Source organism: Bufo bufo, chromosome 3 (assembly GCF_905171765.1).
Source record: "Bufo bufo chromosome 3, aBufBuf1.1, whole genome shotgun sequence".
Lineage (NCBI taxonomy): Eukaryota > Metazoa > Chordata > Amphibia > Anura > Bufonidae > Bufo > Bufo bufo.
This window is the reverse complement of record NC_053391.1, coordinates 583827676-583899764: the sequence shown is the minus strand read 5'-3', so window position 1 is coordinate 583899764 and position 72089 is coordinate 583827676. Positions and strand designations below refer to the sequence as shown.

The 72089-nt window shown below is 46.0% G+C and overlaps 2 protein-coding genes across 3 annotated transcripts in view; both read right to left on the bottom strand.

Moving 5' to 3' along the window:
• Nucleotides 1-19901: 19901 nt before the first annotated feature.
• On the bottom strand, nucleotides 19902-53011 carry PRR13 (proline rich 13). 2 transcript variants are annotated; one of them, XM_040425804.1, is made up of 4 exons: nucleotides 52918-53011; nucleotides 32042-32081; nucleotides 28134-28480; nucleotides 19902-20212 (listed from the first exon to the last, which is right to left on the bottom strand). In XM_040425804.1, the coding sequence occupies exons 2-4, from the start codon at nucleotides 32058-32060 to the stop codon at nucleotides 20177-20179; spliced, it is 402 nt and encodes a 133-aa protein (XP_040281738.1). In that variant the 5' UTR covers nucleotides 32061-32081; nucleotides 52918-53011; the 3' UTR covers nucleotides 19902-20176. The 2 variants fall into 2 exon arrangements, with proteins under 2 accessions (XP_040281738.1, XP_040281739.1); XM_040425805.1 differs by lacking the exon at nucleotides 52918-53011 and adding an exon at nucleotides 52700-52719.
• An 11173-nt stretch (nucleotides 53012-64184) lies between these two features.
• The window catches only part of AMHR2 (anti-Mullerian hormone receptor type 2), a 122180-nt gene continuing 114275 nt past the window's right edge, over nucleotides 64185-72089 (bottom strand). Inside the window, exons 9-11 of the mRNA XM_040422388.1 lie at nucleotides 69789-69936; nucleotides 66301-66437; nucleotides 64185-64765 (exon numbers count right to left, since the gene is read on the bottom strand). Of these exons, the coding sequence (XP_040278322.1) occupies nucleotides 64625-64765; nucleotides 66301-66437; nucleotides 69789-69936 (426 nt within the window). The 3' untranslated portion in view covers nucleotides 64185-64624. The remainder of the gene's footprint in view (nucleotides 64766-66300; nucleotides 66438-69788; nucleotides 69937-72089) is intronic.

Below are 72089 nucleotides of genomic sequence, written 5' to 3'. Positions count from 1 at the left end.
TTTTGGAACATTTTCCAATATAATTCATTTTTTCCAGGAACAAAGGGTTAACTGCCAAGGTATTCAAAACTAGGTTTACAAACTTTAGGTGTTCCACAAGAGTTAATGGCAGATGGAGAAACAATTTTGGAATTTCTATTTTTTGGAAAATTTTCCATTTTAATCCATTTTTTCCAGTAATAAAGTAAGGGTTAAATGCCAAATAAAACTCAATATGGGTTGCCCTGATTCTGTAGTTTGCAAAAACACCCCATATGTGGTCCTAAACTACTGTTTGGCCAAACGGGAGGACATAGAAGGAGGGGAACGCCATATGGGTTTTGGAAGGCAGATTTTGCAGGACTGGTTTTGTTTATACCATGTCCCATTTGAAGCCCCCCGTTGCACCCCTAGAATAGAAATTCCAAAAAAGTGACTTCATCTAAGAAAGTACACCACTCAAGCTATTCAAAACTGGGTTTACAAACTTTGTTAACCCTTTAGGTGTTCCACAAGAGTTAATGGCAGATGGAGAAACAATTTTGGAATTAAAATTTTCTAGAAAATTTTCCATTTTAACCCTTACTTTATTACTGAAAAAAATGGGTTAACAGCCAAACAACACTCAATATGGGTTGCCCTGATTCTGTAGTTTGCAGAAACACCCCATATGTGGTCGTAAACTACTATTTGGCTAAACGGCAGGACATAGAAGAAGGGGAACGCCATATGGTTTTTGGAAGGCAGATTTTGCTGTACTGGTTTATTTACACCATGCACCCTTTCAAGCCCCCTGCTGCACCCCTAGAGTAGAAACTCCATAAAAGTGACCCAATCTAGGAAACTACAGGATAAGGTGGTTGTTGTTTTGGGACTATTTTAGGGTAAATATGATTTTTGGTTGCTCTATATTACACTTTTTTGAGGCAAGGTAACAAAAAATGTAAATTCTAAAATTGTTTCTACATTCGCTATTAAGTTTTATGGAACACCTAAAGGGTTAACAAAGTTTGTAAAGTAACTTTTGAATACCTTGAGGGGTGTAGTTTCTTAGATGGGGTCACTTTTTTGGAGTTTCTAGTCTAGGCTACATTAGGGGGGCTTCTAATGGGACATGGTGTAAATAAACCAGTCCATCAAAATCTGCCTTCCAGAAACCATATGGCGTTCCCTTCGTTCTATGCCCTGCCGTGTGGCTATATAGCCATTTACCACCACATATGGGGCGTTTCTGAAAACTACAGAATAAGGTCAATAAATATTTAGTTTTGTTTGGCTGTTAACCCTTGGTTAAATGTTATTTTCATAGAGAAGATTTTTACTGACGCGGCGATGCCCAATATGTATGGCTCTCAGACTTTGGAGACACTAAGCAGGCATCCTCAAACTGCGGCCCTCCAGATGTTGTAAAACTACAATTCCCACCATGCCCTGCTGATAGCTGTAGGTTGTCTGGGCATGCTGGGAGTTATAGTTTTACAACATCTGGAGGGCCGCAGTTTGAGGATGCCTGCACTAAAACTAATATTTTTTGGGGAAAAAAATTGTTTCCGTGTCTCCAAAGTCTGAGAGCCATAGTTTTTTATGTTCTCTAGGGGACTGTTGGGGATTATAAAAATTTAGTACTCCATGGAAGTGTGATACTCCCTGAAGCAATCGATAATGCAGAGTGTCACATTGAGTGGTGGTGTCCTTCCGTATCCCCCTCCTGTGACACACTCTGCATCTTTTTTGGGTTCGTCCCTTCTTTCCAGTATGGGGGACCACACCTGGAAAATGTTGGCCAGGGACGATCCGGGCGCCTCCAATTCCCGAGGTACTCCAGGCCTGCTCTTTCCCGGTCTGAAAAAATCAGGTCCTTGAGGACTGCCTCATAGAATTGGAGGAATGTCCCTGTGCTGCCAGCGCTTCGGGATAGTACAAAAGCGTTGTACAAGGCAACCTGTACCAAATAGACCGCAACTTTTTTGTACCATGCCCGGGTATAATGCGCATGGCATTATATGGCTTGAGGACTTGATCAGAGAGATCAACTCCTCCCATATACCGATTGTAGTCGATGATACAATCGGGCTTGAGGACCGTTGCCGCGGTACCTCGCACAGGGACAGGGGTGATGCTGTTACCGTGGATTGTAGACAGTATAAGGACATCCCTCTTGTCCTTATACCTGACCAGCAACAGGTTTCCACTGGTAAGGGCACGGGTATCACCCCTGGGGATAGGTACCTGGAGGGGGTGGGCAGGGAGGCTGCGCTGATTTTTCCGCACGGTCCCACAAGCGGACGTGGATCTGGCGGCAAGGGACCTGAACAAGGGAATGCTAGCATAAAAGTTATCCACGTACAAGTGGTAACCCTTATCTAGCAGTGGGTGCATAAGGTTCCACACGAGTTTCCCGCTAACACCCAGAGTGTGGGGACATTCTGCGGGTTCAATATGGGAATCTCGCCCCTCGTACACACAAAACTTGTAAGGTACTCTCAAAAATTTTGTACATTTTCACGCCATACCTCGCCCGCTTAGTGGGAATGTATTGGCGGAAACTGAGTCTCCCCTTGAACGCAACGAGAGACTCATCAACCGCGACCTCCCTTCCAGGTACGTAGGCCTGCGCAAATTTGGCCCCGAAGTGATCGATGACCGGCCGTATCTTATACAGACGGTCATAGGCAGGATCACCTCGGGGGGGACATGCTTCATTATCTGCATAATGCAGGCATTTCCGGATGGCCTCAAACCGGGGGCGTGTCATGGCCATACTGTAGAGTGGGGTCTGGTAGAGGACGTCCCCACTCCAGTATTGCCTGACACTGGGTTTTTGCACTAGACCCATGTGCAGCACGAGGCCCCAAAAAGTCCTCATCTCGGCTGCACTGACCGTCGTCCAGCCACCGGGTCTAGCCAAAAAGGAGCCCGGGTGCTGAGCAACGAACTGTCGGGCGTCCAGTTTCGTCTGCTCCACCATCAGATTCACAAATGGGTCACTGAAAAAAAAAACTAAAAAAGTCCATTTCAGGAGTGGGAATCTGGATTCCTGGATTGCCAACAAAATCCGGAATCTCGGGCCCAAAATCCACTGGGGGACACCAGCTAAGTTCACCGGTAGGGGGCTCCGGTGGGCTTATTTGGTGGGCCGGGAAACCAGTACGAGCCCCAGGGCGGCTCGTACTGGTGTGGGCCACAGGGTCCCTGTCACAGCTAAGAGTGGGGGAAACCCTTAGCCGTGCGGTGTCAAAGATAAGGGTAGCTGCTAGGCCAGGACAACAGGATCAGGGAGCAGGTCACCTCCTAACGCGTCCCTAATTCTGACCCTGACTCCTAACTGTATGAGCCGACCCTGATGCTAGGAGGGCTCATACTCCGGAACCTAGGGTCCCTACTAGCCCTCAGGATAGCCCTGTGCTAGGAGCAGGGTAAGACGACCTGTTCCTCCTAGGCACGGATGAACAGGAGTCTCACTGGCCAAGCTGCACAGGAAAGAGGAAACATAAACAGCATATGGCAATGGCAGGTAGTCAAACTAGTACCACACCTACCTGCCACAGACACACAGCCTGGAACCCATGCATAAGTGCTGCAGTCCACAACAACATAAACGGACACAGCACACACCACACACCACACATCACACAGGAACTCAGGACCATAAGCTGCAATAAACATAAAGACACCACAAGACATAGCATAACATCAGAACATCTATGCCTAGACATTACTTATGACCACAAGGGTGGCCCTCACTGGACAGATGGAATAATACCAGGAGGATGCCTCCAGCAAACACCATGGCTGGAGTACCCCTCAGCTACTGGCATCCAGCAGGAGCTAAATAGCCCCAAGTAGCCACACCCACACACAGACACACCCAGTGTTCACACACTAGGAAAGGAATTAACCCTTCCAATACCAGGCAAGGGATAAAAGCTACTAAAAGGGGAAAAGCACAAACAAGCACACACTCCACCCGTTACTGCCGGCAATGGCATGCGTGGCAACCATGTCCTGGGGATCAGCCAGAAGGCCGAAACACTGCCACGACATGCACAGAACACCACATGTTGCCACGGGCAACCACAAGTGAAGGAAAGTGTCACTAAACACACCATAGGCCGTGACAGTCCCTAGTATGCGGGGCCCCTGGCTCCGCCTGGCGGCGTCTCCGCCGCCTTGCGGGCTCATCGTCATCAGATGATGAGGAGGAGGATGCAGATGACAAGAGGAACGTGGGGTCATCCTCACTGGGGCTCTCGGAGTTGGAGGCAAGCTGGGCGTATGCCTCCTCGGCCGAGAACGTCCGGCGGGCCATGGGTATGTGTGTGTGCGTGTATATGTGCGTGCGTGTAAAACTTTATTGTATGTGCGTGTGTGTGGGGGCACCGGTGTTCACGTACTAAAAAGCTAAAGTAAAAAAAAAAATGGACAAGTGTTAGAAAAAAAAAAAAATTCAAACTTGCTGATCAGCGGTACAACGCTGATCAGCGGTGGGGCGGGCGATGCGCTAACAGTGGCCGGACACTAAGAGTGCCGGCCACAGTCAGCGCACGCAAAAAAAAAAAAAAAGTGGTGGTGGGGGGCAGGTGGCAGCACTCCTGGGTGGGTCTAGGGTCTCACAGCTAAGTGCTGTGGACCCCAACCACCAGAAACAATAAATCAGATAAAGTTTTTTTTTTTTTTTTTCCCTAACTAACTCTTGCTTCTATCCCTACCTAATCGTGCCTCCCCCTCACTGACCCTAACCTACCTGGAGGGTGATGGCCGACGGGGGGGGGTCACAGGAGCTGGTGAGGACGGTGCAGGAGCAGCAGCAGGAAGAGGAGGGGAGAGAGGAGTGCCTGGAGTTTGAATCTCCCGCCTCTCTCCCCGCACCAATCAGCACCAAGGACAGCACCGCCAGCACCAAGGACAGCACCGCCGCCCCCAAATGCTCGGACTGTGATTGGTGGTGTGTAATCACACCACTGATCACCGTCCTTTTCCGGTTCATCGAGACCCGAATGGACCGGAAACGCAGCAAACCGCAGGTCTGAATTGACCTGCGGTTTGCTGCGATCGCCGATACGGGAGGGGGGTCACATGATCCCCCCCCCAGCGTTGTGACAGGACCCCCGCTGAATGATTTCAGCGGACATCTTGTTCCTATTAACCCCCACCGCGCCGCAAGCTAATTTTTAAGTTATGACGTACCGGTACGTCATGGGTCAGGGGTTAAATGTAAATTCCACAGTAGACAAATCTTACACCAGCCTTTTCTGCATAATTACATTGGTGTCGCGGGGAGGGGAGAAGAAATAATCGTATTATAAGTTTGCAATGTGTTTTTAACAGTAGAGAGAGGTTTTTTCAAATAAAATTTTTAAAGACAAATAACACAATAGGCAGAAATCTTACTGATGCCAATACTGCATTATTCCCAATGTAAATTGTCAATTGCAGTATTTGCTGAGTTTGTAGAAGGGGAAGGAAATTTAATTGCACCTCTGTCTTTAAGTTAAAGAAAACACGCTTGCAATTTTGCTATAACCGCTCCATAATTTGTGTGATTGTACTAAACCCGTGACTTTTCATTTAGGAAAATCGGGAGTTTACATTAGACCTCCATAATAAAATGTCTGGAATACAGAAGGGTTCAAAATGAAAGATCCAGGCCTTGTCCTCATAGAGCCAGAATATGGGTAATAGCAGCACCAGCTATCCGGCCAGAAGTAGTAGGCCACAGTTTTCCCTGGCTTCAGAAAGGCGTAGCTTTATGATTGAGGGGAAAGAGGATGAGCTTGTGGAATGGATGGCTCACTCCTTCTCTCAGTCACAGCAGGATGACGTGGAGGTCACTTCTGTGCCTTTAACCCCTTAAGGACATAGGACGTACCGGTACGCCCTATTTCCCGAGTCCTTAAGGACACAGGACGTACCGGTACGTCCTGACTTAAAATCGGCATTCCGGCGCCGCGGGGGTTAATCGGAACGGGATGCCGGCTGAAATCATTCAGCCGGCATCCCGTAACAATGCAGGGGGGGGTCATTTGACCCCCCCGTATCGACGATCGCAGAAAACCGCAGGTCAATTCAGACCTGCGGTTTTCTGCGTTTCCGGTCCATTCGGGTGTCCTGTGACCCGATGAACCGGAAAAAGACTGCGATCGGTGGCGTAATTATACACCACCTATCGCAGTCCGAGGATTTGGAGAGGCGTTGCTGGCCCTGGTGCTGAACGCCGCTGTCCAGGGTGCTGATTGGAGCAGGGGAGAGAGGCGCGAGATTCAAACTTCCTGCGCTCCTCTCTCCCCTCCTCTTCCTGTCCAGCACCCTGACCGTGCAGCACCGTTCGGCACCAGCTCCTGCGTCCCCCTAATCGCCATCCATCACCCTCCTGCACCCATCGCCACCCAGGTAGGTTAGGGTCAGTGAGGGAGAGGCACCGTTAGGCAGGGAAAGAAGGGAAAAGTTAGAAAAAAAAAAAAAAGTTCTTTTATTTCAAAACTTTTTTTGATCCATCAGACCCCAGACCCCCCCACCAGCCCCGCACCCCCCCCCCCACCCCCACCAGCCCCCCACCCCCCACCAGCCCCCCTTCCCCCACCAGCCCCCCCACCCCCCACCAGCCCCCCTTCCCCTCACCACCACTTATTTTTTTTTTTTCTGCGTGCGCTGACTGGCCGGCACTTTTTAGCGTCCGTCCACTGTTAGCGCATCGCCCACCCCACCACCGCACCAGCCCACCGACCGCTGATCAGCGTTGTACCGCTGATCAGCAAATTTGAACTTTTTTTTCCTAACACTTGCCCTTTCTTTTTTTGCCTTTTTTAGTACGTGAACACCCGTTGCCCCCACACACACGCACATATAATAAAGGTTTCCACACACGCACACATACACGCACACACACCCATGGCCCGCCGGATGTTCTCGGCCGAGGAGGCATACGCCCAGATTGCCTCCGACTCTGAGAGCCCCAGTGAGGATGAGGATGACCCCACGTTCCTTTTGTCATCCGCATCCTCCTCATCATCATCGGATGATGATGAGCCACCGAGGCGGCGGAGACGCCGCCAGGCGGAGCCAGGGGCCCCACATGCTAGGGATCCTGTGGCCCACCCTAGTACGAGCCGCCCTGGGGTTCGTACTGGTTTCCCGGCCCACATAATAAGTCCACCGGAGCCCCCTGCCGATGAACTTAGTTGGTGTCCCCCAGTGGACTTTGAGCCTGAGATTCCGGATTTTGCTGGCAATCCTGGAATCCAGATTCCCACAGTGGGGTTTACTGAAATTGACTATTTTAGTTTTTTTTTCAGTAACCCACTGGTGAATCTGATGGTGGAGCAGACGAATCTGTACGCCCAACAGTTCGTCGCTCAAAACCCAGGCTCATTTTTGGCTAGACCCGGTGGCTGGACGCCGGTCAGTGCAGCCGAGATGAGGACATTTTGGGGCCTCGTGCTGCATATGGGTCTAGTCCAAAAACCCAGTGTCAGGCAATACTGGAGTGGGGACGTCCTATACCAGACCCCACTGTACAGTATGGTCATGACACGCTCCCGGTTTGAGGCCGTCCGGAAATGTCTGCATTATTCCGATAATGCAGCATGTCCACCCCGAGGTGATCCTGCCTATGACCGGCTGTATAAGATACGGCCGGTCATCGATCACTTTGGGGCCAAATTCATGGAGGCCTACGTACCTGGAAGGGAGGTCGCGGTTGATGAGTCTCTCGTTGCGTTCAAGGGGAGACTCAGTTTCCGCCAATACATTCCCACAAAGCGGGCGAGGTATGGCGTGAAGCTATACAAAATTTGTGAGAGTACCTCAGGGTACACTTACAAATTTCGTGTGTACGAGGGGCGAGATTCCCGTATTCAACCCCCAGAATGTCCCCCCACTCTGGGTGTTACCGGGAAACTCGTGTGGGACCTTATGTACCCACTGCTGGATAACGGTTACCACTTGTACGTGGACAACTTTTATACCAGTATCCCCTTGTTCAGGTCCCTTGCCGCCAGATCCACGTTCGCTTGTGGGACCGTGCGGAAAAATCAACGCGGCCTCCCTGCCTACCCCCTCCAGGTACCTATCCCCAGGGGTGAGACCTGTGCCCTTACCAGTGGAAACCTGTTGCTGGTCAGGTATAAGGACAAGAGGGATGTCCTTATGCTGTCCACAATCCACAGTAACAGCACCACCCCAGTCCCTGTGCGAGGTACCGCGGCAACGGTCCTCAAGCCCGATTGTATCGTCGACTACAATCGGTATATGGGAGGAGTTGATCTCTCTGATCAAGTCCTCAAGCCATATAACGCCATGCGCAAAACCCGGGCATGGTACAAAAAAGTTGCGGTCTACTTGGTACAGGTTGCCATGTACAACTCTTTTGTACTATCCCGAAGCGCTGGCAGCACAGGGACATTCCTCCAATTCTATGAGGCAGTCCTCAAGGCCCTGATCTTTTCGGACCGGGAAAGAGCAGGCCGGAGTACCTCGGGAATTGGAGGCGCCCGGATCGTCCCTGGCCAACACTTTCCAGGTGTGGTCCCCCATACTGGAAAGAAGGGACGAACCCAAAAAAAGTGCAGAGTGTGTCACAAGAGGGGGATACGGAAGGACACCACCACTCAGTGTGACACGTGCCCCGATCATCCGGGCCTCTGCATTATCGATTGCTTCAGGGAGTATCACACTTCCATGGAGTACTAAATTTTTATAATCCCCAACAGTCCACTAGAGAACATAAAAAACTATGGCTCTCAGACTTTGGAGACACGGAAACATTTTTTTTTTCCCAAAAAAATATTAGTTTTAGTGCAGGCATCCTCAAACTGCGGCCCTCCAGATGTTGTAAAACTATAACTCCCAGCATGCCCAGACAACCTACAGCCATCAGCAGGGCATGGTGGGAATTGTAGTTTTACAACATCTGGAGGGCCGCAGTTTTTAGGATGCCTGCTTAGTGTCTCCAAAGTCTGAGAGCCATACATATTGGGCATCGTCGCGTGCGTAAAAGTCGTCGCTATAAAAATAACTTTTGCCCAAACGCCTCGGATGAACGGTGTTAAAAATATAAAATAAAAACGGTGCCAAAACACCCATTTTTGGGCAAAATTTCCATTTGAATCCTTTTTGCCGGTAATAAAGCTAGGGTTAACAGCCAAACAAAACTCAATATTTATGGCCCTGATTCTGTAGTTTGCAGAAACACCCCATATGTGGTCGTAAATGGCTATATAGCCGCACGGCAGGGCATAGAACGAAGGGAACTCCATATGGTTTCTGGAAGGCAGATTTTGATGGACAGTTTTTTTTTTGACACCATGTCCCATTAGAAGCCCCCCCTGATGTAGCCTAGACTAGAAACTCCAAAAAAGTGACCCCATCTAAGAAACTACACCCCTCAAGGTATTCAAAAGTTACTTTACAAACTACGTTAACCCTTTAGGTGTTCCACAAAACTAAATAGCGAATGTAGAAACAATTTTAGAATTTAATTTTTTTGTTACATTGCCTCAAAAAGAGTAATATAGAGCAACCAAAAATCTAATTTACCCCTAAAATAGTCCCAAAACAACAACCACCTTATCCCGTAGTTTCCTAGATGGGGTCACTTTTATGGAGTTTCTACTCTAGGGGTGCATCAGGGGGCTTGAAAGGGTACATGGTGTCAATAAACCAGTCCAGCAAAATCTGCCTTCCAAAAACCATATGACATTCCCCTTCTTCTATGTCCTGCCGTTTAGCCAAACAGTAGTTTACGACCACATATGGGGTGTTTTTGCAAACTACAGAATCAGGGCAACCCATTTTGAGTGTTGTTTGGCAGTTAACCCTTGTTTTACTCCTGGAAAAAATGTATTATATTGGAAACTTTTCCAAAAAATAGAAATTTCAAAATTGTTTCTCCATCTGCCATTAACTCTTGTGGAACACCTAAAGGGTTAACAAAGTTTGTAAACCCAGTTTTGAATACCTTGAGGGGTGTACTTTCTTAGATGGAGTCACTTTTTTGAAATTTCTATTCTAGGGGTGCAACAGGGGGCTTCAAATGGGACATGGTATAAACAAAACCAGTCCTGCCAAATCTGCCTTCCAAAACCCATATGGCGTTCCCCTCCTTCTATGTGCTACCGTTCGGCCAAACAGTAGTTTACGACCACATATGGGGTGTTTTTGCAAACTACAGAATCAGGGCAACCCATTTTGAGTGTTGTTTGGCAGTTAACCCTTGTTTTACTCCTGGAAAAAATGTATTATATTGGAAACTTTTCCAAAAAATAGAAATTTCAAAATTGTTTCTCCATCTGCCATTAACTCTTGTGGAACACCTAAAGGGTTAACAAAGTTTGTAAACCCAGTTTTGAATACCTTGAGGGGTGTACTTTCTTAGATGGAGTCACTTTTTTGAAATTTCTATTCTAGGGGTGCAACAGGGGGCTTCAAATGGGACATGGTATAAACAAAACCAGTCCTGCCAAATCTGCCTTCCAAAACCCATATGGCGTTCCCCTCCTTCTATGTGCTACCGTTCGGCCAAACAGTAGTTTACGACCACATATGGGGTGTTTTTGCAAACTACAGAATCAGGGCAACCCATTTTGAGTGTTGTTTGGCAGTTAACCCTTGTTTTACTCCTGGAAAAAATTGATTATATTGGAAACTTTTCCAAAAAATAGAAATTTCAAAATTGTTTCTCCATCTGCCATTAACTCTTGTGGAACACCTAAAGGGTTAACAAAGTTTGTAAACCCAGTTTTGAATACCTTGAGGGGTGTACTTTCTTAGATGGAGTCACTTTTTTGAAATTTCTATTCTAGGGGTGCAACAGGGGGCTTCAAATGGGACATGGTATAAACAAAACCAGTCCTGCCAAATCTGCCTTCCAAAACCCATATGGCGTTCCCCTCCTTCTATGTGCTACCGTTCGGCCAAACAGTAGTTTACGACCACATATGGGGTGTTTTTGCAAACTACAGATTCAGGGCAACCCATTTTGAGTGTTGTTTGGCAGTTAACCCTTGTTTTACTCCTGGAAAAAATGTATTATATTGGAAACTTTTCCAAAAAATAGAAATTTCAAAATTGTTTCTCCATCTGCCATTAACTCTTGTGGAACACCTAAAGGGTTAACAAAGTTTGTAAACCCAGTTTTGAATACCTTGAGGGGTGTACTTTCTTAGATGGAGTCACTTTTTTGAAATTTCTATTCTAGGGGTGCAACAGGGGGCTTCAAATGGGACATGGTATAAACAAAACCAGTCCTGCCAAATCTGCCTTCCAAAACCCATATGGTGTTCCCCTCCTTCTATGTGCTACCGTTCGGCCAAACAGTAGTTTACGACCACATATGGGGTGTTTTTGCAAACTACAGAATCAGGGCAACCCATTTTGAGTGTTGTTTGGCAGTTAACCCTTGTTTTACTCCTGGAGAAAATTGATTATATTGGAAAATTTTCCAAAAAATAGAAATTTCAAAATTGTTTCTCCATCTGCCATTAACTCTTGTGGAAGACCTAAAGGGTTAATAAAGTTTGAAAAAACAGTTTTGAATACCTTGAGGGGTGTAGTTTCTAGAATGGGGTCATTTTTGGGAGGTTTCTATTATCTAAGCCTCACAAAGTGACTTCAAACCTGAACTGGTCCATAAAAAGTGGGATTTTGAAGATTTCTGAAAATTTCAAAATTTGCTTCTAAACTTCTAAGCCTTGTAACATCCCCAAAAAATAAAATATCATTCCCAAAACAATTCAAACATGAAGTAGACATATGGGGAATGTAAAATCATCATAATTTTTGGGGGTATTACTATGTATTACAGAAGTAGAGAAACTGAAAGTTTGAAATTTGCTAATTTTTCAAAATTTTTGGTAAAAATTTTATTTTTTTATGCAAAAAAATTAAATTTTTTGACCCAATTTTAGCAGTGACATGAAGTACAATATGTGACGAAAAAACAATCTCAGAACGGCCTGGGTAAGTCAAAGCGTTTTAAAGTTATGAGCACTTAAAGTGACACTGGTCAGATTTCCAAAAAATGGCCTGGTCCTTAAGGTGAAAATGAGCCCGGTCCTTAAGGGGTTAAGCCAGGGGTCACAGCTTTCCCTCTGCTCCTACTCCTTGTAGCCCCAGAGAAGCCTTTGAGTGGCATCCTCTCTGTCTTTACTGCTCCCTCCTAGCAGGGCACCTTCTTTTTTTACTAAGCAGATGAGGTTGCTTTACCAGATCCTTTAGGAAAATAAAACTGGCCAGCATTCTTATTCAGAACAAGTCTGTCCTTCTTCTCCCGGTCTTCTTTGTGGCAGCCAACCTGCATCCCCAAGCTGTGCAGTGTCCTTGTCATCAACAGCTGCTTCTTCTCCTGTTCAGACTCCTCCTACTCCTTGTCCTCTGCTCTATCGTGAGACATCCATAACAGAATGTGTGGCCATGAGGAAACTATTCTCGACCAGCAGTTCGCTTATGTGCAAGCTGAACTTCCACCTGGACAAGTTGTGCGTGGTTCAGTTTCTGCCTAACCACTTAGTTGTGGTAAATGCGGTGCACTTCTGCACCTTCACCTAAATTTAATTTTTCTGGGCTCCTTATGCCCACCCCCAGTGCTCCTTGTGCCCGCCCCTTTAATATACTTACTCTCCCCGGCCGCCGCTTCACTGTCCTGAGCGCGTACAGCGTCAGGATGTAGTGCATGCACTATGATCTGACGCTGCACGCTGTCAGTGCAGCGCCGGCTGGGAAGACAGACAGAGATGCGGAGCGCGACTTCTGCCGGAGGCCAGAAGAGAAAGAGTAGCCCCGCGGCGCAGAACAGGTAAGTATTGGTGCCTGGGGGAATGGGGATCACTCTGGGCTGCCGCCGCTGATTAATGTGAGCCGATGGCGACTGAGTGGGGTTCTTTTGGCTGATCTGAGGTCTCATGGGGGGTCTTTGGGCTGATCTGAGGTCTGATAGGGGCTGAGTGGGGATCTTTGGGCTGATCTGAGGTCTGATGGGGACTGGCTGGGGGTCTTTGGGCTGATCTGAGGTCTGATGGGGGATGAGTGGGAGTCTTTGGGCTGATCTGAGGTCTGATGGGGCTGAGTGGGGATCTTTGGGCTGATCTGAGGTTTGATGGGGGCTGACTGGGGGACCTGGGGGTCTTAGGGCTAATCTGACTTTCAGCAGGTCGATTCAGCAGCTTTCAGCCAGAGCAAGCTCAGGTAAGAGTTACTATCTGGCCTTGGTATGTTCTGTATATTATTATATGTGAGCTGGTATAAGTTATACATCTTCTGGTATATTAAGATGTATAACTTATACCAGCTGTACATATAATAATATACCAGAGATACCCAGGTTATATCATCAGCGTGGTCCACTATATCACTATATACAAGAAGATGTTATACCGTATATCATCCTCTTGTATATCGCAATATACAGTATATAATATATATACACACGCACGCGGCGGGGGTGAAGGCAGGTTGGGGGGGAGGGGGCCCATGGATTGTGTGTACGCCACTGAGAGTACCCCTTTTATATGGAAAGTTTAACTTGTCAGTCCGCAAATGTAGCACACTTCTGCACCTTCCCCTAAATTAAATTTTTCTGGAATGTGGCCCAACTGGTATGCTGGGACTCTTGGCCAGGCAAGCAAGGGTACTGCTAGTATATAGAAAATTTCCTAATTAGTCGGCAAATGTGGTGCAGTTGCGCACCTTCACCTAAATTAAATTTTCCTGTGCTCTGGCCCAGGAAGTATGGTGGGACTCTTGGCATGTGTGTGTTGTATCATTCTGACCCCATTATGGCATAATTTTTGGACACTTGGTTGCCGAACACAAGTCCTAAAAGTAGATGAAGATAACAAAGTTAAACAAAATATATTAGACTTAGACCTCTTTCACACGGGCGTGTGCGCCCCGTGGTCGTGCTGTGGCCCACAAAATGCAGGCCGCAATGCACGAGCACAATCCGTGGGGCAGCCGCAACGGATCGCGGACCCATTCACTTGAATGGGTCCGCGATCTGGCCGTTCCGCAAAAAGATAGGACATGTTCTATCTTTTTGCGGAACGGAAGTACGGGACGAAACCCCACGGAAGCACTCCATAGTGAATGGGTCCACATTCGTGATGCGGCATGCCCACTGAACGGCACCCGTGTATTGCGGATCTGCAAATGAGGTCCGATATACGGCAATGGGGCGCACACGCCCGTGTGAAAGAGGCCTTAATTATTTATTTATTGATGAGTGGCAAAAGTATATGAACCTTTGCTTTCAGTATAATTTCCAGTAATTTTTGATTATTCCTGCACATTGACTTGGATGAATTGTATCCCAATACTCCATACAAAACAGCTTCAACAGTATTATGTTGGTGGGTTGCCTCCCAAGAACTGCTCATCTCAGGTGCTTCCACAACATTTCTATTGGACTAAGGTCAAGACTTTGACTTAACCATTCCAAAGATTTCACTTTATTCTTTAAAGGCTCAGGGGCCCACTGGAGGATTAATCTACTCCACTGTGCACTAGTCTGAGACTCATTTCGCTGCATGCTCCACGTTCTGTTGAGATTCAGCTCATGGAACGATGGCCTGATATTTAACTTTAGAATTTGCTAGTATAATTTAGAATTCATTGTTCCATCAATGATGGCAAGCTGTCCTGGCCCAAATGCAGCAAAATGCATCCTCCATTGACGCAGAGGATAGGTATCACATGATGGTCTTGATAGAGCTCCCCCCATATTCATAACATTGTACAACTCTTGTATCACGTGGCTAATCTGTTATTAATGATGTATCCTACTGCTAGGCCATCAATATAAAGGTCTTGTAAATCCCTTTTAAACAAACCATCTGTATACATTTTTGTTTTAATGAAATTAGCTAACACCTATATTGGAAGAAGATCATCCAGGTGATTGTCAGGAGCGAAGCGCTCCTTCTTGGAAATAGTCTGCTCGGCAGTGGAGGAGACTGCTGCTATTACACGCAGCAATCTCCTCCACAGTATGTCCCCATACTAAATAATTTTTTGCCGGCAGCAGACTGATTACACAGCCCCATCTGCCTCTGGCTAAAGATGATTTTTGGGAAGTGGATTGGTGTTAGCCACAGGATCCGTGGACGCCATGCGTTCCATGAAGGCCATGGCGGCCCGAGAGACTTGGGCTAAATCAGCGGCCGCCCTAGAAATGGCAGAGGCCCAAGCGGGTTCCGCGGGCTCCAACGGGGGGGAGGGGGGACTGGGCTGAGTGAGAGGAGGAGGAGGAGGGGGGGGGGATGATCCTGTCCAGAGGCAAGGCAAGAGTCACAGGATCCAGTGACCGATAGTGGCAAACAGCAGACCTTACATGGTGGGGCCTGAGGAGCCGACTTGGATTTTTGGGGGCCCCAGGTTTCGGCATGATGGCAGCAATCCCTGCAAAGAAAGGGGTCAGGGTCTCCTATCGTTCCTGCAGCACGCCGAGCAAACACTATCCTACTGCGACAAATGTGGAGCCGGGAGCAGCCGCGTGTGGAGAGCGCCGAGACGGAAGCGCCGGAGCTGAAGAAATAGCGCTCCGCCCACAAATCGCGTCAAGGAAGGCGCGAAACCCGCACACGGGAAGCATGAAAAATAATAGAGTCGCGGCCGCCGGAAGGGTAGGAGAGCCCGCTCCTATAGAGCACCGCTGTGGGAGAGCCGAGGAAGCTGCCACTTCTGCAAGAGCGATTGCCCCAGACAGGAATCCTGTCACTAAGCGGCCCTAAGTGTCACACTGGGAGACAGAGAGCTCTGCAGGAGTGCCGTGTACTTATCTGCGTCCTGCAGTCTTTGCCCTCTGCTCCACACCAGCGGAGGTCACCTCCTCAGTCAGCTGGCACAAGGAGTGGCAGTGATCTGATAGGAGGGCAGGATAGGTGACCCCAGATCTGGTAGGCCGCCGGAGCTGCAGGTCGAGCCCGGTTCCACTTAACTTCTTGGGGGAGGGGGGAGGTAGCCGGGGACGCCAGTTCGACCCCGACGCTCGCTCCACCGAGAGACCAGGGAAGCAAAATTGCGACCCTGCGTCCTCTGCTGAAAAAAATAAACGGGAGTAGAGTCTAAAATGTCACCTCCTTATCCGACACTAAGCAAGACTGGGGTCCTCCCGGTGGAGCATGGGGGTATAGCCTGGGGAGGAGGAGCTCTTTTTTATTTGCATAGTGTCTCCTCCTAGTAAAGGCCTAGGCCAGTGGTGGTGAACCTTTTACAGACCGAGTGCCCAAACTGTAACCCAAAACCTACTTATTTGTCGCAAAGTGTCAACACTTCTATTCAATATGAATACCAATATAGTATATCTTCCATGTACTTTATCATTTAGCTATAATAGCTGCCTACATTCAGTGCGCTGCCTGTGCTGTTTATAGTGCGCCCTGCGCTGATGAATGGCAGGAAAAGTCTAAGGCATATTGGTACACCATAGACTTTTTCCATGGTGCGGGTGCCCACAGAGAGGGCTCCGAGTGCCGCCTCTGGCACCCATGCCATAGGTTCGCCACCACTGACCTAGGCTATACCCATGGTCTGTGTCCCCCAATGGAATGTGCGAGAAATGCTCTTTATCACAGTCACAATCAGCAAATGTAAATTCTTGTATAATCATTTAGGCTAGTTTCACACTAGCGCTTTCCAGCTACGCCACATAGACATGTCCTCTTGTGCATAATAAAAAAATCTGGCACTAGCTGAACCTCTCTTGAACTGATCAGCGATTTCTGGTAAAGCCGGCTCCAGTAGATTACTCCATTGCTCTTACAGTCAAAAAACTTGTTGCAGTTGGAGTGAACTTTTTCCTTGCAGATTAGCTCAGAGGGAACACCATGTTGACATGACTTTCTTTATGTTATATATATATATATATATATATATATATATTTGATCATGTCTCTCCTTAAAGGGAATGTGTCATGGGAAAATGACCTATACTTTTAATCAGGTTTTTAAAGAATTTTTGGTGGTTATTTTAAATTTTCTATGTCACTATTAGATTTGAGCAAAGCGAGCTTCAGATGCATAATCCGAAGTCGCTTCGTTGAAAACCTCAGAATAAGGGTCCATTCACACATCCATGTGTGTTTTGCGGATTCACGAATCCGCAAAACAAGGACAGCGGCAATGTGCGTTCCGCATTTTGCGGACCACACATTGCCGGAACTAAGAGAATATGCCTATTCTTGTCCGCTACTGCGGACAAGAATAGGACATGTTCTATTTTTTTCAGGATCGGAATTGCAGACCCGGAAGTGCGGGTCCACAATTCCAATCGGGGCCGCACGTCGTGCGGGCCCATAGAAATGTATAGGTCCGCAATTCTGTTCCGCAAAATGCGGAATGGAATTGCGGATGTGTGAATGGACCCTAATACTGTACGGAGATTCGTCTCCGTACAGTATTAGAATGTATGGGCTCCGATTAGCCGAAGCTATTCACTTCATTGAATAACTTCAGTAGTTGATTTTTTAAAGTGGAAAACCACTTTAAAACTTGAAACCGAACTTGGCTTCGGTTCTGAGGTACTAGTCTGCAGTCAGAAATTAAAAACATGTGTTGCGGTTGCTGGTTTTAACTGGCAGAAAAGATTCCAGTGACATTTCCTTTAAATAGTGAACAAATGTAGCTTTTTTTTTTTAGGTAACCCCCTTACCTTTTTGGTCAAAAATGTAACAGGACCTCCATTTCCAGTCATACTATTCATTTACCATAAAGCATAGCTATCCGCTCATCCGCATAGCTGCCATTTCTGGGAAACAAAACCCTGGAATGTGGATATACTGCTTTCTTATGATCAAATGTCACCAAAAAACGCCTGTTCCATTTACACTGTAAATAAAGTATACAAGTTGAACACTCCCAGCCTCTGAAATGGGAGGAAGAATATTCACATACTAGACTGATCACTTTGTATTTTAATGGTAGTCTTCTGTCAGTGATCCAGCAGTCCCTCTGCCAGCATCAGCTAACTGCAGAGACTACCACCAGATGCCCTGAAATCTGTCAACGAGGAACAAATTAGACCACCTGAACTCGCCAAGCTTACAGTTTGTGAATGGCCTTGCAGTGAGCTTTTTTGAACCTAGGCCAATTTGCCAACTTTAACATTGCTAGTGTCCTTGGTCGCTTTTGAGGACTTTCTTGTTGCATTGTACCTATTTTGGGTGTAAAAATATTTTTTCAAATAGGATTCTATAAAATAAAATAAAAATCTATTTTTGTTCTGCACCCTGCATGTTCTCACATACACTGCAGGCAACTCTGTACCATTCAGAGTAAAATCATATGAGCTGTGGGAAAGGAGAGAGGGGGGGGGGGCTATGGTAATGTCTGATTTTGTTTGTATTGTCTGATTGTAAAGTGCTGTGGAATATCATTATTATAGACTGAGCAGACAGACAACTCCTCTGATGGATTTTACGCTGAACAGGACTTAGCAGTCTGCAATGTATGAGAATACATGCAAACTGCAGAATAAGTCTGACAGCAGGAGACAACAAATGTATGATGTTGCTCCTGAACAGGATATTTGCATTAGAGGGTTTGAGTATTGTATGGTGACTTCAGCAACTGTACTGTCTACTATGCCAGCAGTGTCACCTTCCATCAGAAGGAGGCAGGAGACTAAGATGCCAGCATTTTTGGAGGCACGTCATTGGCATGTTAGACTAGGACAATTGAACTTACCCTTGGGCATGAAACACGGGAGCAGGGTAAATACAGATCTTTTTCCTAGTCATCTAATGACTGCCAAGGCCAAGTGAAATGATTCATAATCGAATCTTTTATCCTCAATATTACTTAAATCATTTACCTCTTTATGGAAATTTTCCTTCTCCCATATCAAGCTGACGGCTCAGTCTCCATCCCCTCCTCCTCTCCAGAAGAATCTTCTGATTTATGCCCAAATCAAAGCAGACCTTTACTTTGGTCATAAATCAGCTTAGAAGAAGAGATGCTTGCTGCGCATGCACTGAAACTGAGGTGCACGCCACTGACACGCTACTTCGGGGCAGGAAGAAAGGATGCTCATCTGCACAAAGAAGTAACCCAGCTCCAGGGGTAAATAACACTAAGGGTACATTCACACGTCCGTGTGTGTTTTGCGGATCCGCAAAACACGGACATCGTCGATGTGCGTTCCGCACTTTGCGGACCGCACCTTGCCGGCACTTAATAGAAAATGCCTATTCTTGTCCGCAATAGGACATGTTCTATTTTTTTCGGGAATGGAATTGCGGACCCGGAAGTGCGGATCCGCAATTCCGGATCCGGGCAGCACATCGTGCTGCCCTATAGAAATGAATGGGTCCGCAATTCCGTTCCACAAAATGCAGAACGAAATTGCGGACGTGTGAATGGACCCTAGAGGCTTATGTGTTTCGATCTTAAAAAATAAATAAAAAAAAACACATTATCAGCTGGTCCTTCTTCGCTCTTTGGTTTGAGAGCATGCTGATGCCTGGTCCTGTCAGTCAAGGAAAAGGAAGGTGTGGAAAACTGAGCAGCTGAGTTGCATCAAGGGGATAGGCCCCACAGTGAAGCCCCAATTTCCATACAGAAAAAAAACTGTCTCTCTGGAACAGCTAAACGGTTTTTCGATGTCCAGGCATGTTTTTACTCTGCAGTATCAACCCTCCCATGCAGTATGCCTGGTTTAATAGGGCTGATCCTGATGACGGAGCTTCTTTAATGACCAGGCATGCTTTTGTGATTTAGCATATATGACTGTTAAACATTTATTTATTTTTTGCTGGGCTACAGAAGTTTTTTTTTGGATTTTTTTTTTTATTTCATCTGGGGAACAGTGTAAAAATAGAGACGTGGTTAAAAACCTATTACAAATATTTTAGCCCAAGATACATCTAAAATCAATTAAAAAACAGCATCCAACTTTTAAAAAAAGGCCACCATCCGTTCCGAATCCATAATAAAAAGGTTAATTGTATAGTAAATTAAAACTTTATTTTTAGAAGCAAGTCCTTTTCAGTTTACAATGATAATATATATTATCATAGCAGGAATGTATGGCATCGCTCTAGCAGAGTAATAACCACAAGACGCTGCGGGTATAATTACATTCATCCAGGATAATAACATACATAAGACACTTGGGTCTGCAGCAGGCTTGTCTTCTGTGAAATCTGTGCATGCTACACTTTGGTGCAGGGGATTAACCCTGAGGATTTTTTCAATAATTTTGAATGTTTTAGTCACTGCTAGAGGAAGAGGAGGATGAAGATCTCTGCAGAAAAGACAGAAAGAGAAATGTCAACATTATTATTATTAAAGCGCCATTCATTCCATAGCGCTGTACATATGATAAGCGGTGCACATACATAATACAGACAATTGCACCAAGAATGAACAAGACGAGTTACAAACTGGTACAGAAGGAGAGAGGGCCCTGCCCGCGAGGGCTTACAATCTACATACATAACACATTATACAGAGCAGTATTATTGTAGGATGTAAAATAGATTACTTAAAGGAAGTCTCCAACAGCGACCCCCCTATCAAACTGTTATCCATTTTTCTTTTGTTGATCTGAGACTCCGTTCCTGAGTTATGCTACTTTTTGTTAATATGCAAATTAGGCTTTTAGTGCAATTAGATCATCCCTATTGCTCTTGTCACATCCAAGTTGTAGTGTAATTACAGCTTCTTCTCCCGATCAAATGAATGGGATGAACAGCTGTAGTTACACTGACACCGCTGCTATCTAATTGGTGCACATGTAAACCCTGAAAACAAAACGAGCAAAGCGGCCTCTTCAAACAGCTGACTGGCGGGGATCCCGGAAGTCGGACCCCCACTGATTGGATACTGACGACCTAGCCTGAGGACAGGTCATCAGTATCATGTAACTGGACAACCCCTCTCATGTTGTGAGGACATGCTGCATGTCAGTCGCATTGTTAATTTCCAGAATTCCGATCCCCCAATATACATCACATTGTCAGTGACAACCTGTACAGGGGGCTGGCTCTTCTAATCAGTCTACAGAGCATGTGTGATCCATCACCCTTCCCCACATGCTCAGTCTCTGTGACTATTGTTGTATGCAGGCAGCACTACAAGCAGTGACGATGTATACAGCACCGAGGAGGGAGCAACTAAGGGGAGGACTCTGCACAGTGCAAACCTGCTGAGGCTACTGACATCCCCGAAAGCACGTAAGCAACATCATGTATTTTGCATTTACTTTACTCGCTGTTTTATGTGTAACAGACAAGGTTTCAGTTTTTTTAGCGTCATAAAACAAATTTCATGCCTAATTAACTAATTTTATGTATTTGTATTTCCATTTTTGCTATGCCATAAAGAGGACCACCACCAATCCTGAGAATAGGGATGCTAACCCCCATTTATGGACAAAAAGATCCGTGTTTCTCAGCACCTTGAGGTCTCCAGCTGCCAGACCCTTGGTAATCAGTTACTTACGGCATATAAACTCCATATATGCCATTTGTGGTCATGGCTACGGCCAAGAGATATCCGAAGAACCCTAGGGAGAGAAACAACAGGAACAACCTAACCCAGCTAGGCGTGTCTTAGCTAACCTGACTAAATGGCTTGTTGTGTGCCCTAAGCCATGATCGTGGGTAGGCCTATAAGTGGGCAAAAACCAAGCCAAGTAGGGTAGAAAAGGAACTCTAATGGCATGTGCAATCTAATACCCAAGCCAACTGCAAAGCGTCAGGGATCTAGAGCGAAAATTCAGAATGTATCAGGCAAGACCAGAAGGAGACCTACAACCCATCTTGTGGATGACAAGGCCAGAGACATGATGCTCAATATTGCGGATACTGCCCCAAAGCGGAATGGAGGACCGGGAATACGTTGTGAAATGGATCATGAAAACCAACTGAACCTTGTAAAGTTTTAGTTCTAGTGCGAGTACTGGCAATGCCCTAGCCTAAGGAGATTGTGGGACCGAAACCTAACTGCCTAGAGTCTAGACTATGCAGGAATGAGGGCCAAAAAGAACCATGTAGATAGGAAGAGAATCCTTGAATAGTTCCCCAGACAAAAGCTATCTGCTAGCCGTGGTCCGCGCGTTGTTCTATTGTGTGCCCCTGAGAATTGTTTTAACGCTTGAGACGTGAAGACCGACCTACTATCTGAATCTTCTACCGTGAGGAAATGCTGGACCTTGTCCAAAACCCGGTTCAACGTGGTTGTAGGGAGTCTGAGGTTAGTGCGGCAAGAAGCTACAAAGCCATAATATACAAGATTCTGTCTATGCCCTCCCATGAGTGAAAGCAAGACGAAATATCTGCGTAAGACATGACAATGATGCTGTAGGGCGAAAGTGAGGTCCTATAAAGCGAAAAGCCACAAATGATTTATAAAAAAAAAATAATGAAAACGTAAGCCGGACCTGATGGGATATGCAGAGATTTGAATGATTGGATTGGCTAGGTGGCCTAAGGAACATAACTGCCAACAGGCGTTGAAAATATAGACATTAGTAATCCGAAGCACATGCGTACATAAAACACTAACCACCGCGAACCATAAAATGTAAACATGAAATTGAAACAGAGATGGGAGAAAAACAAGAGCCTGAGGCATTGCAAGTTCGCTAAGAGAAGTCTCTTATCGTGACAAACAAATGAACATAGCAGGAAAACATAGCAGGAAACTCACTCCTATTGGCCCACTGACCTCCGCTGAGGAGCTGTTTTGTGAACTGGGGCAGGTGACCAATCTGAGTGAATACGAACCAAAAGTAAAAGAAGACCAATCTGAGTGATTATGAACCAGGATTAAACAGAAAAGTAGGCCTATGGAATGTAACAGACCACCGAGGAAAGGAAACTAAGCCTGAAAAGAATGCAGTTCTGTTTGTCGGGAGAGAGATTATTGAGTAAAACCATGACGTAGCAATGAACAGGAGAATGCAGCTTTGAGTGGGTGCAGAGTACAACACATGATGTAACAACAAATGGGTGAATGCAGCTTTGGATGTGAGTGGTACCTAAAAAACATGGTATGGGCGCAGCTCTGAGTATGGGTAGCGCATGAAAAGCATGGTATAAAGCAGACGTATAAATGCAATCTGAAAGCGAGCAGAGTATTGACGTGATGCGAAAGCAGACACGTGAACGCAGCTCTAGTAGTGAATGGAGTATAGGACAAGATGTAAAAGCAGACATGCGGACGCAGCTTTGGATGTGAACGGAATATTAACTTGATGTGACAGCAGACATGGAAAGGGGCTTTGGTGAGTGGGGTATACGACCTGGTGTAGCAGTAGAAGTGTTAACACAACTCTGGGTATAAGCAGAGCATGAAATTTGGTATAACAGCAGCTCTGGTTGTGAACGGAGCATAACATAGATGTAACAGCGACGTGAATGCAGTTCTTGAAATGGGCCTGGAAAGAACCTGTAGTAGCATAGGACGTGTGAACGCAGCTCTGGGTGCGAGTAGAGCAAACATGATATACCGATAGACAAATGAATGCAACTCTGGTCGTGGGTGAAGTGCAAAAAATGATTTGACAGCGTAGTGCGAATGCACCTCTGGGTGTGGCCGAGAATGAAACTGGAAGAATAGCAGCTCTAAATGTGAGTGGAGCATAAACATGATGTAACAGTGAACGTGAATGCAGCTCTAAAACAAGCCTAGTATGAACATGTTGTGACAGCGGACGTGTAAACACAGCTCTCACAGTGAGCAGAGCAAACATGGTATACCAGTCGACGCATGAACGCAGCTCTGGTTGTGAGTGGAGCAAAGTGGGAACACCAGGGTGGTGCGTCCAGAGCAGGCATCCTCAAACTGTGGCCCTCCAGCTGTTGTAAAACTACAACTCCCACAATGCCCTGCTGTAGGCTGATATCTGTAGGCTGTTCGGGCATGTTGGGAGTTGTAGTTTTGCAACAGCTGGAGGGCCGCAGTTTGAGGATGCCTGGTCCAGAGCATAAAAACGGAGTAACAGTAGCAGCTATGGCTGTAAGCCGAGTATACAACATGTATTAACAGGCGTGTAATATGGATCCGGCTGTCGGCTGGGTACGGAATGAGATGTAACAGCCAACAGGTGACCGCAGCTTGAATGTGAGACCAATCTGAGTGAATACGAACCAAGAGTAGGAAAGTGCAGGACAGTAAGGACGTGCGGATGCAGCATAAGACATAAAATAAAAGCCGAAAGTGTAAATGCCGCTCAGTATAACAGCAGAACATGAAAGTGCGGCAGGGTTTTTAAGTACATGGAGCAGTGAAATACGTGAAGTCTAAAGATGGTGGTAGCGGGGGGAGGGGGAGACACGTGGCAAGGAACAGCTACAGCAAGAGGCCTAAACAATAACAGCTGCGTCCGATCTCCAAACATGACATCACGTGCAGCCCGGGTAACTCTTCCTTTACACTGGGTTCAGACATGAGCGTATTTGATATGCGCGTTTTTGTCCATAGTCAACGCGCGTATTACGCGCGTTTGTGTGATTGACAGCAGTGTCCTATGGCCGCAAATGCGCGACAAAACGCCCCAAAGAAGCTCAAGAACTTGTTTATGCGTCAGGCGTTTTTCAGCGTGTTCGAACACGCTGTAAAACGCGAAAATGTGAACCAGTCCCATAGGGAAGCATTGGTTTGCATCGGTTATGCGTTTTACAGCGCGTTCGAACGTGCTGTAAAACGCGCAAGTGTGAACTTAGGGTTACAGCAAACCGGCTGAAGTAACTTTTCATACGAGACGAACAAAGCGAAGTAAAACTTGTAAGATTTATAGGAACTAACTCCTATTACCAACAAACAAAGTTGAAAAGAAATAGAAGTATTTAGCCCCAATGAGCAAACCTGAGGTAGCAGATTCTGAGGCAAAGCCTCCCGTTCGCTAGCAAAGTCGGTTCCGACCGGCCAGGAGAGACGGCCCCGGTCCAACCTACTTACGTAGTATGGGCGTGCATGTTACGGTAGCAGAGAACAAAATAACAAGCTCCATGCTGCAAAGAAACAGAGAAGCTAGTTTGCTAATGACACCCAGTGGCAGCGGTGCTCCCGAGAATCCACGCCTGTGAGTGAGGCTGTGGCTCGTATATGAAGAGCCTCCGCACCTCCCACAAATGCAGGCTGACTAATCAGCCTTACCAACATGGTCATTAATAGGAAGTATGGTGGCTCAGTGCTTCCACGTTCTGTGTCGGCACTTCAGTTCAATTCTGTCCACAGAAACATCTGTATGTTCTTCCTGTGCTTGCCTGAGTTCCTCCCACCATCCAAATTTTGCTTCCTATGAAAATGATTGTGGCGAGTGTCCAGGACATATAGGCAAATTAGTCTCGCTGGCAAAAGAGGCTTTGCGAGTCGATAAAACTGGTTTATGAAAATTTTTGATTTAAATTAAAAAACTGGTGAAATATGCTACATAAAAGTATATGTCATCCTGAAAGCAAGATGTACAGGTGAAACTCGAAAAATTAGAATATCGTGCAAAAGTCCATTTATTTCAGTAATGCAGCTTAAAATTTGAATTTTGTGAAAACGTTCAATATTCTAGGCTCAAAGTGTCACCCTCTAGTCAGCTTATTAATCCATACCCCCTGAGCAAAGGGGACCTGAGATTGTGACTTTGGGGTTACATAAGCTGTAAGCCATAATCATCCAAATTATAACAAATAAAGGCTTGAAATATCTCGCTTTGCATGTAATGAGTCTATCTCATATGTTAGTTTCACCTTTTAATTTGCATTACTGAAATAAATGAACTTTGCACGATATTCAAATTTTTCGAGTTTAACCTGTATATGTGCAAGGGCAAATTTGACATTTCAGGGGACCCAAGCAAAGTTACGGCTGGGGGCCCACGTTATACTATTCCATCCCTTCATACCGCTAAGTTCTGCCCCCTTCAGCAATGGGCATTTCTGCTACTGCTCTACAGCCCCCGCCCAGCAGAACTGGCTGCATAGGCGGTACGTAGCCACTGGTTTAGCCTTTTTTTTTTTTTTTCAGCCAGCTGCTTGTGGCTACTAGGGGGCCCTAAGCATTTGCTTGCTTTGCATGGTGGTAAAGCCTGGCCCTGTATGCTACATGAGGATGTACATACCACTGAAGACTATGTGGCCCTCGTACTGGATGGCAAGATCTTGTTCTCCTCTCCTGAGCAACTACATTGCTACAAAAACAAGGGACTGGATAATTGGTTCACGGGTAGTACTGTATGTAGGTCATGGCATGAGAAAAGAAAACCAAGCCCTTCTGCCCTGGGTGGCCAAACCTGGTAACGCATAGGGTGGTCTGCTCTCTTGCACGTACAGCACTGCATCATGACCAGCTATATTACGGTACATTTACGGTTTTCTATACAGTTACATGCCGTCTCAGTTGCTGATTTCTGGTTTGTACAGACAATTAGCAGCTTCCTAATCTCCAGCATCGCCGCTTCACATCTGAGCTCTCAAAATGCTCCTTTCATACATTATTTAGTAGAAGACACTGGAGTGCGCACAGAACACATTGCTCTCAATACATCAGATCACATCAGCGTGAAGCTAGGAGAGATTTACCCAGGCTTGGTCTAGTCTTCGTTGTCCACAGTATATAGCACAAAGGAAACATGAATTTTATTCCCAATATTCAAGCAGTTATTCCACAAAGCATTCCGACTTAAAAGGGTTTTCTAGGACAATTCGTAGGAGAGGTTGTGTGTATCAGATTGTTGGGGGTCCAACTTATGGCCCCACTGCCGATTAGCTGTTCAAAAGGCTGCTGTGCACTGGATAGAGGCACCGGAAATTCACAGCTCTGTACATTGGCCATGCCGGGTTACTGCAGCACTGCTCCCCTTGACTTGCATTGACTTTTTAAAAGGAGTTTACCGGGACTTTACTATTAGTGACCTAGTCTTAGGATATGGTACTGCACACCATGACCTATACAATGGAAACAATACAGTAGTACTAGCCTTAGGATAGTAGGTCATCAGTATCAGATCAGTGGGGCTCCTTGTGGTTGCAGTCATGGCACTTTAAGTGAATGGGGCACATACAGACACACCATTGTGCCTAGAACATTTAGGGAGAAGTGGTTGCTTCATTGTGCAGAAGTAAAGACTGCCATTATTTACCTCTAGAAATTCCATTTAAAGGGGTTCAGCCACTCATATAAATGTATCCCACCCAACAAATCTATTTTGATATTCAGTTGCAGTAGGTTACACTGGAGCCTTGTAATGTAGGCTGCACAAGCGTCATTGGCAAGAACAAGGGGTGTTGTTAGTGTCACACGTCACTGCGCTAAGGCATGATGGGGCAGCAGGCACATGACAGAACAGGAACTAGGATTCAAGCATGGGGGATAAGAGAAAACTGCTAATTAGGTAAAGTTGAAAATAAAAATCCAAGGAGGAATGGGAGCTAGAGTACTTGATGAAAATACACTTTTGAAAGTAAAAAGTAGTTGACACAACCCCTTTAATATAACCTCAGGTGTTCATTTTTTTTACAGGGTAGAAAACGTACCAATCTATACAATTCATCTGCTAAATGCAAACCTCACAGAACGGAGACTAAAGACCCTTTAAACAATGAATAATAATTGTTTTCCCCATACCGTGGAGGCAATAATCGTTTGTGCCCAATATTGGCCGTGTAAAATCAACTGATCTGAAAATCAACGTTTAAAGGGGTTGTGCAGTTCAGAAAACCTATTTTAATGCAACCCGTTAGGGCATCTTGAGTTGATAAAGGGGGGTGCTCTGTTCAGGATCCTGATCTCTTGGCCAAAGTGGACAGCAGCTACAAAAAGGGTCTCCCTCTCTCTGGAGGACCTGTCCTGTCCTGCTTTATGCAGACATCCCTTTTATTTAAACTAGACATGCTAAATAACGTGTATGTTCTAACTATCCAGCTATATACTATGCTGGACAATTTGCAATATATGTATATTGATTATAGAGATAAGCAAATCTGTTCTGCAGTCACAGATCTAAAGCCTTGCTCTGCCAAACGGAGCAGCAGCGTGGGCAGTAAATTGTCAGAGCCAGGCTAAATGTCCGCCCATGTCAATCTAGCGGCACGTGGAGCAGACATAGGCCCGTCACAGGGGAAGAAGTCCTGCTGATGAGACTAATCAATTTGTAGGATTCGATTCATCATAATGAGCTCTTCATCTATACACTAGGCTCTGACATATATTTATCTGATACTCACCCTCCCATAGCCATGCTGCTTGTGTGCTTTTTTGTTTGCCTTCTTCATCTTCTTTCTCATTTTTTTATCCATTGGATAACCAGGCATCATAGGATTCCCTGGATACCCTGGCATGACTGGTGGGCAAGGACCAGAATGTGGAGGGAGATAACCAGGTTGTCCAGGATAACCAGGTTGTCCAGGATAACTTGGGTGCCCGACAGCATATCCAGGCTGACCAGGAGGATAAGCAGGGTTCCCTGGGGGATATACTGGTTGTCCTGAGGGGTATCCAGGCTGTGTAGATGGAGGGTAAGCTGGATTAGTGGGTGGTAGATATCCTGGATTTGGTGGGTAACCGGGCTGCCCTGTTTAAGAATAAAAATAAAATTAAGAAAGAAAAAAAAAAAAGAAAAAAAAAAAAGTTTTATTCACCAGAAATACAGCAACGTTTCAATCCACTCCGTGGGATCTTTCTTAAGATCCCACTGAGTGGATTGAAACGTTGCTGTATTTCTGGTGAAAAAAACTCACCTATTATTTTTTTTGGATGTGCCGTGGAATTTATCAATTTAATATACCGTATTTATCGGCGTATAACACGCACTTTTTCCCCCTGAAAATAGGGGGCAAATCATGTATGCGTGTTATACGCCGATATTCACTGCGCTGTATGAGCCGGGAGAGAGGAGGGGCTGGAGTCCGTAACTAGGGGCGGGGCCCGGTGCAGTCACTGTACTCTTACACCGGGCCCCGCCGCTCACCGAAGTATTTATAAACTTGAATCCTTATCCTGTTATTAGGCTGCCCTCTCCCATGTTCCCATGTCCCCCCTGTATCCCCACAGCACTTACTTAAGCTTCAATAGCAGGCAGAGCGGACGGCAGCAGTAACGTCACTCACTGACGTCGAGCGCCTGCTCCGCCCCCTTTATGAATGAAGCAGGCGGAGCAGACGCGCGACGTCAGTGAGTGACGTTACTGGTGCCGTCCGCCCTGCCTGCTATGGTAGCGTGTGAATCGTAAGTGCTGTGGGGATACAGGGGGGACATGGGAACATGGGAGAGGGCAGCCTAATAACAGGATAAGGATTCACGTTTATAAATACTTCGGTGAGCGGCGGGGCCCGGTGTATTGGGGGACACTGTTATGAGGGGGATCTGTGGATGACATATAGCAGTGTCATCCACAGATCCCCCCCATAACAGTTCCATCCACAGATCCCCCCACCCCATAGCAGTACAATTTGAAATGGACACTGTTATGAGGGGGATCTGTGGATGACATATAGCAGTGTCATCCACAGATCCCCCCCATAACAGTTCCATCCACAGATCCCCCCACCCCATAGCAGTACAATTTGAAATTTATTTTTTTCCCTGAAATTTCCCTTAAAATGAAGGGTGCGTGTTATACGCCAGTGCGTGTTATACGCCGATAAATACGGTATATATATATATATATATATATATATATATATATATATATATATATATACACACACACACATACATACACACACACACTGCTCAAAAAAATAAAGGGAACACAAAAATAACACATTCTAGATCTGAATTAATTAAATATTCTTCTGAAATACTTTGTTCTTTACATAGTTGAATGTGCTGACAACAAAATCACACAAAAATTAAAAATGGAAATCAAATTTTTCAACCCATGGAGGTCTGGATTTGGAGTCACACTCAAAATTAAAGTGGAAAAACACACTACAGGCTGATGCAACTTTGATGTAATGTCCTTAAAACAAGTAAAAATGAGGCTCAGTAGGTTGTGTGGCCTCCACTTGCCTGTATGACCTCCCTACAACGCCTGTGCATGCTCCTGATGAGGTGGCGGACGGTCTCCTGAGGGATCTCCTCCCAGACCTGGACTAAAGCATCTGCCAACTCCTGAACAGTCTGTGGTGCAACGTGACGTTGGTGGATAGAGCGAGACATGATGTCCCAGATGTGCTCAATTGGATTCAGGTCTGGGAAACGGGCGGGCCAGTCCATAGCATCAATGCCTTCGTCTTGCAGGAACTGCTGACACACTTCAGCCACATGAGGTCTAGCATTGTCTTGCATTAGGAGGAACCCAAGGCCAACCGCACCAGCATATGGTCTCACAAGGGGTCTGAGGATCTCATCTCGGTACCTAATGGCAGTCAGGCTACCTCTGGCGAGCACATGGAGGGCTGTGCGGCCCTCCAAAGAAATGCCACCCCACACCATTACTGACCCAATGCCAAACCGGTCATGCTGGAGGATGTTGCAGGCAGCAGAACGTTCTCCACGGCGTCTCCAGACTCTGTCACGTCTGTCACATGTGCTCAGTGTGAACCTGCTTTCATCTGTGAAGAGCACAGGGCGCCAGTGGCGAATTTGCCAATCTTGGTGTTCTCTGGCAAATGCCAAACGTCCTGCACGGTGTTGGGCTGTAAGCACAACCCCCACCTGTGGACGTCGGGCCCTCATATCACCCTCATGGAGTCTGTTTCTGACCGTTTGAGCAGACACATGCACATTTGTGGCCTGCTGGAGGTCATTTTGCAGGGCTCTGGCAGTGCTCCTCCTGTTCCTCCTTGCACAAAGGCAGAGGTAGCGGTCCTGCTGCTGGGTTGTTGCCCTCCTACGGCCTCCTCCACGTCTCCTGATGTACTGGCCTGTCTCCTGGTAGCGCCTCCATGCTCTGGACACTACGCTGACAGACACAGCAAACCTTCTTGCCACAGCTCGCATTGATGTGCCATCCTGGATAAGCTGCACTACCTGAGCCACTTGTGTGGGTTGTAGACTCCGTCTCATGCTACCACTAGAGTGAAAGCACCGCCAGCATTCAAAAAGTGACCAAAACATCAGCCAGGAAGCATAGGAACTGAGAAGTGGTCTGTGGTCACCACCTGCAGAACCACTCATTGGGGGTGTCTTGCTAATTGCCTATAATTTCCACCTGTTGTCTATCCCATTTGCACAACAGCATGTGAAATTGATTGTCACTCAGTGTTGCTTCCTAAGTGGACAGTTTGATTTCACAGAAGTGTGATTGACTTGGAGTTACATTGTGTTGTTTAAGTGTTCCCTTTATTTTTTTGAGCAGTGTATATACACACATATATACACACACACACACACACACACACACACACACACACACACACACACAAGATAGATAGATATAATGTTAAGAAGAAAACAAGACGGCTTGAAGTAAAATCCACCACCATTCACCCCTTGTTAGAGAGTAGGTGGCTGAAACTTTTAGTATAGTCATCTCCCTCTCCATTTTGGGTGCTAAAATCAGAGGGGCACGTTCCTTTACTGATTAATTTTGCTGCCCTTTTGGATATACTAAAGCACAGAGCAGCCAACAATATCCCCAGAAGAAAGATCCCTTGGATGGCTTTTCCACTCAAGGAAACATACGTCATAGGCAGTCCGTTAGGCTCCTGGGCTTACAGACCTATCTAAGAGAAAAGGATATGGAGGTTGCAACTTAAAATTTAATGAAATATTGTTTTGTATTGATAACAGCTTGTAGCGGTTATCTTCAATATGAGGAAATATGTCATCAGTAACGCTAGTTGCTACAGTGTAGCTACCAGATGATCAGGGGTTCTCCTTAGCCCATCGGGCATCAAGATAGCTCAGTGGTTAGCACTGGGGATCTGGGTTCGAATCCGACCAGGGACAACATCTACATCAAATTTGTATGTTCTCCCCATGTTTGCGTGGGTTTACCCCGGTTTCCTCCCACACTCCAAAGATAGGGAACTCAGATTGTGAGCGCCACAGGCGACAGGGGAAATACAGAGAACACGCTATACACAGAGAACATGCTATAAATCGAAAAATGCAAAGAACATGCTACAGATAGGGAAGCGCAGAGAACACGCAACACACAGAGAAACATAGAGAACACGCTACATACCTGGAGTATTGGGATACATGGTTTTGTTTGAAGATTCTTTCTACAAATAAACCAAAAACCTTTGTCAAATTAGAAGGTTACAGTGGAAATACCTTACTTTTATCTGATCACTGGGGAGGTGCTGCACACGGCAGGATACAGAGGATATGGTGACATTAATATCAGGTTATCACAATGGTGAAAACAAAGGCTAGAAGCCAGATGAGAATATTCCTGAGGACACTGAATATAGGGGGAATATTTGAAGTCAGTTTTGTTTCAGTCTGTGTCGGTGCACTTTGTGCCAAAATGTTGCATGTTTGTTAAGGGCTCATGCACACTGATCGCAAATAGCGGTCTGCAATGCACGGGCACAGGCTGTGAAGGGCTCAGTTTCATCAGACGGACACCAAAATGCTACAGGAAGCGTTTTGGTGTCCGCCTCCAAAGCGGAATGGAGACGGAACGGAGGCAAACTGATGCATTCTGAGCAGATCCTTTTCCATTCAGAATGCATTAGTGCCAAACTGATCCGTTTTGGACCGCTTGTGAGAGCCCTGAACGGAGGTCACAAATGGAAGGCCAAAACGCCAGTGTGAAAGTAGCCTAAAGTGGTTCATGAGATTAGAAGCGACTGTGCCATTCTTCACCATCACTTGAATGTGTCTGGGCTGCAGCCACCTATAGACCGGGGAAATAAAGCACAGCCTTAGTTCTCATGCGCACAAACGTGTGAGACCAGTGCCTGGATTGCGGCCCACAAACAGCGGGTCTGCAATATACGAGCACCTGCCATGTGCGCTCCGTATCATGGATGGGGACCAATGCACTTGAATGGGTCTGCAATCCACAAGATACAAAGAGGAGGCATGAAGCGGAAGCCCATGGAAGCACTACTGAGCGCTTCTGTGGGATATCGGTCTATGCCTCCGCACCGCAATAAAATAGAACATGTCCTATTTTTTTCCGGTGCAGACTGGAAGTTGGGAATTGCGGACACATTCAAGTGAATGGGTCTGCATCCATGATAAGGAGTGCACACAGCCTGTGCCAGTATACTGCACGTTCATGTGCATGAGCCGTAAATTTAGTCATCTGTATCTGATTAGCGGGGGTCATCAGTTAAAAATCTCTTGGAAAAACAATTTAAAGCCTCATGTACACGACCGTGGTGTGTTTTGCGGTCCGCAAATCGCGAATCCACAAAACATGGATGGCGTCCGTGCGCGTTCCGCAATTTGCGGAACGGCACGGACAGCCTTTAATATAAATGCTTATTCTTGTCCGCAAAGCGCGGACAAAAATAGGACATGTTATATTTTTTTAGCGGGGCCACGGAACGGAGCAACGGATGCGGACAGCACACGGAGTGCTGTCCGCATCTTTTGCGGCCCCCATTTAAGTGAATGGGCCGAAAACAGCGGCTCGGATGCGGACCAAAACAACGGCCGTGTGCATCAGGCCAACACTGATCAAAACATATGTATCAGAAAGTGACGGCAATAAATTACAGGTCATCCAACAAACAGAAAAATAAACATTATGGTGATGCACACATGAAAAGGTTTTTGTTTGGTGCAAAAGTAGTAAAATACAGTCCTGATCAAAAGTTTAAGACCACTTGAAAAATGGCAAAAAATCATATTTAGCATGGCTGGATCTTAACAAGGTTCCAAGTAGAGCTTCAACATGCAACAAGAAGAAATGGGAGTGAGACAAAACATTTTTTGAACATTCAATTAATTGAAAATAACGATTAAACTGAAACAGGCTGTTTTTCAGCTGATTTTAGGACCACATGCCTTTAAAAGGCCAAATCTGTGCAAAGATGTGGATTCATTGTAATTTTCTGTCAGGTAGTCACACGTTGTGATGGCAAAGGCAAAAAAACTTTTTAACGTGGTCGGGTTGTTGAACTGCATAAGCAGGGTCTCTCACAGCGCGCCATCGCTGCTGAGGTGGGACGCAGTAAGACAGTCATTTGGAATTTCTTAAATGATCCTGAGGGTTATGGAACAAAAAAGTCAAGTGGAAGACCCAAAAAAATTTCATCAGCACTGAGCCGGAGGATCCAATTGGCTGTCCGTCAAGACACTGGACGATCCTCGACCCAAATTAAGGCCCTTACTGGTGCTGACTGCAGCCCCATAACCATCAGACGGCATCTGAGACTGAAGGGCTTCAAAAACAAAAAACATCTTTAAAGACCTCGTCTCCTTGAACGCCACAGAACTGCTCGTTTGGACTTTGCAAGAGAGCACCAAACATGGGACATTCAAAGGTGGAAGAAAGTTTTATTCTCTGATGAGAAAAAAAAATGTAACCTTGATGGTCCTGATGGTTTCCAACGTTACTGGCATGACAAGCAGATCCCACCTGATAGGTTTTCTACGTGCCACAGTGGAGGGGGCGCCATAATGGTCTGGGGTGCTTTTTCCTTAAGTGGAACAATGGAGCTTCAGGAAGTGCAGGGGCATCAAACGGCCGCTGGCTATGTCCAGATGTTGCAGAGAGCATTCCTCATGACTGAGGGCCCTCGTCTGTGTGGTAACGACTGGGTTTTTCAACAGGACAACGCTACAGTACACAATGCACGCAGGACAAGGGACTTCTTCCAGGAGAATAGCATCACTCTTTTGGCACATCCTGCGTGTTCCCCTGATCTAAATCCAATTGAGAACCTTTGGGGATGGATGGCAAGGGAAGTTTACAAAAATGGACAACAGTTCCAGACAGTAGATGGCCTTCGTGCGGCCGTCTTCACCACTTGGAGAAATGTTCCCACTCACCTCATGGAAACGCTTGCATCAAGCATGCCGAAACGAATTTTGGAAGTGATAAACAATAACGGCGGAGCTACTCATTACTGAGTTCATGTTTGGAAGTTGGATTTCTGTTTTGGGGGGGTTTAGGGGTTATTTGGAGGTGTGGTCCTAAACTTTTGATCAGCTGAAAAACAGCCTGTTTCAGTTTATTCGTTGTTTTCATTAAATTGAATGGTCAAAAAATGTTTTGTCTCACTCCCATTTCTTCTTGTTGCATGTTGAAGCTCTACTTGGAACCTTGTTAAGATCCAGCCATGCTAAATATGATTTTTTGCAATTTTTCAAGTGGTCTTGACTGTATTTTAAAAAATGATGTAAAGGGAGTTTTCAATAATATAAATTTTTAAGCAAGTACCCACAAGAGATGAGTCCGATGCTGCTAGCTGTCCCCACCTGTGAATGATGAATGACAAGACATCTTTCCTGTCGTGCACACGAAAGACATATTCCAGTCATGGTCTAATAGCGGGGGGCAGGGAGAGAGCGCCTCACAGCGCAGGCGCACACTGCGGGCTTCGGCAGGTCAGTACTGTAAAAAGTACCCACTGCCATTACAGCAGGGACAGACTGCTGAAATCAGCGGGTCTCTCATAACACTATGGTAACAGGTTCCCTGTAAAAGGGGTTCTGCAGGAACAATTTAAAATGTCCGCCAACAAACTGTCTTAGAATGTGAGCAGGACTGGGTGCCTCCACTTGCAGAGATGCCTAGGGAGTGAGGGGCCTTACCACACTTGCATACACTACATTAGGGCTGCAGCTATCGACTATTTTTGTAATCGAGTATTCTATCGAGTACTCTAACAAAAAACTAATTAAAAGAACGTTTTTCTTTATAAAAACTCATCAGCTGCCCCCTCAGTGCCATTAGGTTCCCCCCTAGTGCCACCAACTGCCCCTCCTAGCCATGTCCCCAGCTCCAGTACTTACCTTTCCTGTAGGGGCACCGCTCCACAGCTTTTCCATCTTCTTCTCGTCCTGACGTCACACAGCGTTGGGTCATAGTGCGCACTTACGTGCACTATGACCTAACGATGAGTCAGGATACAGTGCAGCACGGTGTGGGCTGGCGGGTGACCACGGATAGGTGAGTAATAGCAAGCGCTTCACTCCCGCTCCGTGGTCACATGACACAAACGAATCCTCGATGCTAAAAATTAGCATTGAGGATTTTTGTGTCTAATTACTCGATTCAATCGAGTGATCGTTTCAGCCCTACACTATATACTGGTGAGCGTTCCTGTCAGGCTGCTCAGCCATGATGGCATATCATAGGCAGGATCACATCATTATCATCTATTGTACAGCAGTGTAATGTGTAGTGAGGCTCTACCCCCTCACCCTCCTAAGCAGCTCTGCAAGTGGAGGCAACAAGTCCTGCTAACATTCTAGGACAGGTTGCAGGCAGCCATTTTATAAAATTCCCGGAGAATCCCTTGAAATTAGATTTTGCCATAATTGTACTGACACGCAGAATAAAGATAGCACAATACTTATGCCACACAGTAAAAAAAACTTAATGGCAAATGTGTCTCTGTATTCAAAAACCCATTGACTTGTCATTAGTGTCAATTTGAGGTAAATACGAGTTTTTGATCATTTTTTATGAACCAGTAATTTTCGATTTTTTATTTCCCACCATGTAGGATAAATTTGTTGATTTTGCTATACGGGTTGTTATAGATGCAGCAACACCAATTACGTGTAGATTTTTTTTTTTAAATCCCCATAATACAGGACTTTTTTTTTTTTGCTTCAATTTTTCTGGAAATTTCATTAATAACAGACCCCAATCAGGATTTTAACCTGTGATCCTATTATTGGGTCTTTAATATACTGCACATATCTATCCACACAGGGCAGACCGAATGATAGACATTTACTAAGCTCTGTTGTGGAAATTTTATTAGGATGTGTATTTAATATATTGTGTATTGTCATTATGTCTCTGTGTCAGGGTAAACCATCTTCCCGTGTATGTCCTGTCACAGCTGCTGGGCGCAGAGGTCTCCGTCGGCGAATGGTCCATGTGCTAAGCACTGGGCTGTGGGCCGGAGAGACTGATGTGTTCAGCAGAGCAGTGTTTTGTTGGCTGATGTATGGACGTCGGCTAGGGCCCCCGCACAAGACGCGGATTTATTGGCTTGGCGTGGATGCATTTGTTAAGAGAACAATATATGAAAGGAACGTGCGTTTGTTGTCTCTAGTGCGCCTGATCAGCCACTGGAGATAATGACGTTGTCCTGTAAATAAACATGCATGAGGATCATAGTAACTTTATCTGGCATTGATCACTGAGCGAGGCTGGATAAAGTTCACTCCAGTGGTAATGGTAGGTTATAGTATACATGTGTTTGTTAGCTGGCTAGGTTATTCTAAACGATGGTGTCTTGACTTCCTGTATGTCATCACTTCCTGTATGTCATCACTTCCTGTATGTCATCACTTCCTGCATCATTGTTATGGGCCAGCCCCTTTTACACCTTTTGTGAGTAAATAAAAGAAACAGGCTGGGCAGGGGGAAGAGGAGTTGCTCAGAATTCAAGCAAGATGGTAACACCTGTGTCTACCTCTGACTGCGGTTGAGATTTTTGCCTTTCCTTACACAAAGACATTGGAGAGCGGATTACAACTATTAATATTTCTACAACAGCTCTTTATGCCACTATTGTGACATAAATAAGTCGCAGATCATGGCGTATGCCATGTGTGCACCATCATTTGCGACTTTTGGAGGTTGCTGGCACTTCAGAAAAGGGGGTGTGGCTTTGTGCCGGCCACCGCATTATACTAGAACATTTGCCAGAAAGTTGTGGAAGTTATAGATGAAGTCTATGCCAGCCTGGAGATGGCGTAGACTTCAGTGTCTGGCGGACGGCAGAGCAGAGGCTTCTGCCTCTTAAAAAAAATATTAGGCGCCTCTCACGCCAGAGTGGATAGATGTGCCAGTCTTCATATATCTCCCCAATGTGGATTTGTGTGCAGCAAATTTGCAGCATTTTACAGTGCCAGCAAAGTGGACGAGCGGTTTTTCTTGTGAAAAATATAAATTGACCTGTAGTGTGGATTTTAGGCTACTTTCACACTCGCGTTCGTGCGGATCCATCATGGATCTGCACAAACGCATCCGTTCAGATAATACAACCGCATGCATCCGTTCAGAACAGATCAGTTTGTATTATCTTTAACATAGCTAAAACGGATCCGTCTTGAACACCACTGAAAGTCAATGAGGGACTTTCTATCGTGCCATATTTTGTCAGTGAAAACGGATCCGTCCTGACACACAATGTAAGTCAATGTACAAACCGGATTCCAAAAAAGTTGGGACACTAAACAAATTGTGAATAAAAACTGAATGCAATGATGTGGAGATGGCAAATGTCAATATTTTATTTGTAATAGAACGTAGATGACAGATCAAACGTTTAATCCGAGTAAATGTATCATTTTAAAGGAAAAATACGTTGATTCAAAATTTCACGGTGTCAACAAATCCCCAAAAAGTTGGGACAAGTAGCAATGAGAGGCTGGAAAAAGTAAATTTGAGCATAACGAAGAGCTGGAAGACCAATTAACACTAATTAGGTCAATTGGCAACATGATTAGGTATAAAAAGAGCTTCTCAGAGTGGCAGTGTCTCTCAGAAGCCAAGATGGGTAGAGGATCACCAATTCCCACAATGTTGCGCAGAAAGATAGTGGAGCAATATCAGAAAGGTGTTACCCAGCGAAAAATCATCATCAACTGTGCATAACATCATCCGAAGATTCAGAGAATCTGGAACAATCTCTGTGTGTAAGGGTCAAGGCCGTAAAACCATACTGGATGCCCGTGATCTCCGGGCCCTTAAACGACACTGCACCACAGACAGGAATGCTACTGTAAAGGAAATCACAGAATGGGCTCAGGAATACTTCCAGAAACCATTGTCAGTGAACACAATCCACCGTGCCATCCACCGTTGCCAGCTGAAACTCTACAGTGCAAAGAAGAAGCCATTTCTAAGCAAGATCCACAAGCTCAGGCGTTTTCACTGGGCCAGGGATCATTTAAAATGGAGTGTGGCAAAATGGAAGACTGTTCTGTGGTCAGACGAGTCACAATTCGAAGTTATTTTTGGAAATCTGGGACGCCATGTCATCCGGACCAAAGAGGACAAGGACAACCCAAGTTGTTATCAACGCTCAGTTCAGAAGCCTGCATCTCTGATGGTATGGGGTTGCATGAGTGCGTGTGGCATGGGCAGCTTGCATGTCTGGAAAGGCACCATCAATGCAGAAAAATATATTCAGGTTCTAGAACAACATATGCTCTCATCCAGACGTCATCTCTTTCAGGGAAGACCCTGCATTTTTCAACAAGATAATGCCAGACCACATTCTGCATCAATCACAACATCATGGCTGCGTAGGAGAAGGATCCGGGTACTGAAATGGCCAGTCTGCAGTCCAGATCTTTCACCTATAGAGAACATTTGGCGCATCATAAAGAGGAAGGTGCAACAAAGAAGGCCCAAGACGATTGAACAGTTAGAGGCCTGTATTAGACAAGAATGGGAGAGCATTCCTATTTCTAAACTTGAGAAACTGGTCTCCTCGGTCCCCAGACGTCTGTTGAGTGTTGTAAGAAGAAGGGGAGATGCCACACAGTGGTGAAAATGGCCTTGTCCCAACTTTTTGGGGATTTGTTGACACCATGAAATTCTGATTCAACATATTTTTCCCTTAAAATGGTACATTTTCTCAGTTTAAACTTTTGTTCCGCGATTTATGTTCTATTCTGAATAAAATATTAGAAGTTGGCACCTCCACATCATTGCATTCAGTTTTTATTCACGATTTGTATAGTGTCCCAACTTTTTTGGAATTCGGTTTGTAGACGAATCGGTTTTCACTGACACAATCGAAAACGGATCTGTCCCCATTGACTTACATTGTGTGTCAGGACGGATCCGTTTGGCTCAGTTTTCATCAGACGGTCACCAAAACGAAGCGGAATGGAGACAGAACGGAGCCAAACTGATGCATTCTGAGCGGATCCTTATCCATTCAGAATGCATTAAGGGCAAAACTGATCCATTTTGGACCGATTGTGAGAGCCCTGAAACGGATCTCATAAACGGAAACCAACACGCCAGTGTGAAAGTAGCCTTAACCGCCTCCGGACCGCCTAACGCAGATTCGCGTTCCGAAGGCGGCAGCCCTGCGCTCAGCGACGCATATACGCGTCATCTCGCGTGAGCTGGGATTTCCTGTGAACGCGCGCACACAGGCGCGCGCGTTCACAGGATCGGAAGGTAAGAGAGTGGATCTCCAGCCTGCCAGCGGCGATCGTTCGCTGGCAGGCTGGAGATGTGATTTTTTTAACCCCTAACAGGTATATTAGACGCTGTTTTGATAACAGCGTCTAATATACCTGCTACCTGGTCCTCTGGTGGTCCCCTTTGTTTGGATCGACCACCAGAGGACACAGGTAGCTCAGTGATATGTTGCACCAAGCACCACTACACTACACCTCCCCCCCCTGTCACTTATTAACCCCTTATCACCCCATATAGACTCCCTGATCACCCCCCTGTCATTAATTACCCCCCTGCCATTGATCACCCCCCTGTAAAGCTCCATTCAGATGTCCGCATGATTTTTACGGATCCACTGATAGATGGATCGGATCCGCAAAACGCATACGGACGTCTGAATGGAGCCTTACAGGGGCGTGATCAATGACTGTGGTGATCACCCCATATAGACTCCCTGATCACCCCCCTGTCATTGATTACCCCCCTGCCATTGATCACCCCCCTGTAAAGCTCCATTCAGATGTCCGCATGATTTTTATGGATCCACTGATAGATGGATCGGATCCGCAAAACGCATACGAACGTCTGAATGGAGCCTTACAGGGGCGTGATCAATGACTGTGGTGATCACCGTTTTACGGATCCACTGATAGATGGATCGGATCCGCAAAACGCATACGGACGTCTGAATGAAGCCTTACAGGGGCATGATCAATGACTGTGGTTATCACCCCATATAGACTCCCTGATCACCCCCCTGTCATTGATTACCCCCCTGCCATTGATCACCCCCCTGTAAAGCTCCATTCAGATGTCCGCATGATTTTTACGGATCCACTGATAGATGGATCGGATCCGCAAAACGCATACGGACGTCTACCTTACAGGGGCGTGATCAATGACTGTGGTGATCACCCCATATAGACTCCCTGATGACCCCCCTGTCATTGATCACCCCCCCTGTCAGGCTGCATTCAGATGTCCGTATGATTTTTACGGATCCACGGATACATGGATCGGATCCGCAAAACACGTACGGACATCTGAATGGAGCCTTATAGGGGGGTGATCAATGACCGGGGGGTGATCACCCCATATAGACTCCCTGATCACCCCCCTGTCATTGATCACCCCCCTGTCATTGATCACCCCCGTGTCAGGCTCCATTCAGACATTTTTTTGGCCCAAGTTAGCGGAATTTTATTTTTTTTTTCTTACAAAGTCTCATATTCCACTAACTTGTGTCAAAAAATAAAATCTCACATGAACTCACCATACCCCTCACGGAATCCAAATGCGTAAAAATTTTTAGACATTTATATTCCAGACTTCTTCTGACGCTTTAGGGCCCCTAGAATGCCAGGGCAGTATAAATACCCCACATGTGACCCCATTTCGGAAAGAAGACACCCCCAGGGGCATATTGAGTCCATGAAAGATTGAAATTTTTGTCCCAAGTTAGCGGAAAGGGAGACTTTGTGAGAAAAAAATAAATAAAATCAATTTCCGCTAACTTGTGCCAAAAAAAAAAAAAAAATTCTATGAACTCGCCATGCCCCTCATTGAATACCTTGGGGTGTCTTCTTTCCAAAATGGGGTCACATGTGGGGTATTTATACTGCCCTGGCATTTTAGGGGCCCTAAAGCGTGAGAAGAAGTCTGGGATCCAAATGTCTAAAAATGCCCTCATAAAAGGAATGTGGGCCCCTTTGCGCATCTAGGCTGCAAAAAAGGTGTCACACATCTGGTATCTCCGTACTCAGGAGAAGTTGGGGAATGTGTTTTGGGGTGTTATTTTACATATACCCATGCTAGGTGAGAGAAATATCTTGGCAAAAGACAACTTTTCCAATTTCTTTATACAAAGTTGGCATTTGACCAAGATATTTATCTTACCCAGCATGGGTATATGTAAAATGACACCCCAAAACACATTCCCCAACTTCTCCTGAATACGGAGATACCACATGTGTGACACTTTTTTGCAGCCTAGGTGGGCAAAGTGGCCCACATTCCAAAGAGCACCTTTCGGATTTCACTGGCCATTTTTTACAGAATTTGATTTCAAACTCCTTACCACACATTTGGGCCCCTAGAATGCCAGGGCAGTATAACTACCCCACAAGTGACCCCATTTTGGAAAGAAGACACCCCAAGGTATTCCGTGAGGGGCATGGCGAGTTCCTAGAATTTTTTATTTTTTGTCACAAGTTAGTGGAAAATGATGAATTTTTTTTATTTCTTTTTTTCCTTACAAAGTCTCATATTCCACTAACTTGTGACAAAAAATAAAAACTTCCATGAACTCACTATGCCCATCAGCGAATACCTTGGGGTGTCTTCTTTCCAAAATGGGGTCACTTGTGGGGTAGTTATACTGCCCTGGCATTCTAGGGGCCCAAATGTGTGGTAAGGAGTTTGAAATCAAATTCTGTAAAAAATGACCGGTGAAATCCGAAAGGTGCTCTTTGGAATGTGGGCCCCTTTGCCCACCTAGGCTGCAAAAAAGTGTCACATATGCGGTATCTCCGTATTCAGGAGACGTTGGGGAATGTGTTTTGGGGTGTCATTTTACATATACCCATGCTGGGTGAGAGAAATATCTTGGCAAAAGACAACTTTTCCCATTTTTTTATACAAAGTTGGCATTTGACCAAGATATTTAATCTCACCCAGCATGGGTATATGTAAAATGACACCCCAAAACACATTCCCCAACTTCTCCTGAATACGGAGATACCACATGTGACACTTTTTTGCAGCCTAGGTGGGCAAAGGGGCCCACATTCCAAAGAGCACCTTTCGGATTTCACGGGCCATTTTTTACAGAATTTGATTTCAAACTCCTTACCACACATTTGGGCCCCTAGAATGCCAGGGCAGTATAACTACCCCACAAGTGACCCCATTTTGGAAAGAAGACACCCAAAGGTATTCACTGATGGGCATAGTGAGTTCATAGAACTTTTTATTTTTTGTCACAAGTTAGTGGAATATGAGACTTTGTAAAAAAAAAAAAAAAAATCATCATTTTCCGCTAACTTGTGACAAAAAATAAAAAGTTCTATGAACTCACTATGCCCATCAGCGAATACCTTAGGGTGTCTACTTTCCGAAATGAGGTCATTTGTGGGGTGTTTGTACTGTCTGGCCATTGTAGAACCTCAGGAAACATGACAGGTGCTCAGAAAGTCAGAGCTGCTTCAAAAAGCGGAAATTCACATTTTTGTACCATAGTTTGTAAACGCTATAACTTTTACCCAAACCATTTTTTTTTTACCCAAACATTTTTTTTTTTATCAAAGACATGTATAACAATAAATTTAGAGCAAAATTTATATATGGATGTCGTTTTTTTTGCAAAAAAAATCGTTAAATTTCGATTAATAACAAAAAAAGTTAAAATGACAGCAGCAATGAAATACCACCAAATGAAAGCTCTATTAGTGAGAAGAAAAGGAGGTAAAATTCATTTGGGTGGTAAGTTGCATGACCGAGCAATAAACGGTGAAAGTAGGGTAGGTCAGAAGTGTAAAAAATGGCCTGGTCATTAAGGGTGTTTAAGCTATAGGGGCTGAGGTGGTTAAATCTAGCAGGTTTTACTTTTAGCAATGCGTTGGGTGCAATACCTGGCAAATCCACACCAAAAATTCCGCCCCATGTGGCCCCACTCCAGTACGGAAATGTACTGTGCCTGGCAGTGTTACACTGACAGGCAGCCTATTAGGTCTGTACGGTAGAACTGGGAGCAGACCTGTCTAAACAATCAGATGCCATGGTCAGCACTGCCGGGGGTTAGGCATCCGGGATCAGATGGCAGCCACAAGGGATGGGGCAGGCACAGCTGCTTTTGGCAGTTTGCTCTAACTGCATTGCAGCTTGACCTAATAGTACGTTGCAGGACGGGAGGGGTTAAATTGGGCTATTAACTGTGACTATGCATGTAACTAGACACATTTACGGTAGAAAAGCCCTAAATGGGATGTTCTCAGGGCAAAGTACAAAGAAATGACAAATCATCAAGTAAGATAACTGGGTGTTAAAGGGCTTGTCTGAGATTTTGATATTGATGAGCTGTCCTCAGGATAGGACATCAGTATCTGATCAGTGGGGGGCCGACTCCCAGCTCCCCCACCGCTCAGCTCTGGTGACCAGTGACATCAGGTTCTTAGATCAAGTGTATTTGTGGGAAATTATATTGTAGGCCTCACTGGGGACAGAGACTGTGAATGGTGACAATCTCCAGATAGGAATCATTTATTTTTTTAAATGCCATTTTCTTCCATATTTTCCATCATTTCCTCACAGCTTTTAAAAGCTCGGCTAGTGGTCAATGAATTGAAACTCTCTTAGTGACAGTCAGAGGATACAAATCTGTCCTGGTCGTGTGATGATGGCACAAGGTACACAGATCATTCACCATCATAACAGCCCAAGCTCCTTGTCACACAATCATGATGGAAACGGTTTCAATTCACTGACTGTAAGCAGAGAGTTTAAAAGCCAGGGGCGTAGCTATAGGGGGTGCAGAGGTAGCAGTCGCTACCGGGCCCAGGAGCCTGAGGGGCCCAAAGACCCTTGTGCCATATAAGAAGACACCAGTATTATAGAAAGTGCATGCTGGTCAAGTTATACCTCGGGCTGGAGGGAAGGGGTAAGGTCAAGAATTTGGCATTGGGGGGGGGGGGGGGGGGGGGATGCCGTTGAAATTTTTGCCTCAGTTGCAGAGAGAGCAGAGCAGCTAGGTGTAATGGCAACACCCCGTTGCTCCTAGAGGCTAATTTGCATATTTAAATGGTTTCTACCACCAGAAATACTGTTATGTAGCTGACTGATATAGCGATGCGCTAATGTCAGCACTACATAACAGTATGTTTCTAACATTTGTCCCTGCAGCCGTTTTTGTAAAAAAAAGCACTTTTATTATATGCTAATGAGCCTCTAGGTGCTATGTGGGCGGAAAATCAGCCACTAGAGGCTCCGTCCACTCACCCTTTATCCCGCCCAGGTCCCCTGTTCTGCCCGCCCCGCTTGATTGATGCCACGGTCCACCGCATTGACGAAATCCTGCGTCTGCGCCGTTCACTTCTGTCTTTGGCGCAGGCGCAGTGAGGAATCCGGCACCAGGAGCGCATCATTCACTCACTGCGCCTAATACAGAAGTGAACGGCGCAGGTGCGGGATTTCGTCAGCGATGCTGCAAACCGTCACATCAATCAAGAGGAGCGGAACAGGGGACCTGGGCGGGATAAAGGGCGAGTAGACGGAGCCTCTAGGTGCTGATTTTACGCCCACATAGCACCTAGAGGCTCATTAGCATATAATAATTATTATTTTTTTACAAAAACGGCTGCAGGGACTAATGTTAGAAACATACTGTTATGTAGTGCTGACATTAGCGCATCGCTATACCAGTCAGCTACATAACAGTATTTCTGGTGGTAGAAGCCCTTTAAAACCTCATTTTTCTCAGCAGTGCAGGCACATATGAACATGGGACCAACACAGATGTCTTCAGCTGCTAAGCGCACATGTAACAGGTCAGACAGTTTCATGGGTACAAATCTGCTGACAGATGCCCTTTAACCCCTTCCTGACACTTGCCGTACATGTACGGCGGGCGCACTGATCAAGCGGTTGCAGAAGCTGCAACTTCTTGATCAGAGGCAAGTGCCTCAAGCGATGCAGGTGGGTACAGCAGTAACTGACTGCCAGGGCGGGTACCTGCCTCTGATCAAGCAGGTGCAGCTTGTGTCCAGGAAGGGGTTAAAAGCATGTTAAAAATGCTGCAAAAAAAATGTTGCGTGAATCCAGTTTTAAACTGGTCTGGTGAGAATCTGGTGAAGAGAGCAGAACATTTCTGGATCCCTGGCTTTGTCAGGAGAGGTGAGGATGAGGATGGCACGTGGCCGGTGCGATCTACACTGCCCTCCAGCTGAACACGTAATACAAACACCTGCAGTATAACATGTACAGCCTGCAGGAAGAGGAGCAGGGGATTCTGTGTAGTCAGGGCTTTATCTATTCTACATCTGCTTACACAAAATAGTATAATACATCAGGCACACAGAAGAGATAATAAAGAGCACCTGTCAGCAGGGTTGATCCTGCTGATTAAAATGATATCTGCTGTGAGAAACTCGCTGGAGGTGTTCCCGAGAGAAAGAGGGGGTCATTTATTATCCAGAAATCCGTCTATAGTAGCTGCGTAACGGTTAGTTGCGCTGCAATCTGCGACTTTTCCCCGCTTACGCCAGGCTTAAAAAGTGTGAGTGGAAAGGGACGAGACTGTAGGCCTGTCTCATTCATCATTTTCTACACCTGTTTTAAGCATAGAAATTGGTCTAAATGTAATCACCAATGTCGAGCGATATTCATTGTAATGATCATCTATGGTGTCGCACAAAAATCACACTCGGGATAGATTTTTTTTGCGACTGGCATGTCGCAGTGCGACACCATAGACTATCGTTACAAATAATGTCGCGCGACATTGGTGCATCACATCCCTTGCCAAAAGGTCTTTTTTCCTCGGGAGTGCTGCAACTGATTTTCACAAGACAGGGGTTGTTTTGATCAGCAGGATCAACCCCACCAGGCAGAATGCCTGGTTTAATAGAGTTGATCCTGCTGACAGGAGCTCTTAGCGAGTTCCGTATAGAGCATTCCGTGTATGGAAAAACAAGAGCAAGCGACCTACACCGATCTTTTATTTGCAATGGTACCCTATGGGTGCTGGACACCGCTATATAGCATCTGTTGGAGGCCTCAATCTAACGTATAATGTGATCTGCACCAAATCTGGCCAATAGGTACATCAGGTGTCGGGAAGGTTTTGGGTTTCAGATCTCTTGGACGTACCGTGCTTGAGACGTTCACAAAATTATGGCACCATCACATGACTTGAAGTAGCCAATAGAAACTCGCAGGTCCTTCATTTACTTCCAGACATATACACAGTCACATGACCCCTGCCAGCCAATAAAAACTCACAGATCCTTCAGTCTTCACCTCACTGACATACTCAGAGTTTCCATAAAAACAGGGGGGAAAGGGCGCGCTGGGGATGTCACCGTCACGGGGGCACATAATGTGAGCAGAGCCAAAACGCTGGATTAGGCTGCATTCACATCAGCGTTCAGCCTTTCCGTTCTCCTGCTCTGTTTAGGAGCCGAACGGAGCCTACAGACCCCATAGAGTGTAATAGGGTCCGTTATGTTTCCGCTCAGAAGACGATTTTGGAGCGGAGACAAAAGTAGTACATGCAGGACTTTTGTCTCCGCTCCAAAATCATCTTCTGAGCGGAAACATAACGGACCCTATTACAGTCTATGGGGTCTGTAGGCTCCGTTCAGCTCAGGTATGTGCCAAATCCGTCCTTTCCGTTCTCCTGCTCCTATAACGGAGCAGGAGAACGGAAAGGCTGAACGCTGATGTGAACGCAGCCTAAACTTGCTTGCAAAATGGTGCGAGTGTCACTGAACGCATCCGGACCGAATCCGTATCGTTCGTGTGAAAGAGGCCTTTAAGTACTTCTGAGCCCTTGGCGATCATAGTCCATAGACCACGCCGAGCAGAACATCCTTGACCTGTATGGGGAGTGTAGGCATAGGGTGGGGCCCCTTACAATGCCGCTAGATGGCTGATTATTAACCAGAGGCTTCAGAGCCCAAGAAACCGCTGTGAGTCACTCAGCAAAGTGCAGCCTTAGATCCAAGGGAGAAAAATTATCTGCTTCTTAACCCCTTAAGGACACAGCCTTATTTCACCTTAAGGACCAGGCCATTTTTTGCAAATCTGACCAGTGTCACTTTAAGTGCTGATAACTTTAAAACGCTTTGACTTATCCAGGCCGTTCTGAGATAGTTTTTTCGTCACATATTGTACTTCATGACACTGGTAAAATGGAGTCCAAAAAAAATTTTGCACAATAAAATACCTAACTTAACAAAAATTTGGAAAGATTTGCAAATTTCAAAGTTTCAGTTTCTCTACTTCTGTAATACATAGTAATACCCCCAAAAATTGTGATGACTTTACATTCCCCATATGTCTACTTCATGTTTTAATTATTTGGGGAATAATATTTTATTTTTTGGGGATGTTATAAGGCTTAGAAGTTTAGAAGCAAATCTTGAAATTTTTCAGAAATTTACAAAAACTAAATTTTTAGGGACCAGTTCAGGTCTGAAGTCACTTTGCGAGGCTTACATAATAGAAACCACCCAAAAGGTATTCAAAACTGATTTTACAAACTTCGTTAACCCTTTAGGTGTTGCACAAGAGTTATTGGCAAATGGGGATGAAATTTGAGAATTTCATTTTTTTGCCTAATTTTCCATTTTAACCCATTTTTTCCACTAACAAAGCAAGGGTTAACAGCCAAACAAGACTGTATCTTTATTGCCCTGACTCTGCTGTTTACAGAAACACCCCATATGTGGCCGTAAACTACTGTACGGCCACACAGCGGGGCGTAGAGTGAAAGGTGCGCCGTTTGGTTTTTGGAGGGCTGATTTTGCTGGACTGGTTTTTTGACACCATGTCCCATTTGAAGCCCCCTGATGCACCCCTAGAGTAGAAACTCCATAAAAGTGACCCCATCTAAGAAACTACACCCCTCAAGGTATTCAAAACTGATTTTACAAACTTTGTTAACCCTTTAGGTGTTGCACAAGATTTAATGGAAAATAGAGATACAATTTCAAAATTTCACTTTTTTGGCAGATTTTCCATTTTAATATTTTTTTTCCAGTTACAAAGCAAGGGTTAACAGCCAAACAAAACTCAATATTTATGGCCCCGATTCTGTAGTTTACAGAAACACCCCATATGTGGTCGTAAACTGCTGTACGGGCACACGGCAGGGCGCAGAAGGAAAGGAATGCTATACGGTTTTTGGAAGGCAGATTTTGCTGGACTGGTTTTTTTGACACCATGTCCCATTTAAAGCCCCCCTGATGCACCCCTAGAGTAGAAACTCCAAAAAAGTGACCCCATTTTAGAAACTATGGGATAGGGTGGCAGTTTTGTTGGTACTAGTTTAGGGTACATATGATTTTTGGTTGCTCTATATTACACTTTTTGTGAGGCAAGACAACAAGAAATAGCTTTTTTGGCACCGTTTTTTTTTTTTTGTTATTTACAACATTCATCTGACAGGTTAGATCATGTGGTAATTTTATATAGCAGGTTGACAGGGACGCGGCGATACCTAATATGTATACAATTTTTTTTATTTATGTAAGTTTTACACAATGATTCCATTTTTAAAACAAAAAAAATGTTTTAGTGTCTCAATAGTCTAAGAGCCATAGTTTTTTGGCGATTATCTTGGGTAGGGTAAGATTTTTTTGCGGGATGAGATGACGGTTTGATTGGCACGATTTTGGCGTACATGCGACTTTTTTGATCACTTTTATTACCTTTTTTGGGAAGTAAGGTGGGCAAAATTTCAATTTCATCATAGTTTTTTTATTTTTTATGGCGTTCACCGTTAGGGTAAAGTAACATGACCGTTTTATAGATCAGGTCGTTACGGACGCGGCGATACCAAACATGTGTAGGGAATTTTATTTTTTTTCATTTTTAATCAATGATAAATGTGTTTTTTTATTTTTATTTTTTTTTCACTTTTTTTTTTACCCAGACCCACTTGGTTCTTGAAGATCCAGTGGGTCTGATGTCTGTATAATACAGTACAGTACACTATATAGTGTTTTGTACTGTATTTTACACTTTGTCTGAACAGATCTATGCCTTTAGAACAGATCTGTTCAGCACCATGGACAGCAGGATGCCTGAGAAGGCGTCCTGTTGCCATGGGAACCTTCCCCGTCTGCTCAGTAGTGGCCAGAACTGCACAGACGGGGAAGGGTAAGGAGGGGGGCTGTCTGGGGGCTCTCTCCCTCTCCATCGGGGGGCTGCAAAGGCACAGCAGCCCCCCGATGGGAGAGGGATGGAGCTCCCTGAGCTGTTAACCTTTTTCATACAGTGGTCTGTACGGACCACGGTATGGAAAGGGTTAAACGGCTGACATCGTATCACAGATGTCAGCCGTTTATACCAGAGTGTCAGCAATGTGCTGACACCCTGGTATACCCACTGTACACCAACGATTATTCAAGAGGAGGCGGGCGGGGGATTGCGATCCCGCCTGCCGCACCACCCCCTGCACCTCCCGCTGCCATCAAATCATTCAGGGGTGCAGAGGGGGTGAAACATATATTAGTTTAGGCATACTCAAGTTTCTGATCCCTGCGGTCAGGGACCACGGGGATCAGAAACTGCAAAAAGCGCAGCAAACCGCAGGTCTGAATTGACCTGCGGTTTGTTGCGATCGCCGACATGGGGGGGTCACGGGACCCCCCCGGGCATTTAGCCGAGGTGCCTGCTCAATGATTTGAGCAGGCACCTTGTTCCGATCACAGCCGGCCGGGCGGCAGTGATCAGAAATACACAGGGCGTACATGTACGCCCTATGTCCTTAAGGGGTTAAAGGGGTTGTATGATATCAATCTAAGGCCTCATGCACACTGACGTATTTTCAGTCCGCATCCAAAATGCGTTTTTTGCGGTTCAGACGTGCTTCTGTGGGGTTCCACACCAACCTTGCCGGATTACGGACTCATTCAAGTGATCCAGGGTGCACACGGCCGGTGCCCATGTATTGCGGACCCGCCTTTTGCGGGCTGCAATATGGCCACGGACGGGCAACGGCTGTGTGCATGAGCCCTAAGCTGTGTCTTGTAAAGAGCAGTGCACCTGTGTGTCCACTACATGACCAGGACAGAACCGTATCCCATGGGAGTAAGCACGCTCCGTGTGGGGGCATGAATGCCCGTTGTGACGTCAGCTCCGGTGACCGGACTGCACAGCATTAGGATTCATAATTCTGTGTGACAGCGTTATGTCCGTACGAATACTTACAGATGATGTCAGAACACGCTTGTCTGAAACTGGCCTAAGGGTATGTTCACACACAGTTCTTTTGGCATGGATTCCGTGGCAAAAACAAATGCTGATCTTTTCCATTGATTTCAATGGGAAATCCGTACGTAAATTCATACCGCACTTTTTTTCTGCTTGCAGCTTTATTTTTTTTTTAAATGCCGTTCGGAAAAAAAATAATCAACCCGTCCATTTTTAAAGCAGATTCTGCATCCAGAATTCCTATCGACAATGGGCAGGATGAAAAACTGCATCAAAAGACGTATCATGAAAAAAAAAAAAACAACATAAAAAAAAGCACAGAATCCTGAAGCAGATTTTGCATCCTAATTTTATTTTTTTTGCCTACAAAAGTCTCCGTGTGAACATACCCTAAAGGTTCATACTGAATGACAGCAAACAGAGATCCTGAAAATCACAAGGAATTGATATAGAAAGTACCGTACGTTGTACTAAAAAATTATATAATGTTAAGGGCGCATTCACACAACCGCAAGTGTTTTGCGGTCTGCAAACAGCGGATCTGCAAAACACAGATACCGGACGTGAGCGGACCGCACATGGCCGGCGCTATATAGAAAATGCTTATTCTGGTCTGGAATTGCTCTATATTTTTTGTGGGGCCGTGGAAAGGAACTATAAATGCGGACAGCACACCTTTTTTTGGCTCCATTGGTCCGCACCCATTCTGCAAAATTGCGGAACAGATACGCACCCAGAATTACGGTCATCTAAATGTACCGTTAATCATACAAAAAAATTAAAATAACCTTTGATTTCTGAAACCAGAATACCCTTTAAAGGAGTATTCCCACCTTACAAATGTCTTACATATCCACAGGATACACCTTAAAGGTCTGATAGTGGCAGGTCCCAGAAGTCGTATGTGCATCTATTTCCATCAGGGGTTCCCCCGACCCCTCTTCTACCCGGTCACGAGGCCTCCGCATGTAGGCAGAGAATGAATGGAGAGAGGTTACAGGAAGAACAGAGCACCTCTGCATTCTGCACCTGGATACGGAGACTGGGGGGCAAAGACCCCTTTAACTTTATGGCTGATCAAATGTTAAGAAAAGTTACTGAAAAAGGGGACAGTAACCATTTCCACATTTGGGTGGTCCCTCATCTTCAGTGCATTTCCATAGAGAATGACCTCACGTGCACGGCCAAATTTCTGCGCCAGCTCCCTCCAATCCACAAAGTCATATTACTGAAGATCACGTGAGTGTAAAGCCTCATGCAGACGTTGGTCCGTGAGATACCGGACTGGCATTGCAGGAGCGCTACTGGTGGCAATTGAGGATCCCAGTGGTAGGACCCCCACCAATCTAATAGTTATCCCCTATCCGCAGGATAACTTCTTATAGGCCTTTAAAGGCACTGCTTGGGCCCTATCCATAAGAGTTTGCTGGGGGACACCGCAGGTGGCACGTACTGTCCCATGAACATGTAATGGCAGTGCACACGCGTGACCACTGCTCCAGTCACGTCTATGAGACTGCCACCCTCAGGGGCACCTGAGGACCCCCATTCTCCTGATCACTGGGCATCCCAGCGGTCACCACATCACCTATCCCAACCCCTTCATGTTCTACCACATACCTCACCTACTGACCATCCTATACAGACCACTTTTCAATGCAATTTGGGTGGTCGTTCCAAAGGGGTTCCACTGTATTTTACCACTGTCCCACTGGGAGCAGCAGCAGTAGTGTACTGCAGATAATCTATACGCGTCTATGGGGCGGTCATGTGACCAGCGGGCAGCACAGCCCCGTGCATACCGGGCACCATACCAGGCGCAGCGCAGGGATACATACCTGTCAGCACAACCCTCCTCCTGCTCGTCCTGTATTTTATTTCCGGGAGACTTTGGACTATTTTTTACTTTTGGCCCCGCCCACCTTGCATTTCTTTCTCTGATTGGTTGCCTTGTCTCGTTCCCTCCCTGAGAAGCCCCGCCCAGCAGCAGAGTCTGTCCGCACGACACCGGGACACACCCAGGTTATCAGTACTGCAGTGTGGTGACCGTTAACCTCTTGGTTGCTTGGCAACGCGTGACATTCGTCACTCAGGACGCCACTCCGTGAAGTGACGAGTCTGGGCGGTGAGGGGATGACACAGCAGAAGAGCTGGAAAATACACAGATAGCTTCTTTTTCTTTCAGGGCCAGTTCACGTTCTGGATTTTGTGTTTTTCCACTTTTTCTGCAGCATAAAAACCATTAATTAGAATCCATTAGAGAGCTTGTGCTATGTGGTCATGATATCCTCCATTAGGAAAATAAAAATGTCACTAGAAAAACATAGAAAATCAGCCTGAGGCTAAAGGGAAATTACTTGTGAGAGGGCGTGTGCCAGCTGTGCCAGGCTCCTCATGTATGTGTGCCAGGCTCATCATGTGTGTGTGTGCCAGCTGTGCCAGGCTCCTCATGTACGTGTGCCAGGCTCATCATGTGTGTGTGTGCCAGGCTCCTCATGTACGTGTGCCAGCTGTGCCAGGCTCCTCATGTATGTGTGCCAGGCTCATCATGTGTGTGTGTGTGCCAGCTGTGCCAGGCTCCTCATGTATGTGTGCCAGGCTCATCATGTGTGTGTGTGCCAGGCTCCTCATGTACGTGTGCCAGCTGTGCCAGGCTCCTCATGTACGTGTGCCAGGCTCGTCATGTGTGTGTGTGCCAGGCTCCTTGTGTGTGTACCAGCTGTGACAGGCTCCTTGTGCGTGGGCCAGCTCTACCAGGCTCCTTGTGTGTGTGCCAGGCTCTGCTTTGTGTGTGCCAGGCTCCTCGTGTGTGTGTGTGCCAGGCTCCTCGTGTGTGTGCGTGTCCAGCTGTGCTAGGCTCCTCGTGTGTGTGTGTGTGTGCCAGGCTTCTCATGTACATGTGCCAGTCTTCCCATGTATGTGTGCCAGGCTCCTCATGTGTGTGTGTGCCAGACTCCTCGTGTGTGTGTGTACCAGCTTTGCCAGACTCCTTATGTGCATGTGCCAGCTGTGCCAGGCTCCTTATATGTGTGTGCCCGCTGTGCCAGGCCCCTCATGTGCATATGCCAGCTGTGCCAGGCTTCTCATGTGCGCGTGCCAGATTTGCCAGGCTCTTCATGTGGGTGTGCCAGCTGTGCTAGGCTCCTTGTGCGTGTGTGCCAGCTGTGCCAGGCTCCTCATGTGTGTGCCAGGCTCTGCGTGTGTGCGTGTCCAGCTGTGCCAGGCTTCTCGTGTGTGTGCCAGCTGTGCCAGGCTCCTCATGTGTGTGTGTCCAGCTGTGCCACGCTTGTTTGTGTGTTCCAGCTGTCCAGGCTTTTTGTGTGTGTGCCAGCTGTGCCAGGCTCACCATGTTCATGTGCCAGGCTCCTCATATGGGTTTCTTCCCATGGAAGTTGCACTCAGCTGTTCTGTTGCATTTTAGGGAACATCTGGTGCAGAGCCCAGCCAGTATGTAGCGTGTATGAGGATGTCCCAAATCTCCTCTGACGACAGACGTTGTGAGAAAGAAGGATTGGGCATGCTGGGTATCAACATGTCTGAACCTTTCTTCCCACTGTGGATAAGCTGAGAAGTCTCCTCATTGAAATAAGCCAACCAACAAACTTGTAGGTCCTTCAGGAGGTGGCCACGCTATATACACTCACCTAAAGAATTATTAGGAACACCTGTTCTATTTCTCATGAATGCAATTATCTAGTCAACCAATCACATGGCAGTTGCTTCAATGCATTTAGGGGGGTGGTCCTGGTCAAGACAATCTCCTGAACTCCAAACTGAATGTCAGAATGGGAAAGAAAGGTGATTTAAGCAATTTTGAGCGTGGCATGGTTGTTGGTGCCAGACGGGCCGGTCTGAGTATTTCACAATCTGCTCAGTTACTGGGATTTTCACGCACAACCATTTCTAGGGTTTACAAAGAATGGTGTGAAAAGGGAAAAACATCCAGTATGCGCCAGTCCTGTGGGCGAAAATGCCTTGTGGATGCTAGAGGTCAGAGGAGAATGGGCCGACTGATTCAAGCTGATAGAAGAGCAACGTTGACTGAAATAACCACTCGTTACAACCAAGGTATGCAGCAAAGCATTTGTGAAGCCACAACACGCACAACCTTGAGGCAGATGGGCTACAACAACAGAAGACCCCACCGGGTACCACTCATCTCCACTACAAATAGGAAAAAGAGGCTACAATTTGCACAAACTCACCAAAATTGGACTGTTGAAGACTGGAAAAATGTTGCCTGGTCTGATGAGTCTCGATTTCTGTTGAGACATTCAAATGGTAGAGTCCGAATTTGGAGTAAACAGAATGAGAACATGTATCCATCCTCTGATGGCTACTTCCAGCAGGATAATGCACCATGTCACAAAGCTCGAATCATTTCAAATTGGTTTCTTGAACATGACAATGAGTTCACTGTACTAAAATGGCCCCCACAGTCACCAGATCTCAACCCAATAGAGCATCTTTGGGATGTGGTGGAACGGGAGCTTCGTGCCCTGGATGTGCATCCCTCAAATCTCCATCAACTGCAAGATGCTATCCTATCAATATGGGCCAACATTTCTAAAGAATGCTATTAGCACCTTGTGGAATCAATGCCACGTAGAATTAAGGCAGTTCTGAAGGCAAAAAGGGGTCCTACACCGTATTAGTATGGTGTTCCTAATAATTCTTTAGGTGAGTGTATAATATAGAGTAAGGTTCAAAGGTCTCTAGGACCTAAGCGTGGCTTCTATCCACCTCTCTGACTGATATTTTGTAAAAATTATAAATCTTTATTAATTAGTCTTTAAAATCTCTACGAACTCTTAACAGAAAATAGTTAAAATTCCTCAGAATTGGAGAGGTAGGGCTGTGCAATCTTTTATTAGTTGTATCAATCTTTCAGATACACTATATCCTGGCGGGTGCCTGATATTTTCTCAGGTCATTCCCCCTTTCCCTCTCAATTGTGTTAAGAGTTCGTAGAGATTTTAAAGAGTAATTAATAAAGATTTATAATTTTTACAAAATATCAGTCAGAGAGGTGGATAGAAGCCACGCTTAGGTCCTAGAGACCTTTGAACCTTACTCATTGAAATAAGCACACAGCCTTGGCCAAGCCAAGCACACAGGTATGTGGTGGAGTCGGGGGGAATAGCTGTCAACCAGGCGCTGTGGATGTCACTGTTATGGGGGCTCTGTGGATGTCACTGCTATGGGGGCTCTGTGGCTGTCACTGCTATGGGGGCTCTGTGGATGTCACTGCTATGGGGGCTCTGTGGATGTCACTGCTATGGGGTCTCTGTGGATGTCACTGCTATGGGGGCTCTGTGGATGTCACTTAGGAGGGGTGTTGCCCCTACTCCTAGAGGCTCTGTTCTCCCTCCTCTGGCCACGCCCTCTTTATGTTGATTGAATGATTGGCAGGGCCAGGTAGGATGATGTGAACACTCAGCATGATGGGGGCGTCGCGATGGGAAAACTGAGCCTCTATTAGTAGAGGCAACACCCCCATTGCTCCTAGAGACTCATTTGCATCAAATAAAAGTTCATTTTTCACAATATAACAGGGCTGGACAGCTGTTGTAAAACTACTACTCCCACCATACCCTGCTGTAGGCTGATAGCTGTAGGCATGCTGGGAGTTGTAGATTTGCAACAGCTGGAGAGACGCAGGTTGGCCATATGTGACATATAAAGCAGGGACAAACATTGTTAGCTTCAGCTGACATTAGCCATCCAGTTTAGTAACCATGTTCCTGATGACAGAAGCTCTTTAAAGGGGTTGTCCATCCCCTTAGAAGTGATATAGTACAGGCCATCAGTATCCGGCAGGGATCCGACACCCCACAACTCCGCTGATCAGTCATTCTGCAGTAGCTTAACCACAGGAAGATGGCGCCAGAACTACCCAGTTCTGTCTGCTGTGCAGCGCTGTTCCCATTCACTTCAGTGGGTGCAGTGCTGTTCCCATTCACTTCAGTGGGTGCAGTACTGTTCCCATTCACTTCAGTGGGTGCAGCGCTGTTCCCATTCACTTCAGTGGGTGCAGAGCTATTCCCAATAACTTCAGTGGGTGCAGCGCTGTTCCCATTTACTTCAGTGGGTGCAGAGCTATTCCCAATAACTTCAGTGGGTGCAGCGCTGTTCCCATTCTCTTCAGTGGGTGCAGTGCTGTTTCCATTCACTTCAGTGGGTGCAGCGCTGTTTCCATTCACTTCAATGGGTGCATTGCTGTTCCTATTCACTTCAGTGGGTGCAGCGCTGTTCCCATTCACTTCAGTGGGTGCAGTGCTGTTTCCATTCACTTCAGTGGGTGCAGCGCTGTTTCCATTCACTTCAATGGGTGCAGCGCTGTCCCCATTCACTTCAGTAGGTGCAGCGCTGTTCCCATTCCCTTCAGTGGGTGCATTGCTGTTCCCATTCACTTCAGTGGGTGCAGTGCTGTTCCCATTCGCTTCAGTGGGTGCAGCGCTGTTTCCATTCACTTCAGTGGGTGCAGCGCTGTTTCCATTCACTTCAATGGGTGCAGCGCTGTCCCCATTCACTTCAGTAGGTGCAGTGCTGTTCCCATTCAATTCAGAGGGTGCAGTACTGTTTCCATTCACTTCAGTGGGTGCAGTGCTGTCCCCATTCACTTCAGTAGGTGCAGTGCTGTTCCCATTCACTTCAGTGGGTGCAGTACTGTTTCCATTCACTTCAGTGGGTGCAGTGCTGTTCCCATTCACTTCAGTGGGTGCAGGACTGCAGTAACCAGCTGTGTGCAGTGCACAACGGACAGAGCTGTGTAGTCCCAGTGCCAGAACTACTGCAGAACAGCTGATCGGTGGGATGTAGGGTGTTGGACCCTGCTGATCAGACAGTGGTGGCCTATCCATGGTCATGGCTGCAGCAGTGCAGGTGACCATGTCCATACCCCAGTCAGAATTGAACTGGGGACTGGAAGATGGACAAATGGGGGCAAGGGCACAGGACCAGAGAGGTGGGGAGCAGGTAAGTTAGGTCATACACGCCACATGGCATAACTAAATAATTAAAGGAAACCCATTTAAAGAGGACCTGTAACCTCTCCTAACATGTCTATTTAGTAACTGTTTGAATTCCGAATTCATTGGCAAATGTCTGCAATAAAGGTCCAAATGAGTGTTACCAGTTTGTGTGGCGGACACTTCAGGAGAGGTGACAGGTCCTCTTTTAGGCTACTTTCACACTGGCGTTTTGGCTTTGCGTTTGTGAGATCCATTCAGGGCTCTTACAAGCGGTCCAAAACGGATCAGTTTGCATTCTAATGCATTCTGAATGGATAAGGATCCGCTCAGAATGCATCAGTTTTCCTCCGTTCCGTCACCATTCCGCTTTGGAGGCGGACACCAAAAACGCTGCTTACAAACTGAGCCAAATGTAAGTCAATGGGGACGGATCCGTTTTCTCTGGCACAATAGAAAACGGATCCGTCCTCTATTGACTTTCAATGGTGTTCAAGACGGATCCGTCTTGGCTATGTTAAAGATAATACAAACGGATCCTGTAACGGATCACCTGGCACCCCGACTGAGTACCTCCGTTGACGGATGCTCCTAGCGTTTTCCTGAGGTTTCCAAGCACTCTGGCAGACACCACAATCACCGAACCGAAGAAGCATATATATCCTCTCAAGCATATGAATGCTGTAGGCAGTTGAATAGGAAACCATACGAATAGGTTTACACTCCTAGCAGTCAAACTGGGACAGCATGCAATAAATCCTCCCCCAAGAATGAGACGACACTTCACCTTGAGGGTTAAAACAGGAACTTCCTTTATTTTAACACAAGCATTGATTTATACACATCTTCCAACAATGTTACCACCCACAGGGTTTTGTAAAAACAGCCAATCACATGTATTTACAGTATTCAACCTTCCCAGGGGACTGTTTCCCCTCCCTGTAAAGCACACTGCCGCTGTGGAGTGAGACCGGCTGTCTCCACTCCCTGTAGTTCACACTGCCGCTGGGGAGTGAAACCGGCTGTCTCCCCTCCCTGTAAAGCACTCTGCCGCTGGGAAGGAAGGACGACACACTTATCTCCCTGTATTATCCCCATCTGGAGTTGGAGATCTGGGCCGGCTGCCCAGTATCCCTGTAGGGCCGGTAGAGAGATCTCGGTCCCATCTCCACCTGCCATCTGTGGGTCTTCCCAGGACCAGTCTGTGAGGTCCCTCAACGTTTGCGAGTAAGGACCACCTGCGTCCACACCTGGCAACTCCGACTGCTGCTGAGGGTCTGGGCCAGCTGCCCAGCATCCCGGTGGAGAGACCTCGGTCCCATCTCCACCTGCCTGTTGTGGTTCCTCACAGGACCAGTCTATGAGGACCCCTACTTCGGGTTCCTCTGGCCACCTCAAGGGGAGACGGCTTACCTCCTCGGATGCAGCCTCTGCTCGGCTGCTGTAACACTCCTTCTGCTGGGCAATTTCTCTCTCTTTCGCCAGTCGGAATTCTCGTTCCATCCTTGCGTGTCGCTTGGCTGTGACCTGGTTCCAGATGGCCTGGCATATATCCATGGACACATTATCTCCATACTGGGCCACCCGCTGCCTCACCTCGGCCAGCCAGTCATCTTCAGAGCCTTCCATACTTGTCTGCTCCAAGTCGCTGGATACCTCTGCTCCCAGGGGCACTGCACGAGTGCTAGCGTTTGCCCTCAATTTGTAACTCCACACGTTACCGGTGTCTCTGAGCTGCTTCTCCTCGCACTAGGACGCCATCCCACTGCTTGCCACCAATGTAACGGATCACCTCGCACCCCGACTGAGTACCTCCGTTGACGGATGCTCCTAGCGTTTTCCTGAGGTTTCCAAGCACTCTGGCAGACACCACAATCACCGAACCGAAGAAGCATATATATCCTCTCAAGCATATGAATGCTGTAGGCAGTTGAATAGGAAACCATACGAATAGGTTTACACTCCTAGCAGTCAAACTGGGACAGCATGCAATAAATCCTCCCCCAAGAATGAGACGACACTTCACCTTGAGGGTTAAAACAGGAACTTCCTTTATTTTAACACAAGCATTGATTTATACACATCTTCCAACAATTCTACCACCCACAGGGTGGTATTTACAGTATTCAACCTTCCCAGCAATTGTACACAAAATCCCCTTCCCTCTGTCTGTAACGCAATAAACAAAATACAATGAGCATTGTCTGAGACGCAATTAACTAACACAATGAGTATTGTCTGAGACGCAATCCACAAAATACAATTACCAAACGTAATGGACTAACTTGAACCCTGGTCTAATTCGTGGGGGTGAGAGTTCAAGTTAGTCCAAGTCCTTTGTGAACAAATGAGGCCTGGCTGATGAGAGGGCCCATAATCCTGGGGCAAGAGGCTAGTAGCCAGGCCCCTCCAAAACCCAGTGGCGAGGTTGGTTTCGCCACAGATCCGTTCTGAACGGATGCAGATGGTTGTATTATCCATGACGGATCCGCACAAAACTCAAGTGTGAAAGTAGCCCTATTTGCTAAGACCACTGAGGTGCCAGTTTATCAGATGTTTTGATGACCAGAGATATAGACTTACCAATGCCTTATGTCTTCAGTGCTTCCCACCCTTGAAACACTGCTGACCCAAAATACAGGGGCGCCATATGTCCTGCCAGCACTTTTCATTTGTAGGTGGTTTGCTACCAACAGATTTGTACAGGGATGGTGATAACTCTGATGTAAGAAAGGGACAATGCCCACTTTCCTGCCGTGTAACTAGTTTGTCTCGTGCCACATTAACAGGTTTTTCATATTATTCATCAAAATCCTCTTACGAGTAGTACAAATATTCCGAAGGTGTTTTTACTGCCTTGGTAATACCAAAAATCTGGATCTTTTAATTATATTTTTTTTACATAATAAAGCATTTTTAATTAAAGACTTTTTTGTGTGTTTTATTCCTGTTTTATATTTTTAAACATTTTAACCTTTTTTTGAACCTTTTTTTTTTAGTCCCATACAATCATCTAATGTAGAGTGTATGCAAAACGCCGACATACATCATATTAGCACTTTCTGGCAGGGCCTAATAGGTGCATGAAGATGGCAGTTCTTGGGGACTTCATTAGCCCAGGAGGTGGTGATAGGGTGACAGAGGGAACCCCTTCTCTCTATCTAAGTACTTAAATGCTAAGGTTGCAGTACCTGTGACATCTAAGTGTGGGTTCACATTAGGTTTTCCTATCCTTTCAAAGGGGTTGTCCGGGTTCAGAGCTGAACCCGGACATACCCATAACTTTACCCAGGCAGCCCCCCCTGACTTGAGCATCGGAGCAGTTCATGCTCTGATGCACTCCCTTGCCCTGCGCAGGGCAAGGGCTCTTTTATTTACTATAACACACTGCCGGGCGGAAGCTTCCGCCCAGCAGTGTGTTCGATGACGTCACTGGTTCTGACGGGCGGGATTTAGCGCTGCCCTAACCGTTTTACATGTCACCGGAACTCCACAAAATGCCTTTGCCCTGGACGATTTAGCGCAGGGCAAAGGAGAGCATCGGAGCATGAACTGCTCTTAAGCTCTTGTCAGGGGGGCTGCCTGGGTGAAAATACCCGGACAACCCCTTTAACATATACAAAAAACATATACGTCAAATGGATGCCTCAGACTGATGCCATACAGAGGCATCTGTTCACCATAGAGTTCCATTGTAAATTTTACCTGACTGTGGTGTGCTGCGTTTTTGTTCCTTTCTTTTGAAACGCATACGTTAAACGGAGGCATAAAACGTGATGTGAACCCACCCATAGAAGTTGATTGACTGGGATCTAATTTATCTGTGATCCTAGGTGTTGCAGGAGAGTTTCAGCTCTAATACATTATCAGAAAATGAAAAAAAACACTTGAAAATTTTAATGCGATTGAGCTGAGATTGTAGCAGTATAAACTGCTAGTGGTGCTTGGTCCATGATCACACAACTAAGATGGTGCCCCCTTTATTTTGGGTTCTGCAGCAGGTTATGTGATGAGGAGGGTCATATTAATACTGGGTGGGATCTCCCCTTGCTGTGATACAAGCTGCCTCTCTGGCATGGTAATGGTCATACAGATGCTGGATGTCCTCCTGTGGTCATTCCAAACTTTTTCAACTCGGACCAGTAGTTCAGCCAAGGTGGTTGTCGGCTTCTGTGCATGGGAGATCCGTCGCCTCATCCAGCCCCAGACATTCTCGATGGGGGAAAGATCTGACGATCGACTGGGGGCGCTACTGGATACCCTGAAGAGCATGTTGTATAGCAGTGTGTGGGGCACCACATCTCCTAAGTTTACATTCATGTGAATAGGAGAAATTATGGCCGTCACACAGCCATTTTTTACAACCATTTGAAGTCTATAGGGCTATACACATAGTTTTTTTTATGAGCGTTCTAGATAAACGGCCCAAACATCGGGCAACGTAAAGGAGTTATCCAACCCCCCCTAATGCCTGGGCCCCTCATATAGGTTATACTTACCCTGGCACCCACGTTGCTCCTTATGCCCACACGGCCGCCGCTGCATCTCCCCATCTCGCTTATCAAAACATCTGCTGACGAATGAAGGTAGCCAGTAGTAGGCCTGGACAGGGACGAGATCCCTTAGCGCCACCTGTGATGCTAGCGGTGGCTGTGCAGGTATAAGGAGCGACGCGGGGTAAAAATAACCTATATGAGGGGCCCGGGCATTAGGGGTGACATTATAGGGGTTGAATAACCCCTTTAAGGAATTGGCGAGGTAAGTGTGTATGATTTAAACCCACTGCAACAAATGTATTCATCCCAGAAAAGCTTTTTTTTATCATTGGTAATGACTGTATGCTGTGATCTGGATTGTAGCATAACAGGTCCTGTAGTTTCAAAGCAGCATCAACTGTAAGCTGCTCAGCAGTGTAAACCGTGGGGGCAACCCAGCAGTAAATAGGAAATAATAAGTATTTTCATACTTCAAATGCACAGTTTTACACCTTTTATTATAGTATACCTTTTATAATTAGTATTTTCATATTTGTTAAACCTGTGAAGAGCAGTAATATGAGAAACCTGGGTGAGTACTTCTCATTCATTTCCGTAAAATGAGAGTGTAACCAGCTGCACAGGGAAACCAAAGATGAGAGAATTATACAGTTTATGTCAGGTTCACATCAACGTTATAAGTTCCATTATTGCTTTCCGTTGTAACATGGTTACAACCGAATTTGTAAGACGGAATTCAAAACTGAAACCTTTAGGCATTCTGTTTTGATCCGTCATAATAGAGGCCTATGGGCAAGCATAGCAGATCCGTCTGGTTTCTGTTATGCAGGAAGGAAAAGAAAGTCCTGTCGACAGGGGTATTATTACTGGCACATTTTAGAGGACATTATTATTACTGGAGGCATTACTGCTACTGGGTGCACGTTTTTTTTCTGCAGTATAGCATTTGGGGGAGCACAGTGGGCACAGTCCGGGTGCTGGGGGTGGCAGCAGGATGACACTTGGGGTACAAGGATAGGGAGTTTGTGTTGAAAAGGTGTGTGTTGGGGTCGGGGGGGGGGGGGGGGGTAACGGAAAAGGTGAGGTATCTAATGTGGGGTTCACATCACTTTTTTGTCTTATGTTTATCGTATACAAAAAAAGGTATACTGTATGTTAAATGGATGCCTCTCACAGGTACCATCAGTCACCAAAAGGTTCCATTGTAAAAACTAAAATTATATGTTAATGTATGCATTTTTTTAAATGGACCCTGCAGGGTGTAAAAGTGTAGCGTACTATGCTTTTTTAGCCCATTTTTTTTTACAAACGGATTTGTTAAACGTAGGGCAAAACGTTATGTGCACCCATCCTAAGATGTCTGTGTGGCAAACTCTGTAGAGATCAGATACGTTTGAAAGAATTTATCATGGCAATCTGGGTCGAATGGAGAAGATGAGGAAAGAAAATGTCTACATCAGAGGAGATATCACTGAATGAAGTCATCATGGCGATTTAGTCCAAATGAAGACGATGAGGAAGGAGAACATCTACATCAGAGAAGATGTCACCGGATGTAAGAGGTATGTGGTGCTGTATTCTCCTGTATGACCAGACAGCATGCTGACAGTAGGACTGGCTCTGTGCTGTGGCCCGCGTCTCACCTCCTCAGCCCCCTCCTCCATATGTCAATTAGACACAACTGGAGAAGATGGAGGAGGAGGACAGAATGTGGCAGATGGCACTGGCCACCACAGAGAGCAGCTTCTGGGATGGTATTTGGTGCTGCTAGGACAGTATATTGTGCCGCACCGAAGTATCTGGTTCTGCTGGGGCAGTATATTGTCCTGCATTGTGGCATTTGGTTCTGCTGGGGCAGTACGGTTATTGTGCAGCACTTTGGTATTTGGTTCTGCTACAGAACCAAATCTGAAAGTGTAGCACAATATACTGTCCCTCTATTGCTGGCCCCACATACTTGAGTTGACCCCACCTACTTGCGTTGGCCCCACTTTCTGTTAATCTGGGCCTGTCTACAACATTTTTAGTTTTTTTCCAGAGGCACTTTAAATTCCCAGTCCGTCCCTGTTTCCACTACTTCAAATAAAGTTCTCTGGCAACAAACCGAAGGCTGTAGGGAGAAGGTTACTCAGTCTCTGCTCTGCACAATGGGCAGTCAGGCGAGCCTCAGAGTCAGGGTCCCAGCAATCTTCTAACGTCTCCCACAATGTCTTGAACTGCTGAATGAAATGGACAGTGTTTAGTATTCAGATGTGTGGATCCATTTATCATGTATTAATCATGTATTCTCATACATCACGTTTTTATAGTTTATCACAAATCACGATAACTTTTTTTTATTATATCTCTTTTATCAGGGTTAAAAGAACATACCTGGTCCCCTCCTTTTTAAAGTTGCTCCCACAGTTCGTTCCATTCTCAAGTCTTCTCTTCTTGTATGTAAAATGGCTGCAAGATTCTTAAAGGGGTTATCCAACTCTTTATAACTGATGACCTGTCCTCTGGAAAGGTCATCAACATCTGATCGGTGGGGGTTCGACGCCCAGGACCCCTGCCGATCACCTGTTTCAGAAGGTCCTGATGCTCCTGTGACTGCTGAGGCCTTCTCGCTGTTTACCCTAGGCCAGTGATGTCACAACCATCAGTCACATGACCTAGGTACAGCTCAGCCCCACTCAATTCTCAATTAGCTGATCAACAGGGGTCCCGGGTATCGGACCCCCACCGATCAGATGCTGATGACCAATCCAGAGGATAGGTCATAAGTTACAAAGAGTCTGATAATCTCATTAAGTTGGCCTTACACATTATACCTTTGTCAGCCGAACCCGCCAAGAACAGTGGGTTCAGCCGACACACTAATGTGTATTAGGAGCTTCCGACACTCTCCCACGACGAGATGATGTCAGGTGATACAAGGATCGGGAGAAGTCAATACTTTGGCCCAATCATTTTGTTCTCCTGGACGATCTATCTGGCAGCAGCCTTCTCCACTCTCCCCATAGCATACACAGACACGTCCGGCCAGAAAAACACTTTCGACCAATGGCTATTGAGTGAGTATGGTCAGCTTTAAGGTGGATTTAGACGCACCAATAATCTTCCAGATTATCCAGAATGACCGTTCATGCGAGTGGTTGTTCCTGATCATCTGGCTGTCTAAATGTGCTGCCGATCACCCGATGAACGAGCGAAATGCTCATTCATCGGGTGATCCTGTCGTTCATGCAGGCACCACTGATCATGGCTTCTGGGCAGCAGATCGTGTGGTCTAAACAGCGATTCGCTGCTCAGAAGCCATGATTCTGTATGCTATGCCATAGCGATCCCCCGTCCTCATACAGTGAAGGAGATCGCTGCTTGTAAATGTGCAGTCTCCTTCACTGAACGAGCAGCCGACTGTCGGGAAGGAACGCGTCTAAATCCACCTTTAGACTACCCTATTTACAGTGTCCTTCTGTAGTCGGACGTGCAGTGAAAGAGGATGGACACAGTACTGATGTCATCAGTGCGGATCTATCCAAGAACAGGGGGGAGAGTCTCAGACTACCAATGCACACTGTGCACAGATTAGTAGGAGCATATTACATACATGAAGAGGAGCCTGCATGTGTAGTGACACTTTCCTGTGAATAAGAGGGTTAGCTATCACTACCTTATAATAGGCTAACCTTACATAGAATTATACGTATATTGTATTGTATATATGCACAGCAATTGTGTTTCTTCTTCTAGTTTTCAGCAGATGATTTACCTGTAGATTGTTACTCCAGTTTCTGGGTACTTGTGGCCGTCTCTTGTTCTCTGCCACCAGTGATCGTAACTTGTCTAGGGTGGGGTTTGGTCCCATCTCATCAAAAAAAGCCACACGAAATTCAGGACACTGGTGATCTGATGCAAATAGTCAATTAGCCACCATAGGAGCAGCTCAAAAAAACTGTTGGCTATCACAAATCTGTGCGCCTGTTACTAACTCAGGACTGGGTGGAGCATGTTTTTCGAGATCTAGTAAGGGCGGTCCTATTTGTGTATCACACTAGATATGTTTTAGAATCCCATGTATGTCACCTATGTCACAGAGAGTGCACAGTAACCTGCTTTGAAATGTTGATGCCTTATTCACACGCCCGTGCTTAAGGCCTCTTTCACACGGGCGTGCGTGCCCCGTGGTCGTGCTGCGGGCCGCAATGCACGAGCACAGTCCGTGGGGCAGCTGCAGTGGATCGCGGACCCATTCACTTGAATGGGTCCGCGATCCGGCCGTTCCGCAAAAAGATAGGACATGTTCTATTTTTTTGCAGAACGTAAGTACGGGACGAAACCCCACGGAAGCACTCCGTAGTGCTTCCGTAGGGTTCCGTTACGCACCATTCCGCATCTCCGGATTTGCGGACCCATTCAAGTGAATGGGTCCGCATCCGTGATGTGGAATGCCCACAGAACGGCACCCGTGTAATGCGCCCGTGTGAAAGAGTTCTAAATCTGTGAAAAGGTGGTCAGTGATGCCTCTGGGAAGATGTCCGTGATAGATCCGTGTTGGGTCCGTGTGTCTGTTTTTTTCTGTCCGAGTGTCATCCGTGTTGCACTGACATTGCACAGCTGAAAAATTATTTTCAAAGCATCTCTTCCAAATGATCCGTGAAACACGGATGGCATCTGAGTTGCATCCGTGGTTTTCACGGACCAATAGACTATAATGGGCGTCATGGATGCGTGAACACGGACAAAATAGAGCATGTTCCTGTGCTAAAAACACGGACCCACGGACCGTGGTAAAACACACACATTAAGGGTCCATTCACACGTCCGTGGTGTGTTGCGGACCCGCAAATTGCGGATCCGCAACACAGCAGGCCAGCACCCGCTATAGAAATGCCTATTCTTGTCCGCAGCTGCGGACAAGAATAGGACATGTTCTATATTTTGCGGAGCTGCGGACCGGAAGTTCGGGGCCGAAACCCGGAAGTTCGGGGCCGCGCTCCGCAAATGCGGAAGCGGAGAGCACATAGTGTGCTCTCCGCTTCACGTCCGGGCCCATAGAGAATGAATGGGTCCGCACCCGTTCCGCAATTTTGCAGACGTGTGAATGGACCCTTAAATGAATGGGCACATGTGCTGTCCGTGGAGAAAACGTAAAGCACATGTATGTGGAACACTGACGTGTGAATGAGGCTTTAGTCCTCATTCACAGAGACTTCCTATACAGTTGCAAGAAAAAGTTTGTGAACCCTTTGGAGTGATATGGATTTCTGCACAAATCGGTCATAAAATGTGATCTGATCTTCATCTAAGTCACAACAATAGACAATCAAAGTCTGCTTAAACTAATAACACGCAAAGAATTAAATGTTACCATGTTTTTATTGAACGCACCATGTAAACATTCACAGTGCAGGTGGAAAAAGTATGTGAACCCCTAGAATAATGACATCTCCAAGAGCTAATTGGAGTGAGGTGTCAGCCACCAGAGTCCAATCAATGAGATGAGATTGGAGGTGTTGGTTACAGCTGCCCTGCCCTATAAAAAATACACACCAGTTCTGGGTTTGCTTTTCACAAGAAGCATTGCCTGATGGGAATGTTGCCTCGCACAAAAGAGCTTTTAGAAGACCTACGATTAAGAATTGTTGACTTGCATAAAGCTGGAAAGGGTTATAAAAGTATCTCCAAAAGCCTTGCTGTTCATCAGTCCACAGTAAGACAAATTGTCTATAAATGGAGAAAGTTCAGCACTGCTGCTACTCTCCCTAGGAGTGGCCGTCCTGTAAAGATGACTGCAAGAGCACAGCACAGACTGCTAAATGAGGTGAAGAAGAATCCTAGAGTGTCAGCTAAAGACTTACAAAAGTCTCTGGCATATGCTAACATCCCTGTTAGCGAATCTACGATACGCAAAACACTAAACAAGAATAGATTTCATGGGAGGATACCACAGAGCAAGCCACTGCTGTCCAAAAAAAACATTGCTGCACGTTTACAGTTTGCACAAGAACACCTGGATGTTCCACAGCAGTACTGGCAAAATATTCTTTGGACAGATGAAACCAAAGTTGAGTTGTTTGGAAGAAACACACAACACTATGTTTGGAGAAAAGGAGGCACAGCACACCAACATCAAAATATCATCCCAACTGTGAAGTATAGTGGTGGGGGCATCATGGTTTGGGGCTGCTTTGCTGCGTCAGGGCCTAGCCGGATTGCTATCATCGAAGGAAAAATGAATTCCCAAGTTTATCAAGACATTTTGTAGGAGAACTTAAGGCCATCTGTCCACCAGCTGAACCTCAACAGAAGATGGGTGTTGCAACAGGACAACGACCCAAAGCATAGAAGTAAATCAACAACAGAATGGCTTAAACTGAAGAAAATACGCCTTCTGGAGTGGCCCGGTCAGAGTCCTGACCTCAACCCGATTGAGATGCTGTGGCATGACCTCAAGAAAGGGATTCACACCAGACATCCCAAGAATATTGCTGAACTGAAACAGTTCTGTTAAGAGGAATGGTCAAGAATTACTCCTGACCGTTGTGCACGTCTGATCTGCAACTACAGGAAACGTTTGGTTGAAGTTATTGCTGCCAAAAGGAGGTTCAACCAGTTATTAAATCCAAGGGTTCACATACTTTTTCCACCTGCACTGTGAATGTTTACATGGTGTGTTCAATAGAAACATGGTAACATTTATTTCTTTGTGTGTTATTAGTTTAAGCAGACTGTGATTGTCTATTGTTGTGACTTAGATGAAGATCAGATCACATTTTATGACCAATTTGTGCAGAAATCCATATCATTCCAAAGGGTTCACATACTTTTTCTTGCAACTGTATGTACCTCTCATTTTACCTCTGAGGTACTATACTGTGGTATGCAGACATGCATAGAGAACCTTGTGTGCCGCCATGTGTGCATGGACTCATATGGCTGGGGCTACATGGCGGCATGAAGAACACAATGTCACATCACAACATTGCATGTCAGTGAGGTTGCAATGTGACATACCTGATTGACAGGGCCAGGTTACTGCATAGTTATCTAGCCTGGTCCTGTCGATCATGAAGGACAGGGAGCGGCTGGTAGACAAAGCTGGAAGAGCAAGGGGTCCATTCTCAGTGCACTGAACTGCTCATTTGCATATGGATAAAGCAGAATAAGGCCACAGATCCCTAAGTGAAAGGTATCCTTACATTCAGCTAAGCTAGCCCTACAAGACAGATCCCCTTTAAATAAATAACTGCCTCTTACCTGCATACAAATCATTACAGCGACTAAATATTTCCCACAGCAGGAGGCCAAGTGAATATACATCAGCCTGAATCAGAGCCTGTTCCCAGGATATAAGATTCAGGGAGCCATCCAGCACCTCTGGAGACATATAGCGTAAGGTTCCCGTCTGTGAGTGAAAAAAAAGAGAGAGCAACATGGCACTGTTACTGAACCCATCCATACATGTTACCAGGGGTAAAATTTTCTGATGGACCAATGCCCAGGGGGGGCCACCCTCAAGCCCTCCTTACACCTCCAAACCCGCCCTTATAGAATTGATTGACATCCGCAAGGCTGCTCTCCATCAGTTTCCTCTGAACCTTGTGGATGTGCAGTAGCCTTTTACTCCACAGCACTGAAGCAAGGTGTACTCACCGGGCATGCATGGTGCTGTGATGAAGCTGTACACTACACCTCAATGGGCATTACCAGGGGCAGTTGCAAGATTTGGAGGTGGCCGGTAGTAATATAGATCAGCCTGGAGAATGTCAATCAAACATGGGAAGGTGGGTTTTAAGACCGGACTGTGGGACTCTTTAGTATAGCAGCACCGCCCCCAGGACTCTTCAAGGGCAATTAGCATACGGCACACTACATTCTAAGTTCATTTTCTACATGTTGCAGTAAGGCTGTGTTCACATCACGGTTGAGCTTTCCGTTCTTCTGATCCGTCAGAAGAAGAGATAGCAAAAAAAAAAAAAAAACAGGATCCTGTAAAAAAACGGATTCTGTTGCATTAGTTGGCATCCGTGTGAGTTGTTTCCATCTGAGATCCATTTTTTTAGACGGGAGAAAAAATCCTGCATGCATAACTTTTGTTTCTGTCTAGAAAACGGATCTTAGACGGAAATGGCTCAAACGGATGCCAACTGATGCAACAGGGTCCGTTTCTTTTTTTATTGGATCAGAATAACAGAAAGCTAAACGGTGATGTTAGCCTAAGGCTACTTTCACACTAGCGTTTCTATTTTCCGGTATTGAGATCCGTCATAGAGTCTCAATACCGGAAAAAAACGCTTCCATTTTGTCCCCACTCATTGTCAATAGGGACAAAACGTAACTGAACAGAACGGAATGCTCAAAAATGCTGCGGTTTTCTTTCCTTCATGGGATGCGGAGCAAAACAGATCCGTCATGATCCACAATTCAAGTCAATGGGGACGGATCCATTTAACTCTGGCACAATCTGACAATAGAAAACGGATCCGTCTCCCATTGACTTTCAATGGAGTTAATGACGGATCCGTCTTAGCTATGTTAAAGCTAATACAACTGGATCCGTTCAGAACGGATGCAGATGGTTGTATTATCAGTAACGGAAGCATTTTTGCTGAGCCCTGCCGGATCCAGTAAAAATGCTAGTGTGAAAGTAGCCTAACAGAGGTTTTATACAAGGGCATCTTTCTAAGGGTACTTTCACACTTGCGTTAAACTTTTCCGGTATTGAGTTCCATCCTAGGGGCTCAATACCGGAAAAAAATTGATCAGTTTTATCCCCATGCATTCTGAATGGAGAGCAGTCCGTTCTGGATGCATCAGGATGTCTTCAGTTCAGTCACTGTACGGTTTTTGGATGGAGAAAATACCGCAGCATGCTGCGGTATTTTCTCCGTCCATAATTCCGGAACACTTGCCGGATTCGGCATTATTTTACATTGAAATGCGTTAATGCCTGATCCGGCCCCAAGTGTTCCAGAAAAACTGATCCGTTTTTGCTGTCTGAGCATGCGCAGACCTTTAAAAATGTGAAAAAGATAAATACCGGATCCGTTTTTCCGGATGACAACTAGAGAGACGGATCCGCTATTGCAATGCATTTGTGAGACAGATCCGCATCCGGATCCGTCTACAAATGGTATCGGCTTGCATACAGATTGCCGGATCTGCCTGCCGGAATCCAGCAACGCAAGTGTGAAAGTACGCTAAGCTTACTCCTATAGGGTAAAATGCCATGGCTGCGGTTTAGAGGCCTAAAACTCATTACAGAATGATTTGCATTAGACTGGAGCCGTCAGAGCGAGGAAGGGGGCACATATTTACCATATTTACTGACCCTTCTTGCTGTGTCTATAGGCAAACATTCAAGGTAATATATTCACATTTTCATGCTTTTTCATTCGGGGAAACATAATTCTTGTTGCAATTCACACTCCATGAAGTGTGTTTCACACGTATCAGTAACACGCTAGCACCTCATACCCGCAGCTCTAATTATAAAAGTTGTATGTGGGGTTGTTAAAAAGGGGGGAGGGGGATGTGAATGCTAAATAAATATATGCA

What these genes read in the sequence shown, in the direction of transcription:
- PRR13 (XM_040425804.1), bottom strand. An exon ending in AGCAGCATGGCTATGGGAGG is followed by an intron (nt 20,213 to 28,133) that starts GTGAGTATCAGA and finishes TCTTTTCTGCAG; the next exon opens with AGATCTTCATCCTCCTCTTC.